This window comes from Stegastes partitus, unplaced genomic scaffold (assembly GCF_000690725.1).
Source record: "Stegastes partitus isolate 25-593 unplaced genomic scaffold, Stegastes_partitus-1.0.2 Scaffold631, whole genome shotgun sequence".
In the NCBI taxonomy this organism is placed as follows: Eukaryota; Metazoa; Chordata; class Actinopteri; family Pomacentridae; genus Stegastes; species Stegastes partitus.
In genome coordinates this window covers 239,671-311,759 of record NW_007578362.1, presented here as the reverse complement: position 1 = coordinate 311,759, position 72,089 = coordinate 239,671, and the positions used below count along the sequence as shown (strand labels likewise).

Below are 72,089 nucleotides of genomic sequence, written 5' to 3'. Positions count from 1 at the left end.
ACGTGATGACACACCAATAGGAGGGACGTAGTATTGATTAGTTTGAAAAAGATCCCAGATTTCAGCTCGTAATTAGGACCGGCATAATTGTTAAATGTAATAATTTACATGCTGCTGACACAATGGCTCCATCAATTTTCGACCATATTTTGCAGCATCTGAAAGAAAACTCTTCTTCTGACTTGCATATCACCAAATCTGTTCATCAACACACAGTGCTGTGGGTGTTTTCAGCTTTTACTGTAACTGTAGAAACATTATTCATGTTCTCACCACAGGAACCACCCCTTTAGAACCAGGACAGTACCTAGTGTGGGGTAAGTACCTCTGTGCTGGCCTGAGAAGCTGCAAGGTAGGACTCGACGCTGACTACTTCAACTTTAGGAAGACAAATGCTGATTGGTTAAAGTCAACAAGGTGCCTAAACACTTGAGAACTTAATTTGGAGTTCTTTACAGTCAAGCCATTTGTCCTGGAGGTTTGCTGCGTTAATGCAGACGGCAGCGCATTTGGAGCATCCCTTTACCTCACATGCAAGGTCAGCAGTGGCCTGTGACCACAGGTGACCTCCTCCTTCTGGACTTCAGATAATCCTTTTGACTATAACACCCTTGTCTGGACTTAAAGTAATTAGTGCTATTGGCTGCTGAGTTCACGTTTTATTTAGGTCTGCCTACAGGTATTATGCAACATTATCAGTCCCAGTATCAATTTTTCATTTCATTTCAGATCAACTTAAGTAATTGAGGCAATAACTTGGCATTATTATCATCACTATAAATGTTTTTGTGTTTAAAGCTAAAAAAAGAAACACTGCTTCACATGTGAGCAAAACTTGTTAATCGCTGTGGTGCTGATCTTATTAAGATTATTAAGATCTAGTCAGACAAAGAAAAGTCCTAATCTGTGTTTTTGGAAAAGCAGAAGTATTGAGTCGGAAATATTTTTTAAACTGTGTTTACATCAACAGAAGATTTGTAACTGCTGAACCACCAAACTTGCTTTTCCAACTCCAGATGTCAAAGAATGCAGGAAACAGTACATATTTTATTGGGTGTGTGTTTTTTTTTTTGCCACTGTCCATATAAGTAACCAGTATTACACTTTCTTTAAAGTGCTTTCTACCTTGACTTTGAAGCATGCTACACAATTCAATTTATTATTTTTATTTACAGTGAAAAGTGGACGCTCAGCATCAGGTCTAAATGTTACATTAAACATGCATTTCTTTTTCTGAAACAACCTGACCGGCAATGTTCTGTTCACAACAGCTAAACATAATGCTTCTTTCATAGCTCTGGTCTCCCGTGTGATATTCTCTCACACCCAAGTCTCACACAGTCTATAATGGATGGAGGGGGAGAGAGAGAGAGACAGAGACAGAGGGATGGGGGGTCTCTTTAGTCTCATGCTTCAGTAGTAATTTGTCAGCGGGCATGAATGGGCTCCTTCATCAGCGATGGAGACAGCAACAGGCAATCTAAGGGTAGTGTGTGTGTGTGTGTGTATGTGTGCGTGTGTGAGTGTGTGTGTGTGTGTGTGAGTGTGTGTGTGTGTGTGCGCGCATGCATACACTAGTGGGGGTCCAGTCTCAGATTGGAGTTTGCTCTAAGCCTCTTGTAGCCCAGATCTCTCCTTTGTATGAGCCCACCATAGGCAGTTCCCCAGAAGCCAATCAGACTCCACAAAAGCCATTACTTCACTCTGATGGCAGCCGTGCCAACTTGGACCAGCGTCCACCCAAATAAAATGCTAATTTCAAGAGAGCAGGAAAGCAGGATAAGAGAAGAAAATGGTTGTTCTGTAAATAATATTAAAAAATAGCTCTGAGCATATACAAATTTTAGTTGATTCTCATTTGCTGTTATAGCTTTGTGATTAAATCCACACGTTTTAATTTTGCTTGTGTTTTGCCCGTCATATTCATGTAAAAGGGGATAAGTATAATACATATGGAGTGTTGTGAGTCAAAAGAGGATGCAAATGCAGACACATAAAAGTTTGGGAGTTTATAAAAATAACTGAACCCCAAAAGGTAAGTCAAAAACACAGGGAGCAGGGGAAGGTTCACCAAAAATCCAGGGAGGCAACAAATACAGAGGAAGCACACTGAGGCAAGATACAAACTGAAACAAAACAAAAAACTACTGTAAACGCAAACCCGATCCCAAGCACTCAGGCAGGGAATAAATGGGAGGTGAGCTGGGAAGAGAACAGACAAAGTGGCCATCAAACAAGACACACAAAGGAAGGACTCTTTAAGATTGTTTTACGGTGTTGTGCCCGTATCGGGCCTAAAGACGTAATATATATAACTCTAGATGGGACATAATTTACAAAATGAAGATCATGTTTTTTTTGAAGGAGATTTGAAACTAGCAATCGAGACCATAAACCCATAAGCAAACATTTACTGAGGTTAGAAGAAGTAGAATCATTTTCTCATAGACTTCTATAAAGTCTGATCTCTTTTTGCAACCACAGGAGTCGCCTCCTACTGGCTGTTAGACAGAATGCAGGTTTAAAGCGCTTCAGCATTGGTCTGACTATTCAGACTTCGAGGCTACGCCCATCTTTTGTACAGACTTTGGTGACAGTTCAGTTTAGCCTGTCATACATATGTAGATTTGGGTGTTTGGCAACACAGCAATCTGGAAACTTAGAGCAACAGTGACTATAAAGACCTTAACAGCAAAATCTTCACGGCTACACTATTTATCTAGAGAGCTGATCTTGGAGGGAAAAACCTGGCTGCGTCTCTCTGTGTGTGTGTGTGTGTGTGTGTGTGTGTGTGTGTACTGTCAGTATGAGCGAGTTGGAAGGAGGCCAGCTATTGACATCCCGACTGCACGGTTGAGTCTCCACTTCCAATTAAAATTTCACCTAGTAACGCTAGTCGTACATTTCCCACTGGAGTAAAGCTATTGTATAAGAACACAAAGCGCTGATTATTGTGGCGCTGATGAATTTATGAATGGGCACAAAAGACGGTGGCCAATGAAAAAAAGCCTCTCATTATACGAGTGTTATGGAATTTGTCTGTGTGTGTGTGTGACAGGCTGTTATGAAACAGAGTCTGGAGAGGTGAATGATAAAAGTATGTCAAAAATGGAGCAGCAGGAAATAAGATTTTCATGCTTGATTCTTTATCTTTATTCTTCCTCAATATAAATGAAACCTTTTGACCAAAGAAAGACTAAAGCTAATGTATCGGTGATGTGACACTGCAGGTTCCTATGTTGTGTCTGCCACATAGTTACCATTGCTTTTATGTATATTATCATACATTTTTACAGTTTTAGTAACATGATAACTACATTTTATTTTTAAGAATACTATGGTTATCGACAATATGGCGACAGCACATGGTTGAACAGTGTGTTTCTTTGGACGTCTATCGAAGCACCGAGAGTTAAGAAGCATTCTAGTGATTTTAATGTTTGTGTCCATGATGTTTTTATAGAATTAAAGCATTATTGTTAAAGCATCCCTGAAACACTGTTGAATTCACAATTCATGGACAATCTATAAATCTGAAAAACATTGACTTTATGTTGTGTAATGGTTTATCCATCACTGTCTTCAATAGACCTTCTTAACGGTGTATATTTTGATAAGACATAGCAGGAGAAGCAGAGGTGTGTTTATGATGGATGCATTCCACTTAGCAGAGGTCCGTTCTGGTTCACTGAGCTTAATGGAACGGACCATCAGTAATGTTACTGTGCTTTATTCCTGCTGTTAAAGTCAAAATATCTGCTGTGAAAAAAGTCTACAAGCTATTGTGTCCAAGGGTTGTTCTGTCACTGCCTAACACATCTCTTGTTAGGTTTGTATTTTATTTATTTTTTTATTTTTTGCATGAATATAAGAGCTCACAAGATGTAATGCTTATACATGGTGGTTTTATCTGGAGGTGGCACACATATAGATGCATTGTCAGTGTATGTATTATGTCCTGAATGCGGATTGTGTGACCACACCATTACGGCTGATGGGTTCATGGGTCTTTCTCGTCCAGCTGCTGATTTTGAAGAGTCTGGATTCAAGACAGCAATCATGGTAATACTTTTTGACTGTATGTCTGCCTTAGATGCCTGCAACTTAAAAACATGACGCACACTGATATGATATGAGAATGTTCCTTTGTTCCTCGTGACTGTGTTCAGTGCAGAACAGGTTGGACTTGTTGCTGGAGGGGAGGATGGTATAGTTGTACATTTTAACATCAGCCACAGCAGCAGCTCACATAGTTCACCTTTAGATCTCCTCTGTGTGATGAAACTCATCAGAATCATGTCTTTATGCTAAGGCCTGTTGTTTTTCTTTATCCAGATGTAGACAGTCAGGGAAAGACAATGACTCTGTACTTATGAAACACGTGAAGCACAGGCAGGATGTTAGTAAAATAAGTTTATTGTACAATATGGGGACTGTCAGAAATCTTACAGACATTTTAAAGAAAAAAAAACAATGCTATGGCTTTTATAGTAGACAAGAAAAAGAAATGTCTCTATTGGTTTGTCATGACATCATTTGATGAGTATAAAATTACGAACACAAACTCAACAGAACACCCTTACAACTTAAAAATAAGTGCTCAAAAGACACTGATCACTGTCGATGGGCCTGTTGACGTCTGGCATTAACATGTGCCTTGTGGCAGCAGTAACAGTGCTGTTTAAAACACAACTGTGTTTTGGCCTGTCGCCCACACAAACACAGTTCTAGTTCACTGAAAACTGACCTTTTTGGAAAAATGCTTGCAGGGTGAAGTTACTCAAAAACTCCATTTGCATTTAACTAGGAAAAGCAGAGTTTCTAGCTTGTGACATCAAGTGTGTGCCGGTATCTCCGAGCAGAGGTGTAAGAATCAGTCCACACCTGTGACTCCCCTGCATATGTATATGCACCATTGTTGGCAGCCTTTTGGAACCGGTAACAGATTTTTTCTGGCTTTAGACTTATGCTGTCTGTTGATTTGTTTTTAATTTATTTTTTTTAAATAAAGGAGGAAAAACCCAGTTTTAAAAAATACCATGTACATATGGACTAGGTATTAGTGCATCAGGTCCCACTTAGAATGTGTCTCCACATGCTTCACACTTGACTTCTTGTGAGTGGATCTCATTTTTACACTATTTGCAAGTAAACACATACATCATTTCTGTTTGCAAAGACCAAATGCGTTGTTGTTTTTTCACCGGCAGGTTGACTCTTGTTGCACTTTATTACAATGTCATTGGCTCACCTGTTAGTTGAATTGAAAAGTCCTTCAGTGTGGCACAGGACACATTCACATCGTCTCTGCTAAAACAACACGGACATATGCAGCTCAAATCCCTGAATGTGGCGTAAGTGATTGAATCTCAGTTCATCCTTAACCCTCTGAACCCAGAGCAGGGCGTTCTCGCTCCTGTCACATTTTAACATGTTGTCGGCTCATTTTCATCGCAATGTAAAATTCTGCAGCTTTATGGAAACAGCACAGTCATGAGTAGAAGGAGAGAGAACTCAGAAATAAAAGAACAGTTAAAAGACCATAATTATAAAAACAGGAAAAACTGAAGTTTCTGATGGACAGTGTGTACAACATTCTTGTGTCCACAGCTGTTATCAATACTTATTGTTTTTTGGTAAATGTTTGAATGAGACATGCAGAACAAAGCGATTTAAATGAAATATCACAATTTCAAGCTTAGTTTTGGTGAATTTTCCTGATGTAACTGCAATCTGATGATTCTTCTTGGTTTTACAGTTTGTGGCTCTGATAAATGGTGCCTTTTAAACCCACCAACAAGTTTAAGGGTTCAGGAGATTAATGTGTCTGGGGTGCTTCACACTTGTGATCAGATCACCCAAGACGCATGTTAATGCCAAGTGTGAACAAGCTGCTGACTAGATGAGCGAGACCCGTTCTGTTTTACGTGATGTACCCGTCCACTAGGCCTCCAGAGGCATGTGATTGTCTTTCTTCAGATTAGGCTGAGAGTCACAGGGACTAAACATAAATGACATCTAGCTTTGAAAAAAATAAATATACAGGTTACAATCGTGAAATGATTAACATGAAAAAATGACAAACCTGAAGTTTAAAACATATTAGAAGCAGGTGTAACTGGGTTAAACATCTCTGCTGTTGCTCTCCAGGTGTTTTTTTTGTTTGCTTTTATCAGAGGGTTTATCATACTTTATCCTCCTGTAGGAAATCCCTTTGCACAAATGCTTTAATCTACCAAACCTATTTATATCCAAATTTACCCCAGTCTTAACCTACATATCCTCTCACCTGCACCTGCACACTAATAGAGCCATGCTTCCTAGTGAAGTAAAAAGCTGACTATCCAACACTACTCGCATAGGTCATGAAAGAACTGTACAGTCGTCCTCAAATGTATTCATACCCTCCCATTAAAGAAGGAATAAAACAACTGTCACTGAAATAAGCTGAAATTGACAAAAGTAATAATAAATAAAAAATGTTATGAAAATCATGACATTGCTTTGGAATTGTGGTTCAACAGAAATATTAAAAAAATAAAATAAAACAAGCAAACAATCATGATGGGACCAGTAAACTAATATTTAGTTGAACAACCCTTTGAGCCAATCACTGCAATCAAGTGTTTTTTTCAATCAGACTTCTGCACCTGTTGACAGGTGTTTTGATTTTGGCCCACTGCTCATCAGCAAAGTGCTCTAATTTGTCCAGGACAGTTTTGTTTTTTTTTTTTAAAAGTATTCTTTTCAACCACAATTCAAAAGCAATGTCTTATTTCACTGAAGTATAATTTAGCAAATTTTTATTTATTTATTTATTCTTGCTTTCTCCAGTTTCTAGCTATTTGAGTGACGATTGTGAATTTTGCCTTTTCTTTAATGAAAGGGTATGAATACATTTGAGGATAACTTTAAATCCTACAAAAAACTAACCTTTAGGGCAAACAGCTTCCTTAAATTTGTGCGATGACTGAAACTGCAAGAGACATTTACACAGGTGCGGATGCTGCAGTTATCATTTGAGATTTCACCTTAATGAATATGTTTGGATGTGGTGTTTTCTTTTTACCTGTTTATTGTCATGATTTTAATTGGGCAGCGAAGATGGAGCAGTGATTAACACCGTTGCCTCACAGCAGGAAGGTCGCCGGTTCGCGTCCCAGTTGGGACACCCGGGATCTTTCTGCATGGAGTTTGCATGTTCTCCCCATGCAGCGTGGGTTCTCTCCGGGTTCTCCGGCTTCCTCCCACAAGGTCCAAAAACACGTTGAGGCTAATTGGTGATTCTAAATTGTCCGTAGGTGTGAATGTGAGTGTGCTTGGTTGTCTGTCTCTAAGTGTAGCCCTGTGATAGACTGGTGACCTGTCCAGGGTGTCCCCTGCCTTCACCCTGAGTCAGCTGGGGTAGACTCCAGCCCCCCACGACCCTAGTGAGGATTAAGTGGTGAAAAGATAATGGATGGATGGATGATTTTAAATTTGGTCTCATTGAAAACAAGAGATGTATAAAATAAGTTGTCATATATTCACAATATCCTCATTATCAAACAAACCTGAACAGAAGCATCTCTTTGACCAAACAGTCTGAAGTACAACAAATGATTTCATCCATTTCCGTTCACTCGTTGTCTTCCTTGAACAGACCTGCCATATTGCAAAGGCATGCAACGGGCAGTAATTCTCTGAAGGAACGAGGTTAAGCTGGCTGTTAATGCTTAATCCCTCTGTTCCTTCCCTCAGTCCATCCCATCCATCCATCCCATTCTTCCCTCTTTTCCAGGACTCGCCCGGGATCTTCCAGCCCCCCCTCCATCGCTGTCTGCTCTGTTTGCAGGGTCAGTGGGTTTGCCCTCAGAGAGGCTTGCACAGGAGCAGAGGGGTAGAGGGGTGTGGCATGTAGACCAGTGTCTTTGATCGCTATGGGGGTCACAATCCATTTTATTCCACCTGATCAGCACTGTACTGACCTTGTGGTCTGACCCCCAGTGGAGAGGCAACTGGATCTGGGGTTCAGTGGAGGTGCACAGAGAAACCAGGTTAGCAGAGATCCTCCCGTTTCCCACCTTTGTTCCTTTTACATAATCAGTTGCTTCATGGTTGGAATTCCACGTTAAAGCACAACATGTTTCACAATGTTCAAAACTTTCATTTAGAAACCGAATATCATCCTAAAATCTGTCATAAAAATGTGACGTAAGCCTTGAGTAGAATGACAGAGCCCTCTATTTAGATCGTATGTTGTCATTTAAAGATTGACAACAACATTTACACAAAATCTGAATGAAACAAACATTATAATGTGACAGAGAAAAGCTTGAAAATAATAAAAATGTAAGTCAAAAGTCCCAATAATAACTTCATTTTCTTGATTTTACATTTTCAGCGTGGTTAACAATCTGTGTGGCCTCTGTATGTGTTTGCACGTTGTCTCAAACATTGTGCGACAGAACTTTTATAACGTATCCCTGTTATTTTGTCCACCTCTTTGCCTGAACATAATGCAGAACTAACCTACATGCTGTGTGTGAATAGCAGGCAACAGCTCTAGATAAACTAAAATACATTATCGCAGTGTGATGAAAGCAAATTAGCCCAGTTTGTAAGATGTTAGAATCAACAGCTGCAGCCACAGATGTTATCAAACTTAATTCAATTAAAGTTGAGGTCACAGGCTAAGCTTTAGGATCAGGTTTAATAACTGTTTCAATGATGCCATCTGCTGTTGGTCCAGTAGAAGGTTGAGTTTAGGAGGCTTTCAGTCTCCTACTGTATGGTGCTGATGTGGCTCTGATGGCTGACTGCTTACTGTCAAAAAGCTGGGTATAATTCTGTGTAGTGAACAGTCAGTTTGTAAAGTCAGTACAGAAGTTCTAAGAGCAATAGAGGAATACTTTTATAGAAGGCTACAACCACCTGATACATAGATACAAATGACAGCCATGATGATAAATGTGATGTCTTTATTAAATAGGGAATGGAAGGTAAAGTGGGAAAAAAAAGTGTTAAAATCAACAATAAAAACAACACTAGGGTTAACAGTAAAGTAGACAACACCGGAAAAATAACCTCTTTACATAAGAGTAAACCCTGAGAAGAGACTTTTAAGATGATATGGACATCTACCACTGGATCACCATCAATAGCATTTACTATATAGGAAGGAACGTCAGATTTTCAGTAGCTTCACTGGAGTCAATTTGTGGATCCAAGACCATCCTCAGTGCAGCACTGAGTTTACTCTCCATTGTCAGACTGTAAACTTACTCAGCTACCATAAACCTCAAGATTGCAGGATTGTTCTGGTTTCATTCTGTTTTAGAAATTATTCTCTGATCTGCCACAACATTGAAACACTGACAGGTGGAGTGAATAACACTGATTATCCTGGTAAAGTGGCACCTGTCGAGAGCTGGGATACATTAGGCAGCAAGTGAACAGTCAGTTCTTGATGGTTGCTTTACTGAAAGTAGAAGAAATTAGCAGTTTGAAGGTGCAAGGACCAAACTGTGATGGTTAGACGACCAGAGGGCCAAAGCATCTCCAGAACAGCAGGTTTAATGGGGTGTTGAGGTATGAAGTAGTTAGTACCAACAAAAAATAGTGCAAGGATGGACAGTTAGACTCATGGGTGAAATTGCTGAGAACCTTAATGCTGCAATGATAGAACGATGCATTACACACTTGCTACATATGAGGCTGTGTAGCTGCAGAACCCTCAGAATACCAACTCTGAAAGCAGGAGGCGAGGGTCAGAACTGGACCATGGAGCAGTGGAAGAAGGTGTCCTGGTTGGATGAATCATGTTATTTTTTTTACCATCATGTGGACATGTGGGTGTGTGTGCATTGTTTACCTGAGAAAGCAGGCTGCACTATGTGAAGAAGGACAGCTGGTGGAAGCAGTGTGATGCTCTGAGCAAAGTTCTGCTGGGAAGCCATGTGTCCTGCATTCACTTTGATATTTCTATGGCACGTACCACCTACCTAAGCTTCACTTTCAGTATATAAGCTGCATCTTTCACTCAACCTCAGATCAAAGGTTGCAGTGTATATAATGTGAACTCTTGACAGTGTCACCTTCCAGCAGGATAATACCATAGATATGTATAATAAAGGCTAGATGTCTTAAGGCGGTGTTTTGAATGGGATCACCCTTCGGCCATCTTGAAACGGGGCAGCTCTCTGGCGGAACCTGTGGTACATGAAGGAAGGTGACTGATCTGCACAAACGTAAATACTCTTATCTCGCTGAAATGTTGACGGATTTACAAACGCTTTGGTTTCTTACAAACGTTATGAACGTGGCTACAATTCAAATTACAAAAATACAAATAAAATACAAAGTGTTGTGGGCCATGAGAGTGTAACATAATTATCCATAAGTGCAGTGTTATAACTACACTCTGACGTTTATAACAAACCAAACTGTTTGAAAATTGGTAGAAAATTGAGCAAGTTATGGTTGTTTAAAAAGTTCATGTCACTACAACACAATGTTATGGATGAGCGAGCGCACTGTACCAAGATGGCCGCCAGTGTGGCCGTGCGATTTCATTGGCCGGCAGCGCAGACGAGACATCTAACCTTTATTATACATATCTATGGATAATACTATCAGCCACGATGTAAATATTGTTCAGGAACAGTTTGAAGAACATGACAAAGATCTAATTGACTTGGCCTCCAAACCCCTCACATCTCAGTCCAATTCAGCATCTGTGGGGTGTTCTGGATAAACAAGTTCATAACCATAGGGGCCCCACGTTGCACCTGTCAGGTCTTAAATGATTTGATGCCACTGAACACCTTCAGAGGTCTGTGGAGTCCAGGGATCTATCAATCACTAATACTGGATCATCAGTGATGCTGTAGATTACAGTTCACCGATAATTATTTTGTCGCTTACAAAATCACAAAACTTCTTTCTCCTCATGTCAGTAGACTTCTATAATATTGGAATTATGCTACATTGACCAGCAGAGGGCGTCAGGGTACCTCTGTGTTTGGTTCTGTGTCCCTGCAAACAAACAGTGACAAGTTAGGTTGGGTTTTGTTCTTCAGCGTCTCCATATTCTGTGTATGCACGTGTTTTCATGTTCTGTGTTCTGTTTGTTTTATCCACAGTCAGGTGAACAGGACTTAAAACTTCATCAGTGTCTTTCACCGACCAGCATCTTCTGAGTTTAATCGAAATACAGACCAAAATGTGCGACGAGTTGGGTGTTTTTTGTTCTCCAGAAATGATGTCAGATTTGAAAAGTGACTTTTCGTACCTCCCCTTTTGTAAGAAGTATTTCTCAGAGCCCTCTGATGTATTCACAGATGTCATTCACCTGCCTTAATGACCCAGCTAAATAAGATGAATTACATCCAAAAACCTACTGAGCAATGACAATAAATCATCTTTTAAGGATTTACTATCAGTATTGGGGACTAAACATGATGTGATTTGTCTTATTTTTTAAAGAGACCCTTGTGACCAGGGTGAATGACCGACTGGATCTTTGTGACACATTTGAAGCTTTATAAACACATCTTTTTACCTGCAGATTCAACAGAGCCTCAGTGACCCTGAATTAACCGGACATCCTCGCCTGAACTTTTTAAATCCCGCTGTCATTTCCTAATCAGCCATTCGGCCCTCAGAGACTAAAAGACGAATCAAGTGAGTGCTTCAGAAAATGACAGCTGCGCCTTTGAAAACCAGAGGTAATTTTTAATGCATGTCCACAATTCGTTTAATTCACTCCTACAGCAGCCCATCAGAGCTGAGGGCAATTATTCAGACCCCTCCCGGTTCCCCTGGGAGCCTGTTACTGTCTCTCCACCCCCCCACCCCCTCCATTAAGGACTCACCCCTTCACCCACCCCCACTGGCAGGGTGTTTTCCAAGCATTAGTCTGTACCCACTGACCAGCGCTTCAGACAGGAGATCTATAGACAGCAATGCAATATATGTCATGTGGTAAGAAATACAGCAGCATCCAATTTAGTCCTGCAGCAACAAAATGTAGATTTATTCTATGGGAAAGAATACCACTTAACATTTTAAATGCATGGAAAAATACAACAATTGAAAACTCTGCCGCTGCACTGGAGCATCCTAACACTGGATCTGTTCTGCTGTGAGTGGGAGGTCATTTCATTTGTGTTTCATTCAGTAGGAAATGTGCTTTCTAGGAAAAAAAAAAAAAAGAATTTCTCATTTAACTGCTGAAATCCCTAAATGAAAAGAGTTTGTTGAAATGCCTTTCCTCCCGTAGTGGCAGCTTTGTGAGCCCAACTGAACTGAGATGAAAGGAGGAGGACGAGAAAACAAACACACAACTTTAACAATCCAAGGTCAAATAATTCACTCTGTGTGCATTTAACTACAAAATTATGTTTTATTTCTTATTAAAAAACTAAGTTCTATACATTACCAGAATGTGGATCTTTTGGTTTTGGTCGTTTTAAATGTTCTGCTTGTTCTCAACCAGTAAAATGACGTCACAGCAGAAGGACAGAACTCAGGAGACACATTCGTATGAGGACTCTTGGGTTCTTTATTCTGTATTGATTTACTGATGCTTGGAGGATCCTCTGGCCAGATTGTCTTAACTGTTGCCATAAACACACAGGCGCAATGCTTTTGCAGCTGTTGTTCATCAGTGAAAAAAGAGATGTTTAGCCCTATTCAGGACTGTCATGTTGCCAGACGTAGAAGGTCTTTCAGGGTCTATTGGACCCCAAGAAAGAATATGAACAAAATATTTCTTGGTATTCATTATAGACTTTTATACTATGTTAAATACATTTTCTGATAAGTTGACGTAGTTTTGGTTCCAAATGCATGTACCTCTTTATATATTTAAAAAAATAATAATTCAAATATAAAAACCAATACCTGTCACCTAAACCAAATGGCCTGGGGTCCACAGGAGCCCAAAAGTCCTGAATAGGGTTAATATATTTGAAACACTTTTATAACAAACATGTTTAGTTTGTTTTGTCTTCCCGGTTACTTCTGCCTTTCTACTTTTTAAAACTCATAAACAACCTTGAAAAAAATAACGCCACAAATTTCTGACCACAGCTGACATCCATGGCTGTCAGCTTCTACTAAATAAATAGTCATTTTAAAAAATTTAAGCAACAATGGAGGAAAACAGACAAACACTTTTGTGTCGGGGATATTTAGTTCTTCTTCGATACAGCCCTAAACCCTGAACAGTCTGTTCACACTCAGCATTCCCTCCACGTCTTCTGTTTGTTACAACTTTGTCATGACTCTGCTGATTTGGCCGGCAGCGGCGGAGGCAGCTGAGCCGAACACTCAGCCGTACGCGGCGACACAGTAAAGCAGCAGAGAGATAAGTGGGCCGATACAATGGAAATTAATTCAGCATGTTAAAGTGCAGCTGTCTGGCCACCGCTGAGCAGGTGTCACCTCCTCCCCCCCTCCTTCTTCCCCTCTTTTAAATTCATCCATTCATTCATAAACCCTCCTTCTCTTCTTGCTTTCTATTGTAGCTGCTCATCAGCATCTGACTTATGAAGCCACATACTAGGAATTCTAATCTAAATGAGCTTATTTAGGATGATGGTGGATAGAAAATGCCATTTTCTGATTGTCCATCTTCCCATCTAACCAACACTCAGCCCTCCTTGTGTTCTTTTGTGGCTTTATTTCTTCATTTCTATCCAAAAGTTGGCTTTACTAGCACACAAAAGCACCACCAGGACCCCCAAAACCAGATGCTGAAAGTTAACTAAAACAAGCCTAATGTGCTCCTGCAGCAGATCGTTTAAATGAGGTTAACGAGGCAGTTGATGGAGGACAAAACCAACAAAAAAAAATCACCTCATTTTTTGTGTGAGGCAGAAAATAGAAGAAACAGATCAGAAATGAAAAACAAACTTGTACAGTTGCATCTTTTTTTTATTTTGTATCTGTTGTCGAGCAGCCAGCTGTTCATGTTGATATTTTATGCAATGATTCTCACACTGATAACTCACTTCTTCCCTGTCATGGTGACTGAATGGTTTGACACTTGATTCATTATCATTCTTTTCTCATGTTGCTGATTGGACGGAGCGCAGAAACACACAACTTTTAACAACAGGCAGGTTCAGTCGATATTTCATTGTCAGTAAAACAACCACCATGTTGGGAATGATTCATTGATTTTTAGATCAATACTTTAATATGTGTCTTGAAACATCTGGGTCTTTGTACCTATGTGTTATTTTTTACAGCATTTAAACTCTAAAAAGACTGAGGTGAAGGTTAAGGTATTGTTTACAATATAACTGTGTAAGAGAGAGAAAAAAGATCTCTGAACACAAATCAGAACCTTGGATGAGAGTGGTGATGAATTAAAAAATAAATAAAAAATAAGAAGTATGTATTATTAAAATGCATTTCAGTGTTGGGTCAGACCTAATTATGAGAACATGGGGGTAATGTCTTTTGTAATTTTCTGAGAATTGGGGGTATTTTAATAATATATGCACAGATATAAATATTTAATCTGACTTAGTAGACAAAATATCTTTAAAGTTTCCCATTTTACCATGGAGCATATAAAATAAAATAGAAATTTGATGAAGAGATTCAGTATTTTTGCAGCAAAACTTATAATGAGTAATTGAATAAATGAGCAGAAAATATTTCAATATTTTATGTAGAATCTTTGTGTGGTAGATTTGTGATGGGACAAATCAACCTTAAAGTCTTTTAACCCAGTAATACTGCAGCGTCTTAATACTGGATCTAGTCATGTTTTGTATGATTTTGCAGGGTTTTAACTATAACATTTAAATTACTCAGGTACATCATAAATAACACCTCAGTTTTATACTTCTTGGGCAAATTTGTGATGCCAATAGAAACCACTTTGGCTCAACAGCTGGTCCCACATATAAAGCAGGTGTTGCTAAAAGAAGTCTGCAGATCTCTAAAGCAATGCTTACTGGAGAAGTAAAGGTTTGAATCTATAGCATGTATTGAAAGAATAAAAGATAAATTATTATGAGGTCACATTTCCATATTACAAGAACAACATTTTTTAAGCTGTATCATATTTTTTGCAACTTAATAGCTCAACAATAATGTAACTGAAAGTGTTCCAAGAAAATGTTGATGAAATTAACAGAATGTAGGAGCTAAAATCCTGCAGTTGTGGCAAAACAGTGAAAGAGAAGTACGACATAGGGGCCCCTAATTTGGCTTCAGGCCTCAAAAACAAGGAGTCCATCCTCATTTTCAGGTTTCAGGTAAACCCTCCACCCTCCACTCCTCTCTCCATCCGTCCACTTTCACAGCTCTCCTCCACCTCTCCATCTTTTTGCCACTTTGCCCTCTCCTCCTCCTCTCCCTGTATCTCCCCCTCTTCTCTTTCTTTTTTTGTGTGTGCATGTGTCTCCTTCTCATCTTTTTTACTCCACCCCCTCCTCCCACCACCTCCCTTCCCCCAGCCGGTGGAGTCCATACACCGACCGGAGCACAGACTCTCTTGTTGTCACTTTCCCAGCGAACAGACGGCAGCAGCAGCAGCAGCAGCAGCAGCAGCGGGAGGAGGAGGAGGAGGTAATCCCATCCCCACCATCCACCCCACCCCTCTCCAAAAAACCCAGAAACCAGTGGCAGGAAGAGGGGGGGAAACAAAACCTCGCGGGACACCTGTGCTTCTGGATACCCTCCTTTTGGCGCTTTGTGGAACACACTATTCCAGGTCTGAATTCACACCCAGTTTGTGGCTGATGAGGAGCGATTAAAACTGGGATGTAGACGCGGAAACAAGCGGCCAAATCTGCCTCGATTGACGGTGACGGAGCCGTCGGCGGCACCAGCACCAGCAGCAGCACCACCAGCAGCAGCAGCATCAGTCGCTCGGCGGATGGAGATGCGTTGTGAAGGCGGAGGGATGATGATGATGATGATGAGGATGATGATGATGATGATATAGCAGGTGCTGCAGGGTCGTGCCGCATTGCCTGGCCGCCGTGAGCGACGCCGGGGAGACGGTGATGCTGTCGTCGTCATTGTGCCACAGAAAGACAGAGAAAGAGAGGAGAGGCTTTGACATGGAGGGAAGCGGCTGTCTGTCGGCTCAGAGCTCAGGCCGCCCGGATCAGCAGGTTGGATGTGCCGCCTGAAGCCTGGAGGACCTCATTCTATATATACATGGTGGAAAAAAAATGTTCTAAAGTTGAATGCTCGCAGGTGGAATTGAAATGTTTCCGTGCGTAAAAGTGAACGACCCATATGTTGATAATGCATAACAGGAGCATCATAGCAGCAGCGTCTGTGCCAGTTCAGGGTGGATTACGTCTACAGAGCAGCAGGCCTCCATCTGAAGTCAGCTACTGATCAGGAGAGCAGTGAGAAAACAATCCAGTGCACTTCTATACCCTGTTGCTGCTGGAGGTTGCAATTTTTTTTTCTTTCCAGTTTTTTTTTTCTTCTTCTTCTTTTTCTTAGGAAGCTGCTGTGTGGTCCCCTGTGGAGGGACAGCTGTTGCAAAAGATGACTCACTTACAGGCTGGCCTCTCTCCAGAGACCCTGGAGAAGGCCAAGGTGGAGCTGAAGGAAAACCCGGAGACTTTACACCAGGACATCCAGGAAGTCCGGGACATGATCATCACCCGGCCGGACATCGGCTTCCTCAGGACAGACGACGCGTTTATCCTCAGATTTCTCCGGGCGAGGAAATTCAACCACTTCGAGGCGTTCCGGCTGCTGGCACAGTACTTTGAGTACAGACAGCAAAACCTGGACATGTTCAAGAACTTGAAAGCCACCGACCCGGGCATTAAGCAGGCCCTGAAGGACGGGTTCCCCGGGGTGCTCTCCAATCTGGACAGATACGGCAGGAAAATACTGGTTCTGTTCGCAGCCAACTGGGACCAGAGCAGGTAATGAAGAGACAGCAGGTTGGAGTTGATGGAGACAAAACTGGGTGGGCTGGTGTCAGTCACAATAAGACAAACAGGACACATGAACAGCAGAGATCAGTGTTTTAGAATCCAGAATTGGTTTATGGAGCTGTCCATTCAGCACCACACCGTCACTGTATCAGAAAACTACCAGAACTCCCAGTAGACCAACTCATCTTCAATCTTTAACAAGTTACTGAAGAGTTATAATAAATTCCAATATGAAAAGAAACACACTAGTCAAGTAGCCCAATCAGCAGCTCACCTGAATGTGACAGCTGAACTGATCTCGTGGCTGCAGAAGAGCATCGGTGAGGTGGAACAGTGATGTTGGGCTCACGGTCACAGTTCCAGTCCATCCCAGAGGTGCTGTCTGTTTGTGTCCAGTCACAGCTCACTGTCTGTGGTATGATGTAACACTTATCTTTCTCTTAATTGAGACTGACATGTGGTTTATAATCCAAACCACATAACTCATCCCCACACCAAACGGGTGACTGTGGGTTCACACACTTTGGGCCGTATGGTTTACGTTGAACATTAACAGGAAATGACTGTTAAGTTGTTCTTAGAGCTGAGGAATTCATAAGGGTTAGAGGAGTTGAAACCACTTTTCTTAACCTTCTTTTAGCAAAGCTGGTGGGTTGATTGACTCTGAGAATGGCAGCATCTGTTGCTTTGGTCAGTGAGTCCACCGCTTTGGTCCAGAAATATCTCTAAAACCAATGGATGGATTGGTGTGAAAATGTGCCCTGATACTAACGGTACCCAGAAGGTGAAACGTACAGACTCACAGATCAACTGATAGTCACCAATGTCACACACGTCTCCCTCAGGATGAACTGTCATCACATTGGAAATCCATGTAGAAATTTTAGCTTTCAAATATTAATAACAGGAATAAACTGTTTTTCTATACCAGCCTAAAAAGCCAGAGTATCAAAGTAAAACATTAAAAAAAAGACCATAAAAGATTTAAAAAGAGACCAACAAAACTTGTTTAAATTTCCAATATTTTTGTTTATGATCAAATACTTGCCTTATTTCATGCAAAGCACTTCAGTGCGTTTTCTCATCAGTACGAGCAGTTATTTACAGCTGCGTGACCTGTAATGTCCAGTTGTATCTAACAGGTGGAGCACAGACATTATAAACCAACACCATCAGTGTTTATGGTCATTTTCTAAACCAAAATGTCTGTAATGAGATTCCCATCAGTCCCAGCTATAATTTGTGTTTAGTAACAAAAGTTAGCATGCTGCATTCCATCTACTCCTAGGAGGCTGGAGTTGGGAATGACGTCACAACCAGATTGACAGTCAGTGCAGCAAGTTGGAAAACCAAGATGCAGGAAAACATCTGTCTTTAGGAATACCAGCTGATAGCAACACAACTGTAGCAACATGTCCACACGTAGAAGTTGGACAGTACTGTGTCTACAGCTGACTTAATGAAAAACAATGGAGGTGCTATTAAACAGTACTCTGCTATAACTTTCACTGTTGTTATGTGCTGAACAGGCATCCTGGATGTTGAAGTCAGGATTAGTGAGGTTCTTCTGATTGTCAAAGTCAGAAAGTTGACTCCAGGGGATGTTCCAGTTGAAAATTCCGACTGGGAACTTGAAAATTCCAACTGATAAGTAGCTGTCCAAGTGCCTAAGTATGGCCTAACAGAGCTGCAAGCTTGTCTACAGACCAGACTAAGGTCTTGTTAGCTTATGACTGGTTGAAATGAAGCGTTGGTTAGTGACACAAGTGTACACACAGGTTGCATACATGTTTCGTCTTCTTTCCTATTCTGTACATCATCTCGAGACCCGTCAGGTTCTGATCACCAGGTTGGGAACCACTGATTTACACGAGAACCTGTTGCTGATTGAGGGTAAAAATCCTCTTCTGCAGGTAATTACAGATGTCAGGCCATGAATGATAAACAGGTCTGGATCTAAAATAAAGTGGAATAAATGTGGGTAGCTCCTGCAACAATTAGTTAAGCCACATTGTTGCATGTTTACAATCATCTTAACATAAAATCAAGTTGAAATTCATTAATAGTTTATTAGGGATGTACCTGCAGACAGCCGTCTTACTTTTCTGTTTGACTGTAGACTCAAGATGAACCACTGGGTCACTGTTCATTCAAACTGTTCAATGCTTTGTTTTCCCATAAATGTCTGCCCAGACTGTGCAGGGCCTGCAGGGTTAGTATCCAGACTGAGGTTAAAGGTCTAAGTGGGGTCTGGACTTGATTGGTTTAATAAGTAATCAGGCCTGTTTAGAGTTTGGGTGACCCAGAGTTTATAGACGTGTTGACCTTCTGTTCCTTGTATTACTGGCTCTGATTATACATTGAATGAATTTGCTGTATATCGGATTTTTTTTTTTTAAAATGGGGACAGCAAAGGAGCTATTTAGGTCTGTCATGACTGCTGATGATGTCGTCCAACACACAGCAGACTCCACTTCGTACAACTAGATCATTATGCAATAGGGAACAGCGTGCTGCGAGGTGCACAGAGTCTCTAAGTTTTATTCCAATCGGCTGTACGATGATGTAAATTTAGAGATCGATCCGTCCTCTGTGATCTGTGAAATCTGTTTGGTTCTTTCATGTTCATGCCTGTTATTTCTCCATCCCGCATATTTTCAGAAATAGAGCTATTCTATCGTGTGTTCGACAAGCTGTGGTAGACTCTTGTGCAGAAGCATGTCTATTTAGCTGCCAGTTAAGCTAATTTAGAAAAAAAAAAAAAATGCTTATTATCTCTGGAGGGAGGCGAATAAAGAATCAGATAGCAGAGAAAGATGAAGAGGGAGACAAGATAATGAGGGCAGCAGCAAGCAGGAAAAAACCTGACTGTTGAATAGGACAGTGAAATATCTGAGGCATCAGCTGGATGAAAACCCACAAGGACGCACTGAGGCAACAAACCGCATGACCAGTAGCACCAGGAACCACACGGTCACCACTGAAAGCAATTAAAACACACCAAAATAACATACAGCAGATACAGTTTAGCTCATCTTGTCAAACAGTGGTGTCTGAAGAAATCAAGAAGAAATTAAAGTGAATGGGAAGGATGTAGATACATTCTAATGACAATGGCTCTTTTCATGAGATTGACCCTGATCTAGTGCTGCAACCAGTGATTATTTTCTTAACTGATTAAACGTCCGATAGTAATTCATTGTTTAGTTCACGAAATGTAAAAATGGCGTATCATACTTTCTCGTAGTCCAAACTGATGTCTTCAAAAATACTGCTCTGTCCAATCAAAGTTAAACCGACAGCAGCAAATCCTCTTTTTCGATCTTTTCTTGAAAAGTGACGGAGACAGTTAATTACATATCAAACACCTTGAAAATGCCCTTCATCCTCTTGGCCATTATTTCCTGAAATAAATCACACCAGGAGCTCACGTTGCCTCAGCTCACATTCATTTCTGTCAACTGACTAATCATTCCAACTTATCATTGTTCAAATCCTTCTGTAATCACCGTGCTTGAAGTTAACAGTTATATTTTTCTCAGGTACACGTTTGTGGACATACTGAGGGCGATCCTGCTGTCGTTGGAATCTATGATTGAAGATCCCGAGCTGCAGGTCAACGGCTTCATCCTCATCATCGACTGGAGTAACTTCACCTTCAAACAGGCGTCCAAACTGACCCCCAGCATGCTGCGGCTGGCCATCGAGGGGCTTCAGGTAGGAAGAAACCACGGTCAGAAGGTTTTGTTGAGCTGGTTAGTTAGCGGCTGCTAACTAAGATGTCGACATTGGTTTGTTTGTTTTTGTTTTTTTAAAATATAGTTGTGATTGGCCTTTTGGCTTTATTAGATAGGTAAGTGGAAATAAGAAAACAGGAAAGTAGGGAGAAGAATGGGGGAAGCAAATGATGGATTCAGACCCGATATAGCCCTTGTTTATAGGTCACCTGCTCAACCAGTTGAGCTACCAGGGCACCCAGTTTTCATCCATAACCAGGTTTTTCTTTAAGTCCTGTCCAAAGTTTTAGTTGGTTAGGCTTTAAAAGACTAGTTAGCAATCACACCAGTGACTGCTAAGGGAACTCCAGTCATCATCCCGTTGTATCAAAAGGCGGTGACGTTACACATGAGTTTGTGGACTCTCATTCTGATGCCATAAGTTTGGAATTTCTTCATCTAGTTCAGATGTAAAAAAGCGAAGAGGGGAAGTGACTAAGGACTGGAGGATGCTGTTCTCATACTGACCTGTCAGCCTCAAGGTAGACCCATTCTAAAACTTACCCCACTGTTTTAGAGTCTATTTTACTCTAAATGAACATCATGATATATTGCAAGAGATGTGAAGCTGGTAATTGAGACCACAGGCTCATTAGGAAAATGTTTACTGAGGTAGCAAATCAAGTGAGAAGTAGGCTAATTTTATCATAGACTTTTATACAATCAGACTTCTTTTTGAAATCAGAGGAGTTGCCCCCTGCTGGCTGGTAGAAACAATGCGAGTTAATACAGTCTATGTCAAACACTCCATCAGTAGGGGTGAATGGGCATCAGCCAAAACAGTGACATACACAAGACTGAATATGTTTGACTCGCATCACGTTGACAGATGTGGTAAGTAAAGTAAGTAAGTAAGTAAAGAGTATTTAACTGTCCAGCACTGGTATGGCGCTAAAATAAAACAGGAGATCAGTCCAGATATTTGAGACTCTAGTTTGATTAATGTTGTGTTTTTTACCTTGTGTTGCCCTTCCATCAATCAAATCTCCTGCCGATCTTGGCCCTAGCTGTCGGTCATACTCCAATTTGAACTGCAGACTTTACTGGACAAGACTTGTGTGTTTTTTGTGCACACCTGAGTTTGTGTTAGAGTCTGTGTTGTGCTGGAAACCTGTCGATTGTTTGGGTTAGTGGACTTCATTGCTTGGCTAACGTTAGCTAGTGTTGCACAAATGGTGGAAAAGGGATATTGAGTGGAGAAATTTAGCAGTGATCATAAACATCACATCCTTTTGATTTTCTCGGAAAATTCGCCTTGAGTCCTTTACAGACAAATCAGTTTATCGGTTGTTTCAGAGACAATCAGGGAAATGTTACACATTTTCTCAGTTTCTACAATCTGTTCACAAATTGGTGAGAAAAAAAAAGAAATGAATACACGTAAATGACTTTGCTCAGACCCTGCAACACTACTTGCTGCACAGTGCTGGAGTAACTCAGTCATACAAGCCGGAAACGGATTCTGAAGAGGAGTAATGATACAGACTGCAAGCTGACAAGATTGGTTCCTCACATTTGTTATGTATGGAAGCCTGGAAGTCTGGCTGGTGATTCTAAATTGTCCATAGGTGTGAATTTGAGTGTGCTTGGTTGTCTGTCTCTAAGTGTAGCCCTGTGATAGACTGGTGACCTGTCCAGGTGAACCTGCCTTCACCTTGAGTCAGCTGGGATAGACTCCAGCCCCAAATGACCCTAGTGAGGATTAAGCGGTGTATAGATAATGGATGGAATTATTGGTCAAGTGACAGTGACTGATGAGTTGATTTTTTAAAAAGTGAACCTAAATGAAGAATTCTAATAAAATAAAATATCTAATATCAAATATTTGCTGATTCGAGCCTCTAAAATAGGAGGATTTACTCCTTTTCTTCATTTTGTACCGTTTACAATGACTCTTCACAGTTTGTCAGACAAAAAAATGTCATGCTAGCTTTACTTATTTTATCACTGGTTTGTCAGTAGAACAAAATAATTGTTGGCTCTGTTAGTTTTATCCCTATGTTGCACATTTCCTCAGTTTTCTCCTACCATCGACAAATTTACAGTTTTGTCCATCAGCAAAACTATTTTAAGCCTCGGACACTTTTGGACGACGGACCAACACTAAGGACTCCCATCAATAAGAAGTAGGACAGTCATTACTTTTTCATCTCTACTGACCAGTGGCTCGATCCTTGTAGAGCACTTGATTTGATTTTGATTTTATTTCTTGACCCTGTGCAGCACTGGCCCCCCTTTTTTTTTTCTTCTTGAAAACTATTTTATGTTTCCTGTCAGAGCTGAGGGAAAAGCAAAGTCTTAAGCTCTACTCAGCTCTAAAGTACTGTTTTCCCTTCTGCGACAGCAGCGGAACAAACCTCCAGCTCCCTTTCCATCATCCCCTCTGCAGTCGAAATGTTCCACTTAAGAACAAGCCAAGCACCGTGTTAAAGCCGTGAGCTTGTTTAAAGAGCAATAGAAGGAAATAATGACATTTCCATTTCGATTACGCACTGCTGGCTGTTTTTTTTTTCTTTTTTCTCAAGGCTCGCTTGGCAGGTAGATGATGCAAAAAACAAAAAAAGGTGATTTTTACTGGTTGTCAGTTTGGTTTCCTTTCGTTCTGGCCTCCTCTAATAAGAGTTGGTATTGTCTCATGTAAACAGAGAAACACAACGGTGAGAAATGTGACAATGCTGAGTGCAGTTTGTATTAGCGTCTTCAGAATTGTTCATTTCACATTAGTCTGCTCAGTCATCAGGACACCTTTAACGTCATTATTGAAATGAGCTGCTGGAGAAGAGGCTCACGGGCAGAGTGTACAGCTGTCCCCTGGTAATCAGCCAAACCTGAGAGGAAATGTCTCGGTTGCTGCTGCTGCTGCTGTGTGTGTGTGTGTTTGTGTGTGTGTGTGTGGATGCAGGAGCTTGTTATTGCTTTCTCAACATCCCTGTGAATCATCTGCCAACTTGTGTTGGGCTCCATTAGTCAAAGTGAAATCTAAGCGGAAGTGTTTCTAGAGGGAAGTGTTGAGTAAGACTCAACGTGGTCTGAGAGATTATCTGATGAGGTTGTGATGGATGCCAAACTGTCAGAGCTGCGTTCTTTGAATTTTGCACGAAAATTACATCCTACATCTCGTGTCTTGAAAATCCTCCCCCAGATACAAAGTAGTGAATTTTACATTTTGGATTTCTTTAAGTAGCCCAAATCTGATAATAAATGATTGTGATGCGCACTGATGCTGTTAAAAAAAAATATTCCAATGATAAATTGGATCTTCATCAAACTTGTTTTTGAAGGTTTAGCAGTAAGGATTGGTATCAAATCATATTACTTAGTTGATACTGAACAAAATGCTTCCATTGCACCAAGTGTGGAAAACTATAGCGCTGATTATTTGCTCCATTGAGGACATTTCAGTGATGTTATCTTAATCTGACGGAACGCTGCACCCTGCTTAGATACGTAATTTTAAATTCAGGTGTATCTGTGTAAATTTTCAGCCATCCAGGTCATGGTAATCCTGGTTTGAACCAAAAAGAGAAGCACTTAGGATTCACTTGAGGTAGAGTTGGTGCTTCACAATTATTTCCTCTTATTCACAATTTTGGCCTCCGCAATTAAACAACCACGATCGACTGCAGGACTGAAAACGGGGCCTCCATTCTCAGAAAACCCTGCTGCATATCAAACCAAGCGCTTCATAAACTAACAGTCAGTCACCAGCCACTGATTGAAATGTTTTGGCTTCACTTTCGGGGAGCCGTCATGCTGCTGTGCACGCACCCCTGCAGCGGCAGCCTGTGTAGAAATCTCCCTCCTTTTTTTTTTTGTCCACAGTTCAGAGTAGGAGAGTAAAACACAACAGAAAGCAGACGGGCAAAATGGGAATCAGATGTCTGGAGCAGAAGGTGATCGTCATCCGTTGTTTTGAAGTATTTTGGATTCAGGGAAAGTGATGTTTAGCAAGAACAAATCATATGCGGCGCATGTCACTTTTGTCTTTGCCGCGAAGCAACACGACCAACTTGTTCAACCACATGAAAAAAAAAAAAAAACACCACAAACTGCAGCACAAGGAATGCATAAAGGCCAAGAAATGGAACATCGCTAATGATACCTCACTGAATCCTTGTCCTCGCCCGGCATTAATCCTGATCTCATTAACACTGATGCTATACAGAGTGCACTGTACTATATGAAAGAGAAAGCAGCTCTGTTGAGTTGATTTGGGTTTAAATTTTTTGTTTCTAGGAGAATGACTGTGAAAAAGGACCAGTTTTACTAGAGAAAACAAAGATTTGTACATTAGTAGGAACACTATATTTAAATGGGAAGGTGGAATTAAATATAAATATAGGTATAAGTATAAATTAAACAGTTGGAGATTTTGCTGCCGCTCAGACAGTAGAGCAGGTTGTCCACTAATTGCAAGTTTGCCGGTTTAATCCCCATGTGCCGAAGTGTTCCCCAGTCCCCTGAACCTCTAGTTACTCCCAGTGGGAGATACTGGCCCTGCATGGCAGCTCTGCTCACCATCGACGTGTGAATGTGTGATAAGTGCTTTGGAGGTATGTCTTTGCTCATATGAGGCCGTTGTGTGGTAAACTGAAGAGCAGGACAATATTTATAGCACAATTTGGTTTTTAATGCATTTGAAATGTTTTTCAGTTATGTAATTCCCAGGAGAAGCTCAAAACAGTTGTTTTTTTACTTGGTTATTTTAGGTTTCCCTGCATGGATACTGTATATAATATATAATGCAAAAAGATCGAAAAACTGCACATTCGATATACAAGATTCTATCTGCTTGATTTTTTTCTTCTCTCGAAATGTTTGAATTCTCAAATTCATTAATTAAAGCAATATTTCAGTTGGTGTAGACATTATTAATATTTGTCAGCCACTTATTTTTGCTAAATAATGACCATTTTCAGATGTAAAAAAAAAACTCGTTGTATAGGGGAGACTGTAATGAGCTCCTCTATTTATAACTGAGCTCAATAACAGATTTAAATCAATGTGAAATGTCAGCTTCCTTCAATTAATCTTCTACTTAAACCCCAACGAGATTTAAATAAATATTGTACTTTCACATTAGCAGAATACTTTGATACTTCTTCCTTCCTTCACTTTCTGTAAACATCAGTTTGGGGCTGTCAACACGAGGGAGAAGTCTCTCTCCTTTTTCAGACTCGGGGAATAACTGTAGACTCAAGCCAGTGCATCACTGTGACGAGCCCATATATAACACATTTCTGACGGCTCTCCAGACACAGATTAGAGCCTGAATTATTGATGGGAGCTATTAGCCGAGCCCTGAGTCATTCCCAACTGTGCAACTGCTCACCCGAATGGATGCTCGACATTTGGTGCGGGAAACAAAGGGAGTGAGAGTGATGGGGGTGATTTGATGGGATTTCATTCGATTTGACAAATAAAATGCACTAAACGTGTTACTGAAATCAGATGGGGCGATACATTCTGTCTTGCTTTTCTCAGGATGTAAAGGTGAGAAAACAAAATTAAGGGTGACAGTGATCTTTATTTTCTCTATTGCGAGCAAATCCCATGAAGACCAACCAGACATTTGTTCAGCTCTGAATTATTGTGTGTGTGTGTATCTAACATCTGATATATTTTATGTCTCCGTGCTATGGAGCTACACTCTTATCTGAGAATTATTAAAAGCACATCGATGAGCCTTCGACTCAGTCCCACATACACCATCCTTCTTCCTGTGGATTACCAGCAGAGCCAAAAATGTGTATTCATTCGCTGCTGAAAATAGTCCCTTACAAACGCACTGTTTTCTCTTGTTTGAGTCATATTTGCTAAAAACTGCAGCTGTTTTTCGGCATTATTTAGCATTTGATAAAACTTGGACTATATATTTTTTAACTTGCTTATTAAGGTCCATGTCTGGAGTAGAATCCAGTGGGTTGAGAGCCATTTGTTTGAGCCAGAATGTAACAGATGAGGCTGCAAATTGGGTTACATTCAAGGCATTGTGTCTCGATAAGTGACAATTTTTGTTTGCACTGTCCCTGTTAAATGAAATACGATCGAGAAATGAATCTCAAATGCATTCAGCGTTTGTTTTACAGCCTCTTTACAGTATGCGTGTGAGAATAGTAGAAGCGAGACTGAGTCACATCCAGAGAGAGACACATCTGGATGCTGCTAAACAGCCACAGTGAGTCACTTCAGTCTAAGCAGGTCTGGTTACGAATGTGCAAACCAGTAAGTGTTTAAAAGCAGCCGGGTCACGCTAATGTGCAGGGCAGCCACGCCGCCGAGTCTCTCTCTGCATGAGGGTTTGATGCAGTCTGATGGCTGATTTACACCGAACGCGTCGCGCAGTTAACTTCTGTGTGCATCAGCAACTTTATATCTCCTCGCTTCTCTTTGTCTCCGCTGATTTTTCACGTCTTTCTGCAGCATTATCTGATGTCATTACGAGACAAATAACAATAGCAATTACAAGCATGCAAAATTTTCAATTATCTGGGAAAACTTAATTATAATTTTAAAACCAAGAGGAGTTTGTGTTTGTAATGCTGCGGCAGCCTGTGTTTACTTCAGCTACATTTTTAATTTAAGTCAGTTTATCACAGTTGTTTTTGTCTCGCATGTGAATTAGCGGTGCCAACAGGTTTTTTTCTTATCAGCTAAAAAAGAGACTGATTGTGGAACTAACAAATCAAGACTAGTTAAATGAAGTTAAAAATCTACCTGGAATGGTGCTTGATGATATTATTTATCCTCTGAAAAGGGAAAATCAGTTTTAAACTTCCTAAAATAAGATAATGCGACATTGTTCAGTTCCATATGCCTAATTTAAAGTCTGTCCGACCCCGACAATGTTAGTTTTGAGCAAATACAAATAGTATGTAGGCCACATGCCCTGGGATCCAAATTTGTGGCACAGTGTGATGTACAGATCACAGCAGCAGCGAGTCTGGTTCCCTGCTGGTGGCCCCTTGAGGCTTCAGTGTTTGTTACATCCCCAAATATGCAACTGTGTTTTTGTTTGGCTTATTCTTTGGATTATTTTTGGGGCCATTTTTTTGCCTTTAACTGTGAAATCAAAAGGCAGACAGAAAATGTGGGGAGAAAGAGATGAGGACGGGGGCCGTTCGTCGCAGTTGGCGAGTCATGACCCATTATCTGCAGCTTTTAAAGAGAATAAATGACAAAGTGACAGCTCTGTTCTTGGAGCTGCAACAGTAATGTTGATAAAAAAAGATTATTGCATTTGTCCTGAAGCTCACGCCGTATAGCTTTTAAGGCTTTATTAGCATGGCAGCGTGATTTAAATCAGACAAGTTAATGGCAGTTTGCTCCTCTGGTGTGTCTTTAGTGAGTGTGGGCCCCGCAGTAAAGCTTCTGTTAATGGAAAGGGTTCGTCCTCTGGGGATTGGGAATGTCCTTGGCAGATTTCAATGCCTTGATCTTTGGAGAAACCTGGGAATGTTTTTGTTTGATTGCAGAAAAACAAACAAAAGCATAATGTCTTTAAACATGAGGAGGACTGTAAATATAAATGAATAGCAAGTATAAAAGATCTAGCATTAGTTTTCAGGATGCTTTCCCACAGATTGAAGCGTCGGTCTTCAAAGGACATATTGACTTGACAGGAACACAAGTGGAAAAGAGACCGTGCCATCAAAATAATTAGGAATCTTCCTCGGGGAGATGTTCCGACCAAATATCACAGTGCTGTGAGTGATAGTCACCTGATCAATGCCATGATGAGTGTCCAAACGGAAATCTGTATCCTCCTGGAAGCATGAAAACCTGCAAACATGATGAAAAATGTACCACAAGTCTTTGAGATATCCTTGACATTTTAACAGCCTCTGACCAGACGCCATGAAATCCCCCTCTGGTCATTGTTTAAACCCCATATTAGAAGTTTTTCTGCCTTTAAAAGTAGCTTTGCCTCCTCTAGAATGTAGATCTATGAAGTCCCTGCCTCTCTCTCTCTCTCACTCGCCCCTCCCCACTGGCTGCAGCATGAGCACACCAGCTCACCTATGATTCTCCTCAAACACTGTAATTCACCAATTTACATTCAAAAACAAGAATCAAGTCAAAAGAAGAGTAACAACAAAGACAGTCTCACCCTGCAACCTGACAGGTGTAGTAGCTTTGTTATGTGAGCAACCCGGGTTGCAAGGTATCTCAGTGGTTAGCACCGTCACCTCGCAGCTACAAGATCCCCTGTTCACATCCCAGTGAGGACACCTGGGATCTTTCTGTGTGGAGTTTACATGTTCTCCCCGTGCAGCGTGGGTTCTCTCTGGGTTCTCCCGCTTCCTCCCACACAGTCCAAAAACATGTTGAGGTTCATTGGTGATTCTAAATTGTCTGTAGGATGTGAGTGTGCTTGGTTGTCTGTCTCTAAGTGTAGCCCTGTGATAGACTGGTGACCTGTCCAGGGTGTCCCCTGCCTTCACCTTGAGTCAGCTGGGATAGACTCCAGCCCCCCTAGTGAGGATTAAACGGTGTATAGATGACGGATGGATGGATGTGTGCAACCCCAGAAATCCATGTAGTGGAGAAAGTTAAGGCTGCACTGCAGTTTCAAGGTGGACATTGGCTGCTTATTTTGCTCAGCATGCGTCTTCTAGCAAATAAAAAACACCATATGGACATTTTGATAAAAACGTTTTGGCTGGACATAAAATTAAGTCATTAACCTTTTCTTGAGCTTATTATTTATCACAGATATGAAAGTTCAAACATGAAGCTCCTCCATGTTTTTAATTGCACAGCTGCATCTGACACAAGACAAGCACCAAAACGTTATCAGATATCCTCTGGGGAACATGAATGGATACAGAATCCTGCTTTGGGATCTTTTTGCTCCACAGCTGGCAAAGGGGGAGGAAAAAATAAGCTTTTTTTGTTGTTGCTTTTTTTAACATTTCTCTCTGATTTATGTCTGAACAGTAACAACACAACAGGCAACGATGGATGAAGTCTGAATCGGCTGCTGACACAATAGAGCTTTGTGTCCTGAAGTTGAACCTCTCCACCGTGGAGCTCGTAACGTGCTGCCGGTCTGTTTGCGCTGCAGACACACTGTACTGTCTGTGATTTCTATTCATATTCCTCTTAGACACAGTACATACAGAACAGTTACATGCTTGATTTTTCCCAGCTGCGTGAGGAGCAGCCTTCCACATGCACTTCTTTATGCTCTCTTAAAGGAGATTACATTGAGGAGTCCAGGGAAACACAGGAGGTGAGACAGTGTGTAACATGGGATTCAAACCCATCCAGTCATAATCCTCCAGGATTACCATGTTACAGAGGGATTAAAGTTTCAAGTATGCACAACTTTCTTCTGTGTTGTTCTTCTCTAAACAAGTTTGCAAAATGTTTTTTTTTTTTTTCAATAGGATTAAAAAAATCACAATAATTCAGTTAGAATACCCTGTGTTATCTGGCAAAAATGTTGCAGAGTCATTTTTAATATTGCAGCTTTTGCATGAAATCCTCCAAATGTCAACGGTTCAGGAGTTCAGAAAATAACTTTACAGATTATCAAGAAAGATATGAAAAATAAACCACATCCAAACATTTAATAATAAAGAAATTCCCAATGAAATAAAAAGGAAGAATATTTGATCTTTTAAAGCAAAGAGCTTTTGTTATTCGTTTTATGAAGGAGATTTCTTCTTTTCTGAGGAGCACAAAGACCATATAAAAGACAGCGAGCGGTGAGGAAAGTTAGCACATTTCATGCACAAAGGACATTCAAAGTGCTTTACATAATGCACTGAAAACATTAAAAGAGAATAAAAACTGAATAAAAGGATTACAATTCACATTAGAAGAATGGAAAACCTTTCAGTGAGGAAAATATCCTGTCAAGTGAAATGGATGTGTGAGGTTTTCATCCACATATACAGGGAATTTTTCCATTTTCTTTATTTTCTCCTTTTCATTTTTCACACTTTGATGTTTCTTTTTGTTGCGTTTACTTCATCACCGCCGGCCGTTTGAAGACGCTGCGGATGAAGCGGCGTCTCGTGCTGCAGGGCTGTCGCGTCCCTCGGGTCAGAGACGTGAATCACCTCGTTACGGTGATCCATCGCAGCGTCTGACCTCAGATCAGCTACCTGCCACTCACAGTAATGAATGAGCTGTCCTCAATCTCTGACAGGTGACCAGCAGCTGACATCCAGTCGACTCAACGCGGCAGCTTCATGTGTGCAACCTGTTAAAAGCTTTTAATGTCCTAATAATGATGTGGTAAAATGCTTACATCTGTTTGTCTGTCTGTCAGCAGGATTTGTCTCAAATTTGTGGCAGATTGACCTGATTCAGGGATCAGTTGTTTAGATTTCCATGTTGATCTGGATTTTTATCCATTAAACAGTTTTTGTTGTGGCCAAAACCCTTTAATGTTGCATTCAAAGGCTGGTGTATTTCTTTCCCCTTTTTCTTCTTTTTTTTTTTTTGCTTTAAGCTATAAAGGATGAGGTTCAACCGTAATTAAATATTTAAAGCCAAACCAAGTAGCTGCTTTCTCTGCACTTTGGAGTCATGAACAACGCCGTCGCTGGAACGTTAAACAAAGCTTTATGTTCACGCTCTAGGTTTTTCACATTTTATTTAGGTTATGTGTCTTGTGCCTTTTGTCCAACCCTTTGTCACAACAATTAAGTTCCTTTACAATCAAACTGAATTCTCATTTTGAAAGAAATGTATTTATGTTTAGAAACAAATATATTTTCTCACCTGTGGCAGAGTAGGAAAGGCTTCCTGTTTGAAAGAGCCTCGAAGTCCACGCAAGTACGTGGGAGGAGAGGATGGAGGTATGAGTCAGTAACAGGATGCTCACCTGGGAGGACAGCGTTTGTGTCCTTTTTGCGACCATTATTCTTAGTCTTACGTTTGGGCGGCCCGCCCAGGGGATTGATGGACCTAATGTTGGCGTGTACACAAGTGAAACTGATGCAGAGTCTCTGTCCAGTGATACCTGGTCCTGGACAGTCAGTCTGAACCTCAACCTGTGCCTCCAGGTTACGTCGCTTAAGTAATGTATGTCATCATCATTATCCTTATATATTTGTATTTATGTGTGTGCATGTGTTTGTGTGTTTTTCATTGCTGTGTTAAACTTAAAATAAATGGATGAATTCATAACAAGCTATTTAAATTCATACAAACACATTTTTCCTCCTCATTAAAAATAAGCCATTTGAAGTTTTCAATAATAAAATAATACAACATTATTAATAGGATGTATTCCTACCACTTCATGAATGCATCTTTACAAGATTTTTAAAAAAACAAACAAACAAAAAACGCTGAGAATTCTTTTGCAAACATTATTTTGATGAGTTGTTTTCACACAATTATGCTGCTAGTTGCACTTAATTTAAAGTCAGATTTCTGCATTAGTTGATTCCAAATGAAATTCAAATCAAGGTAATTTAATGAAAGCGGCTTTATAACTTAGTGTCTCTTCACCTTGAGCTCCAGATTTCAAGCCCCCTCCCCTATCTGGACAGTTTTAGACGGTTCAGACTGCTCATTTAAATACCTGTGGTTCTAGAGGTAAAGCTAATTTTCTGAGCTCAATGTAATTTGTTGGCTGAACATAATTTCAAGAGGTTGTCATACCTCCAAAACAATGTCGCAAACTGTTGCATTAATTTGTCTTTTCTAAACCCAATCATGTGAGTGCGTCTCACTCAGTGTCATCAATCTGACAATCTAAGAAAACGGCATTTTAATCTGTGTTTGGAGTGAAATAGACACATCCTATAATTATGTAATGTCATTTCAAATGGCGTCTTTTCTTAAACCTACAATTTTACTTTATCATCCAAGTGTTAAATAAGACACCCGACTAAAAGACAACACAACTGTAATGAGATAAATCACCTGAAAGAGCATCTGTGGATCCGCGGTGGAGTAGCCTTCCTCTGTTCCAGCTCTTATCCCTCTGTCCCCTCTCGCCTCCCCACCTCTTTTTACTTTTGTTGTTTTCACCCTCCCCCCTCTCTAACAACATCATCATCCTCCCCTTCCCCCTTATCTGTCTCCCCTCCATCTCAATTCAGCCGCTCCATCATTGTTCACCGCGGACAATAGTGTCAGTTTATGTGACGTGACAGCAGCCACGCCGAGATAAATATTCACTTTTGTTTAAAGATGAACTCAGCAGACAGAATCGACACTTATTCATCCCCAGTAATCAGGTTCTTCTTTAGAAACATAATCAGGTTAAGACGATTCGTCACAGATCTCGTCCTCTAAAATGTCTTTTCTTGCTGTTTACTTTCTCTCTCTCTCTCTCTGAACCTTAAAGAAGCATCGTGTTCTTCATCGGCAGCCAGTTGCATGCTACGCTGTGCCTCGTCTTATCCCCCCACCACCTCCACCGCCTTTCTTCTTCCGCCCTCTCCGGCTCCCTCCTGCTTCATCCCACCCTCGCTACGTTGCCACGGCAACATGTCGGACTGCCGCGCTATCTGCTCTGCCCTCTCCTCCAGATGGGCTCCCTTTTGTTGTGCGTCTGAGTGTCGGTGTGGTGCCGAGACAGAGGCACACTTCTCTCCATCTCTTCCTCTCAGTCCCGCTTTCTTCTTCTTTTTTTTCCTTCCAACACGCTCGCAGGCAGCTGGTCGAGTGTCAGCGAGTGCGCCGCAAAATACTGTAAATGTATTACGTGTTGTGTGAATGTGTGATGTATTATTAATAGTGTAACGTTGCACACAATCCTAAAAATTCACTCCATGCAGACGGTCGCAGGAAACAAGAAGCAGCAAAGACATTCTTCCTTTTGCATTTTAACTTTTTCTTTTTGTTTTATGCTAATCTTGTGGGTGTTTGCTGCTTGTGGTTTGTCCAGAATCCGTGCTGAGGCTCAGACTTTTGTTTTTTTAATGAAAAGCTTTGACAGCTATTGACTGGGCCGAGTAGCATGTGTCTGCAGCAGAGGAGGCTGCTGTTTGAGGACTGCGCTTCCAAGATTCTTTTTTTTCTGAAAACAGCAGCTCTCACTGAATTGGATATAAGTAAGGAAGCGCGCTAACCCCAACCCACCGAACCCCGTCAACCTCGTAATCGTCTTAGAATTTGCGGTTTGAAGCTGCAGCCCTCTCTGCTGCAGACACATAATGTTGGGTGGATTGCTAAATTTGCACAGTCATAACCTGGTTCAGACATTAAACACAAATGATCCCAATAATGTAGGCGACCTCTTGGAGTGAATAAGTGCATGTGAATAGTTGTCATCTTGTACAAAATGGAACGTTCTAACAAGTGGAAAACGTAGCAACAGGGGATTATAATCCAAACCATGGTCGGTTTCTAAAGCTAACCAAGTAGTTTTAGTCGGCTACACTTAACCACTCATCGACTGAAACCACAAGTAAACAGTGAGAGAACAGCAAGGAGCAAAACTGAAAGTCAAAATAAGTGAAGAAATAAAACTATAATTGAAGTCAAAGGCTGGAGTCAAACTCTAGTCTTATGAATGGCTGACAAAAGGCCAATTCCTGCTTTCTGTATCCGCAAGGGTGCACATTATTCATCCACCCGAGTCCACGAGGCTCCGTGTGGATCCCTCTGCAGAAGTCTGTGTGCAGCCCAAACTGTGACCACATGGACACTGCAAGTGCACTGAGCACATATGAGCCAGGAAAACAAATAGTGCTTAAAACAAATGCTTGCTCTGAGGAAACACTGTGTGAGGAGATGGTCCGTCATCCACTTCTTTTATATTCATCATTGGAATTGAAGTAGTTGCTGCAGGATGTTCGAAGTGCTTTGATTTACACCTGATTTTCACTGACGATGCACAAAGTCAACAGGAAGTTCTCCAGAAATCCCGTGTTCTGTACGTCCACTGTGCAAAGTCCCAGCCTGCCTTCCGTAAACATCCACCGGAGCTCTGTGTGTGTTTCTGTGTTGGCTATGAGGAGCTACGTGACCGACGTGTACCTATTGTTGTATGAAAAGAACAATGCATGCTTCAAAAGCGGCGTAGGTCATGTAGAAACCATGAACCACTTTGCCTGCTCCAACCCCTCCAGCCTCTAAATACTCGCTCCACCTTGTACATGCAAAATGTCAGCTCTTTAAACGAGGTGACGAGGGAGCTCCTTTTAAAAACGGGGATAATAATGAGCTCTCTGAGCCTAGCAGAAGGTGGAGGAGTTCCCTACTGGACCACATGTATGGGAATGATCTCAGATGGGCGGAAAACCCAAACTATGAACATCTCACATGTCAATCTGATCGATGAGCGCAATACTTGATCCAGATATTCATGGTTGACAAATGATGAGTTGCTAAGCCACTGACTTTTCATTCAGCGCCATCATCGGGTCATAGCTGTCTAGTAATATAACACAAATACCCTATAAATAATAATATTCTCATCTACCAACTCCCGTGGCTGCTACACATCGTTGTTGGGAGCCATAGACAGCTGCTAGTGTTGCATTTTAGTCTTGTTCTGTATTTGACCTCTTTTTCTGTCGCTTTACTTTTACATATCTATTTATAGCTGTTTATATGTCAGCGCTCTATTTGGAAGTTGTTCGGCCGCCCAACTCGTGGCGAAAAGATTGTCAATACAAATAGTATAAGTTTGGATCAATCGTTAATCTACAGCGAACTTATTCCAGCTTCTCTAACATGTGTGTTTTCCTGATTAGTGTCATTTTACATATAATATCTTAGTTTTCTGATATTTTGCACATTAAATTCATTCATAATTTAGTTTACTGTTAACATTATGTATATATATGGGTTTGTCCGTGTCGGTTTTTGGCAAACTGACCATTTCCAGTTGACTTCTACATTTATTATTAATGTGCCTTCACTCGGCGTGCGTTCGGCCCACTATAGAGCCTGGATATCTGCAGATATTTAGACCACATTAGCATATACAGTAGAGTACAGCTCCTGTTAGCAAACTCTCTGTGGATTTACTCTGCATTAGCATTATTATGTAACATACAGATCCCTGCAGAAAAAAAAAAAAAACAAAACTGGGACTCCCGAGAAAACTGTGCCAATAACGGCTGCAGAAAATACACGAGATGAATATTGACCCACTGGATCTTTTTAGGAAGCAGCTCAGGATGTATTGTTTACTCTTTAGGGGTAATTGCTTGTAAAATATCGCCTCGCTAATAAAAGGAAGGAGTGTGATGTCGCGAAACATTAATTCCACAGAATTATAATCCTTTTCATCATCATCATGTATAATAAATGATAAAAGGTTTCCAAGCACCCTGTAATTTAGTTTTAAAAAATATCTGTAGCAGTATAATTAATACATATAAATGGATTTGCCAGTGATATGCTGGAAACTTTGGTTAACTGGAAATGGTTTTAAGTGATTTTATTTTATGACAACAGACAGACAGACAGCGTACACGTGACAGATTACCAGCTGATGAGATCAGTCGCTTTTCCCAAGCGCACTCGTAAATGTCAGGAATCTACTGTAGCAGTCTATAAACGGGGGAATTGAGCTGGTTTGTTGTGAACAGAGAAGCTGTTGACCAGGTTTGTCTTCACAGAGAGCAGCGTATTGATTCCAACTGTCCTTTCTGCCTGTTATCTCTTAACTGCAGATGGAAGAAGACAGCAGCTATCTGACCAAACACTCTCCCACTTCCATAAAATCAGCTACACACACAGTTTGGCTGATATGAGACTTTGTAGATGGTTTGAGGAGAAGCTGCCAATAGCTGATATTGTCTGCCAATATTCAAGATCATATTCCAATCTTTGAAATTGAGTGTGCAATAGAAAACAACAGCACCGGCCCTTTGTTCTTACACTTAAAGTGGAGGGTGTGTTCAAGCGTCTTGTGGTTAGAAGGACTTTGTGTGAACAGTGAATATTTAAGACTTTCAACCATGAACATTAGTTACAGGAATAGTTTTGTAAACTTCATCTGGCCAAGAATAGATGTTGTGTTATTAAGATTTTTGTTTCTGGTTGTATTAAACAAGCATATGATCTGTCAATAAAACATTTAGAGACGTTGGTGGCCACATGTATTTTTAGTGGACCCTTCCTACGCTATATTTAATCTACTCTCTCTCCCAACAGTTGAGTTTCTATGCAACTAAACCACTCATTTACATTTTGATAGAAAGAACATAATTTATTTTCTCACCTCTGATGTAGTAGGAACGACTTCTAGAGTCCACATCAGTAGGTGGGAGGGGAGGAAGGAGACATAAGCCAACAACAGAACTTTAAAATGAAAGATATCTTGAACTGGAAATATGACCAGTCAGAATTAAACTGTTAGTATCTGAAGCTGGAATTACAGCTAGTCATAAGTCAGCAGACCTCTAAATATCTGAAATGAGAACGCCCCTTGATATGAATGATAAATTATTTGTCCCGAAAGACTGATGATCTAAAATGTTGGTTTTGAGCAAAAGTGAACTATGGATATCTGTGATAGTCTAAGGCTGCACGGTGGCATGGTGGTTCGCACCGTTGCCTCGCAGCAAGAAGGTCACCGGTTTGCGTCCCTGTGAGGACACCCGGGATCTTTCTGTGTGGAGTCTCCATGTTCTCCCCGTGCAGCGTGGGTTCTCTCCAGGTTCTCCGGGTTCCTCCCACAAGGTCCAAAAACATGTTGAGGTTCATTGGTGATTCTAAATTGTCTGTAGGTGTGAATGTGAGTGTGCTTGGTTGTCTGTCTCTAAGTGTAGCCCTGTGATAGACTGGTGACCTGTCCAGGGTGTCCCCTGCCTTCACCCTGAGTCAGCTGGGATAGACTCCAGCCCCCCATGACCCTAGTGAGGATTAAGCGGTGTATAGATAATGGATGGATTAATGTGATAGTCTAGATATGTACCTAGAAGCTTTGTGGACCACCATGAAAGGCAACAACGAGCATCTTTTACTATTTAGACTTTTCCGTTTGTTTCTCAGACACATTTTGACCACGCAACATGATGCTAAGGCTAATCCTTACAATTCTGAGCCTTTAGTTCTTCAGGTTGGCTGAGCCTGATCTCGCTCTCAACTTGTCTCACTTGTTCACTTTGACCTGCTGCTAATAAGAACTAGTCGAGTGGTGACATTGGAGGTTTAGGGAGTCTTATTTGCTAGGTCAGCATAGGTCCAATTTTAATTTACAGTATGTTGTAGCTGATAAAAATAAGTGCTTCAGATATGTAGAAATCATTAATTGTAGCTCTCATGTTAAGTTAGGAACCTGTGTGGCTGTATGTTGTCTTTCAGGTCCTGTCCAGGTAAACTAGATAAGCTAATAGAGAGCAATAAGGCTTAATGATTATGGGGAAATTTGATTTTCAATCTGATTTTTCAAGGCTTTCAGCAGCAGTTCATTATTCACTGCCATTGCTTCAAAACGTGATGCAGCATCACCACATGAGATAATATCAAAAGTGTGACTGTCGAGGACGACGACATGAATTTGTAGAGCCACTGACAGCAGCTTAAACCCCGAGTCAGGCACGCTGCGTAACGTACATCCTAAACTGCAGCTTTTGTTATTTCAAATTGTGATTTTTAATTTGAAACTGCTCATTTGTTCAGCTCTAAATAAGAGAAAAGTACTCTATTGTAGTCATGGAGGGGATTTGACTTGAACCTGTCAACACATACTTTCCAAAAAAGCTTTTTTCTTTTTTCATTCTATTTCAGTGAATTAACGAACAGACTTTAAATGCGATCTTATAAATGTAGATATTTTGACAGCAGCTAAACTATTAAAATTAAATGGCAGCAAACAGTAGAATTACAGACTGCAGCAGTGTCTACGGTTCAGCTTCTGGTAAAAAATTTGAATACATGAATAATTTGTTTTGTATAACAAACAGATGCAGATAGAGATAGCTTTGGGTTACATCTTTAATATCCGGGGACAGAATCAGGAGTGTGGATTTTTGCTGCTCAGACGCTCCAGGAGTCTTGACGCAGTGACGAAGTGGGCACGACGGGCCGAGTCAGTCCTCTGTCACTGCGTCTCTCGGCCTCCCTCTGGCTGTTTGGCACCGAGACAAGATCTGTTGAGCTTCAGCCCACAATCTGGACACTCAGGTCAACTGCATTGAAAACACACACACAAGCATTATGAACACACACAGAGAGGTGAGGGGCGATAACCTGGCAACGCTTACAAACCCTGTTCTGCAGCTTTTAAAAGCCTATGAGGTAGTTTTACAGACATCCGACGCTGAATGGTGAATATATTTATGTCTGATCAGTTGGGGAAAAACCTAATTTCTCTCCTTCCTTTCCCTCTCAGAGTTCCTGAGCTGGGTTTTCAGTTCTTTCGTATCCTGCAGAGAGTGCAGTTTAATTGGTGTGACCTTCACTCTCAGTGTGAATTTCCAGCAGGAAAGAAACTGTAGGGTTACTTTTGATACCTGAGACCCTGAATAAGTGTTTTCTGTCTCTTTATATGTGTCAAACCTGCTGTCTCCTGAGGTTAGCAGGGAGGGAGCTACAGTTAGGTGGGACCTGCAACGTAACACTAATGCACTGATAAAACTGCTGTTCTCTGTTGCTTCCAATCCGCTCTGTGTGCTTTGATTTGCTTCCTCGTAATTAAGCATAAATCGAGGTTAGACTGAGCCTTCACCCTGAGGAAGGCATCAAATGAAACATTTCTGCTCGCTGCACCTCTACAGTTCAAAAGAAAAAGGGGAGCGAGCCACTGGAAACTTCAAAAGGTTATTTCTTTCTCCAGGTGCAAACCAGTTCAGCCGCAGTTGGAAATTTTGCAATAAATCTCATCACACTCGCCCGAGTGTTTTGCATTCATGATGCTGTGAGTGAATTTCAATGATGACATCAAGGCAAGCTCAGAAGAATCTCCTCTGGATGGAACAAGAGGGATGCAACCACAGATTATTCTCACTGTCAGTTATTCATTTTATTATTATGACTATGAATTATTTCTCAATTAATCAATTAGTTGTTTGGTTAAGAAAATGCCAAAAAATAAATAAAAATGGTGAAAAATACGAATCAGTGTTTCCCAAATTAATAGATGATTTCATCAAATCTCTATTTTTGTATACAAAGATATTCAGTTTACTGTTGTAGAGAATAGAAAAAAAGAGCATCTTTCAAACTAATTAATTATCAAAATAGTTGATGATTAATTTAATAGTTGACAGCTAATTATTTAATATTGTTTCATGTTAATGTTTGCACCTTTTACCTTCAGAGGGATTGTGGATTAAAGGATTTTTATGACTCCTCTCTGCAATTTCTGAAACTGAAGTCTGGACCTGCTGCTCTTGTTTTTATGCACCTGCATGTGTCGTTTATCACTCAGAGGTTTGACTGAGTTTCACAAGACACATAACGACACAGCGAAATGCAATTACTGCACAGAAATCACTTAATGTTGAACAGACAAAGCATCAACAATGTTAATTCCACCTGTGCTTTTCTATCACGAAATAAGTTCTGTTTATTCACGGCTTTGTTTCATTTGAAGCTAAACCAGACCAGTCAGTTCACATGTGCAACATCCGGACCCTGGAGCCGAAACATCAACCTGGAATGAATCCATCAATAACTGCGTGTCAGACTGTCTGTTATCACACGGTGTTAGCCGTCCCAAAACTAGTGTTAAAACATTCAACATTTCACCTGTGGCAGCCCAAATGTGCTAAAAATAAAAGTCGCTCTTGCTTGTGACACATTTTTATAACTCAGAGGAATTCAGTAAGAAGCAGAAAAGAGCATGTTTTTCCTGACAAATACAATTATACCGGATTACTGGACTAAATCCAGCCTGTGTTGTTTTGATTAGTATTCGCTCTCTCTCTCTTTCAGGCTGTGTTCACGTCTTCTCAAATGTATGTTTGTTTTGCCTCTACGCCGGTGATAGTCGAGGCCGGAGGCGTTATGTTGTCAGCTTGTCTGTCCCGTTCTCAGGAACGTGATATGTCAGGAGCACCTCCAGGGAATCTCTTTGGCACAAACGTCCAGCTAGACTCAGGGATGAACTGAACAGATTTTGGTGGTCAAAGGTCACTGAGAAACAAATCTTGCTTTTGTCCATAACTTATGAATGACGGCCTTCATGCTGCTTGTCTCTGATTATGAGAACAGTTTACACAAATGCATAAGAGCATAAAACAAAAAAGTCATGACATTTTATATCTTAAAGGTCAAAGGTCAGACATGGATAAAACCTGCAGCCTGGCTGGTTGTTGGATTCATGCAGCTGCATTAGCCATGCCAACTAACGTTCTTAGTTAGGATAAATACCAGAACGTGATGTTATCAGCCCATTAAATGGCTTTTGCATACACTTCCTAAACATATACACGGTAAAAAAATGAACATTTTTTACTGCTTTTTTACAGATTTTCTCTGTTTTGTCAGATCACGGATAATAACTAGTAAAAACATCTTGTGAAATCACAAACAAAAGCCATAGTAATTTGCATATCGACTATAAAAACACTGGCCAAAACTGTAAATAATCAAAAATCAGAATTTTTACTTTCACAATGTGTGGCCATAAAATGACACAAACTGTATTTAAATCTGCTGAACATATAATAATTTTGTAGGTATTTGTGTCCTTTCTTGTAAAGTTACAGCATTTTCTTTTATTTGCATATTTTTTCTAGCACCCTTGCTGCTAGATTTTTACAGTTGTTTAATTTGTTATTTTCTTTAACAGTCATTTTTCACAGTGTGGGCCTGACGTCCTCCACCTTCTAATCGGCTCAGTAGGCGTGTCTGAATCAGGTGGAATCATAAAAGGCACAGTATAAACAGTGCGTTACCCCAGAGAGGAACAAATGGGATAAATGATTTAAGCATCACTACAGAGTGCGAGTGAGTAGGTCTGATTGGTTAAAAGGTCTGGGAGCAAAGACAAGAGATGAAAGTGTATTGACTGGATCTGGAAGGAACAGCAGCAGGAATACCACTGTCGAGTAAACAGATTGAATAAATTGCTCCAAAGAAATAGGAAGAAGTGGAGCCCAAGGTTGAATCATGCTGCATTTGTCCTTCAGAAAAATTGAGCAAAAGGATTATTTTATTAGAGAGGCTGGTTTGTTTTAGCAGGTTGAAAATTTTAGACTTGACAGAAGAAGCACAGCTGCACAAATCTGCCTCGGCGCTGACAGAAACCTCCCATACAGCAGCCTTCACCCTTGATTTACCCTCTTTTTTTAAAGCATCAACTCCGCTCTGGCGTCTTCCCATAAAGGTAGCTTTTGTAAAGAACAGGCCAACAGCAAAACAGTGTCATCCCTCCAGGCTACACTTTAAACCCTGAGAAGAAAAAAAAAATGCACTCGAATGGATGTCATCTTTTTTTTTTTTTTTTTTTCCACCAACTCACTTTTCCTCCTTTTTACTGGAGGACACGTTTACTCATCTCTGTGCGGATGGGAAGTGACAGAGGCAGAGCAGAATAGAGAGAGCTCATCAACCTGATGTGCTGCAGAAAGACTGAAAAAGCATGACGGAGGGAGAAGATGTATGACCGCGGCTCAGACACATATAGAGCGGTAGACGACACATGTCAGATTTTGTAACGTCAGCTGCTCGCTGGCGGAGTGCTGATAGACTCGCAGTGTTGGACAAAAACGTTGGATGTTTCAGCATTTTTTTTTTTCTCAGATGTTGGAATTCCTGTTTGCAGCACTTAAAGTTTTTTTTTATTTTTTTTGCAACAATCACAGATTAGGAAAGAAAATGTTCCACAACAGGGACACCAGAAATGTTTCGGTAAGCTTAGGCTCACTAAGTAATATGCTCTTTTGTTTATTTTTAGCTGTTTAAAACACATTATGTATAATCTGCTGCCACAAGGGACAGTTATTCTCATTATTCTATCCCCTTCCTGCAGCAGATGTTTTGAGAGTGCAATATTTCTGCCTGCTTTCACAAGCCTCTGTTTAATAGTTAATAACTTCTCCTGTAAACATCACACGAGGCTTAATCTGAAGACGGCGCTCGTGCCATTAAATGTATAAATCAATTCATCGCTTCGCTGAAAATGCAAAACCTTGAATGCATGACGATTTAGGAGGGAAAGAGGAGCTGAAAACCTTTTACTGGCTTATATTTAGTGTGAAAACAGGTTGTTTGGTGGTGAAAGGACACGTTCTTTGGATGCCTGTAAATGGCCTTAAATGATGCATTCAGTTGTAATAAAAAATAGAAGTTGGATACTTTTCTAAATTACTAAACAAGTGCAGAAAAACTTTCAGCATTCACACATCAGGTGGGGCAGCCGACGGTGGTCAATCTATTGATCATTATTCAATAATCAGTTGATTTTTTGTCTCTGATGCATAGAAAAAAAACCTTTACACTTTTACCAGGCTTAAAAAATCCTCCTACTCATCCATAAAGCACTCCATAACCAGGCCCCCTCTTACCTCAGAGACATGCTCCACCCCTTCATGTACCCTCCCCAGGACCAAGCACTAAACCTGGGGGAATAGGGCCTTCTCTGTCGCCGCCCCCACCCTCTGGAACTCTCTCCCACAACATATTCGTGACACCACAATATTCAAATCTAAATTAAAAACTCACCTGTTCCGCTCTGCTTTTCCCACCTAGACCCTTATCTTCATATTTAATGTTGTTTTTATCTGCTTGCTGTATTTCTATGTTGTCTACTTTTGTGATAGTTGCTTATTGTTTATGGCTTTTATTCTGTGAAGCATCTTTGAGTTCTTGAAAAGCGCTATATAAATAAAATGAAATATTATTAAAATACATTTATTTTAATCAACATTAAAAAGCCAGACAGTACCTCTAGTGAAGCTTTCAGACACAACACGACGACGCTGAGCTCTGAAACGTACTTCCACTTGCTTGCGCAGTGAAGCTGCGTCAGACTGCCCGGAGAGCTCGCGCACACACACAGCTATCAAAATTCAAATGAGTTGAACTCTGACCTCGGCGCGCTGTAATGAATACCCGGGCGGCCAATAAAAACAAAGCATCCAGCCGGGCAGGGAAGGTGAAATGGAGGAAAAGCTGATTTTGCATACGTGTGGATCCTCTGCAATGCAAGTCTGCGTTCGTATCGAGCCCTCAGGAAGGAGAAAGCTGTCTTTGAAACATCCTAGTAGACGTGTCAGGTGTGTTTTCACAGTCAGGTAACTTAGGTTTGTTATATGCTGCTTCTCAAAGGCTCTAGAGACCTATTAAGGTTTCTTAATTGAGGTAAAGAAGAGTAGCTTTTCAGATTTTTAGTGATGTAGTCCTGTGAGACTCTTTTGCTTTGTCCTCTACAGCTCCTCCGATCAGTGCGCTGAATATAGACGAGTATGTCTTGTTGTGTCTCACAGCTCTATAGCACTTGGTAGGCAGCTGAATGCAAGAATGAAGTTCTGTGGAAGTGTTCGAAACACGCTTAAAGCAAAATATATATTTAAGAAACGGTATTTCAGAGTATTAGGTCCCTTTCTGGTTGTTGATTAAATGTCTAAAAACTCATGTCTGTATATTAAAGTTACATAATTATACGTTTTTGTTTTTTTTCTGTCAAAATGATGTGTGTGCAGATCTACCCTCCTTATTCACATTGGCTCAAGCACACCAGCTCACTTACGATTCTGCTCAAACACTGAAACTACTCTACGATGCACAATGCCATACAGAACAGATGCTGAAGTGGAATAATGATCCACCTTACGAGGTGACAGGATTGCTGTAGATTCAGAAAAGCTCAGCTCTGACTTTAACTTGACTTGATGTATCTTCTAGCATATACATTTTTTTTGCTAACAAGTCAGCCATTACAACTTTATAAGTCTTTCTGACCCCAAGTGACTTCTGCTTCAACAAGTTTTGTTCTTGCAACAAAGAAAATGAGAACCCAGTCAGCTTCAGCTCGACATGACAGTATAAAATTATTCCGTATACATTCTAATTTCATCTCCTGTATGCACGAGGCGGGCTTCGTGTTCTGACAAGCGGAATGATTAATGGAAACTAAAATGACATTAGTGCAACCAGGTGAACTTTTGGAGTCACATTGTCCAGGAGCGGCTGACATCGGCCCGGTTCATGTGCTGTCTTCACCAGCGATGGAGTCAGACTCACAGACTCTCCTCTGGTTCCTCCAGCACCTTACGTTTCTGACTGAGTGGGCGATGAAAGCAAACTCAGGGCTGTTCTGGCTCCCGTCCTCTGCTTCCATCTCGTCTCATGCTGCTGTCACAGCTCCCATTTGATAAACTAAATAATAAATGAGCCGCCTGTGACTTGCAGGTTGTAGCTCTGTTCGACCTGATGTTACAGCTTCGGCAGGTTCCGCCATAAAATACGTGTTTTACACACCACAGAGCAGCTTTGATCCTTCTTTCTATTCCTCCCGTTGTCGTGTGAAAGCTGCCTCGTTTTCCTGCCGTCGTCCTGACAAAGGTCTGCTGGTTTTTTTCCCCCTTACTCTCCTGCTGCTGTAGTTTTAGAGATGCTCTCAGCGTCTGATCGATTTGTTCTTTATGTTCCAAGAAAATATGTTTACAGCCTAATTGGGTTTATTGGATTATGTGAATAATAACAGTGGTTGTTCTGGTTTCTCTGCCAGCGCCAGGTTATGTGTATAAATCAGCGGTGTTTATTTTAATGCTGTTTTTGGCGTCGGCTGCTGAATCACCTCCATCTAATGAGCTACAGTGAGCTCTGCTTTATTCATGCTTTGTATCTGATCAATGCTGGATTTTGAAGCTCTGTTTAGACACTGATATTTCTGAGTCACAAAAGCTCAAATGATACATGTGCAAATATCATTTTTGGATAAAATCATAGGATAAAAAGCTCATTAAAAAAATAATAAAGGATCCTTATATTTAGTTTTCAGAATCTGTGACAAAGATATATTCACCATATGTCTGACATTTCTTGCAACTTTCTGCTGACATATGAGCCGATATCTGTACGTCCATGATAAGATGCTGTGAGCCGATAGCAGCCACATTTATCAGTCCTGCTCTGATGCTTTATGACGGAGCACTTTGTGGGTGCTGATGTTGCAGCCAGCGTTGGGAGAAGTACTCAGATCCTTTACTTAAATCAAAGTGCCAATACCACACTGTAAAAAATCCCACGTAAGTAAAAGTACACAAGTATCAGCAAAACATTAAGTATTAAACGCCCTGGTTTGGTCCCTCTGACTGCTGTATTGGTACATCGTCAATGGATTGTTAATACTGAGGCATCAGTGTGTCAGCAGCAGCAGGTTCCTGTTGGAGCTGCTGCAGGTTTAAAATACTTTATATCCTGTATTTTTTTTTAATATACAGGAACAGCAGATACATTATAGCTCCTCACATGATTAATAAAAATAAACCAAAGTTCTGACACACAAATCTGAAGTTTTTGGGACTAATCTTTGATTTTTGCTGCGCTATCAGAGCATTTGGACATTTATTACAGTTATACCATGTGAAATTCCTATTTGGTGGAGCTGTTACCAACTCCTGAGACAGTGACCCAACTAAATGCTGATATTTGTGAAAAGCCAAAAAGCTTGTAAAGCACTGGTTTAATATTTAACAATGTTGTATTTATAAAGCTCCGTTGTGTAAAATCTGCACATAAAATTAAATAAAGCTGTGAGAGAATTGTAAAATAATGGAAGTATAAAGTAGCATAAGATTTTTAATTTCCAACAAGTCTTCTGTGATGAAAGCGGCGATAACAGATATTTTTTTTTTTTGTGATACCGGAGGGCTGCTGTGAACACTGACAGATCGTCTCCTTTTGGGTTGATGGGGTGAACTTTTTTATCAAACTGTTTGTTATTTACATGTCCAGCTGATACAAAGCAGCAACGTTAGCGTTCATTTTGAGATGCCGGCTGCATCCGGCTGCTGAGCAGATACTGTGAACCAAACGGCCTTTAAATTAAAACAAAGAGCTCAAAGATACCAAATCCATCGTGGGCGTTTTGGGTTATGTGGGAAACGTAGCTTCATCTACCTTTGCTCTTGAATCCTGAGTCTCGACTGCTATAGCTGCTTCAGATTTTTCTCACTTGAAAAATGTACATTTTCCATCTCCAGAAGGTGAAATGTCGATTGTACACCATTTAGTGTTTTTGCCATTTGAGAGTTTGTCAACCTGCTGGGCCACAATTCCAACATAATTACATCCAATCAGAGCTGCCTGTCGACGGTGGAGCTCTCAACAATTACGCTGCTTTGTGACAGTGAAGCAGTGGTAAATATTTCAAAAGACTCTCTTCAGAGCTCATATACAGCAGTGACTTTCAGCAGGACTGTGTTAAGGCCAATTTGCTCGTTTACAGCTATAGAAAGGGAAGGAAACACTAACTCATTAAATGTTCAGGAAACAGAAAACGGCAAGACAAATAAACGGCATAAAGATGTTTGTCATGCCGTCTTCAGATGACCTGATATGTAAATGTGAGCGCTGTACCTGCTGCTTGTCACACTCCGGTTCTTCCTCCCAACCTGACTGTTTTTGAAAGCTACAGCTGTTAAATATTCACCTAACCTGACAGTTACATAATACCTTTACAGGAGAAATCCTTTCAGTCATACTGGAGCTCTCTGAAGTGTTTCTCTGTAAACGCTGCAGGGTCTGAACTGCAGGTAACACTTTGCTTTTGCTTAGAGAAAAAGACCTGAAGTCAGGCACCAAATAACTGTGTTTTAAACCGATTTAATGCAGCAAGCCACGAAAATATGTCCATCCATCCATCCATCATCTATACCCCGCTTAATCCTCACTAAGGTCATGGGGGGCTGGAGTCTATCCCAGCTGACTCAGGGTGAAGGCAGGGGACACCCTGGACAGGTCACCAGTCTATCACAGGGCTACACTTAGAGACAGACAACCAAGCACACTCACATTCACACCTACGGACAATTTAGAATCACCAATTAACCTCAACATGTTTTTGGACTGTGTGGGAGGAAGCCGGAGAACCTGGAGAGAACCCACGCTGCACGGGGAGAACATGCAAACTCCATAGAAAGATCCCGGGTGTCCTAACTAGGACGCAAACCTTCTAGCTGCGAGTTTTCGGTGCTAACCACAGAGCCAAGATAATATGTGAAACCTCTGAATGCTTCCTGTGCACCTTCTGTAACTCTTATCATTTAGTCTTTGATTCAGGATCACATGTCAGCTACAGTAATTAGAGTCTTCTTCAGCTGTGAAACCCTTTTCTCCTGCAGCTTTTGTTTGCTTCGGTAAATTCAGCATCCTTAAGGAAGACTCACTGTTTGAGTCACAGAGCAGCTTGCAGTCCCGCCGGACAGATGTTTCAGTGAAGAGGCAGATGTGGCTGCTGACAATTGGCTGACTTCATCTGTTCTTTGCTTGAGCCATCACGGGCGAGTCGACGCGTCACATGAACGCCTGTGTGCCTTTAAACACACACAGTGTTTAGCCCACAGTGTCGGTGGCAGTCTGTCCATTTGTGTTTTATAACAGCAGCAGCAGAAATGACACTGATGCTGCATTCAAGTCACGCGGGACAGAAGGGAGTGATGGATGGAAGGACTGTTGAGGTTACGACTTGAAAGCTTTCACACCATCAAGCCTCAGTGGCATCTGTCGGTGCTCCCATGGACAGGCTATTATTCATAATGACTTTAAAGGAGGGCATTGTGCATTAGATAGGGGTTGACACACGTGTGTTTTCAGGGCAATACTGATGTTGATTATTAGTTATCAAGCAGACCGATAACTGATATACATATGTTGGAAAAATCTAAATCATAGTGTCAATTAAAATTTTTAAATGTTTAATCAAAAGAGACATTTTTTTACTATTTATTCTTCAATGTTGATTGGCTGTTAGTCGTGACATGTAACTAATCAGATGGTGCTGTAGATGGGACATGGCTTTGGACCACACAGTGGTGACTACAGCTAAAAAGAGCATCAGTAGAGCTTTATTCAATTATTCAATATTTCTGAACCCCAAAAATCCGAAAGGCATGTTGTTCTTTTTTCAAAAATGCAGAAATTTGCCATTTATCATAGCCAGAAACTGTAAAGACAGAAAAAAATCTTTGGATTTTCAACTTTCCGACAGTCCTTGAAGTAGTCGTGTGTGACATGCAGCTCTGTAAGAAGAATTAACCAGATCTAATTTTGAAAAAGTTTTAGAATTAAAACTTTATATATATTTAATAAATAGTATTCTATCAGTTTGTCTCATTTAAATAATTAGCAATTGCACAAAACGGAGCGAGTTCTTCACTCCTTTATGCAACTGAAAAGTCACCTGACGAAAATTCGGGGAGGCTGTGCTTTCTCAGAGCAGAGAGGAGACCAGGATGGAAACCAAAAATGAATGCTCAAAGAAAGTAAAATTTCTTTTTGTCTTCTTTTTTTTTTTATGACTCATGGCATTGTAGTTTTCTGCACAAAATGATTGATTTCTGAGTTCTCTCTCCTTCTATCAGCGGTTGTGCTGTTTCCACAGAGGTGCAGGACTTTATATTGCAGAGAAAAATGAGCTCACAGTGAGGAAAATTGCCATCGGTAGGAGAAAAATGTGCCTCCACAAGTCATCGTGTTTCATCTGTGTTTCTGCAACAAAGAAAGAAACAACGACACACCACTGTAGTTTACAGGAAATAAATGTTTTAATCTGACGACAGGCTCCAAATTGCTTGTAGCAGTGAAAAGGAAATATAAAAATGAGGAGGACACGCATCAGATCTGCTGATTGCACACCACATTTCATTTAGATAGTTTTAAAAAGATACATACATGGTTAAACTCCGGTCTTTGTGTTGCAAATTATATTCTTGAAGACAGATTCAAACCAATTGTTGACTTTATAATTCCATTTAATATGTGGATTTTGTTCTTGTCTGCTTTCCAATCATCTAAATAGTCCACTAATGTAAATCCGTGTAATAACGTACTGTTTGTTTGACTCTCAGTGTTATTTAGCACCAAATCAGAGCTTTCACACACACAAAAAATGAATAAATACAAAATCTCAGAGTCCCAGTTAGATGTACCTCTTGGTCATTAATGTGAAAGGTATCAGACACTGAATCTGCATAAACACTAAAACCTGATTTTGATTGGCTGAGACTCCTACCAAACCTGCATACGTACTTTTAGTCTTCACTTTTTATTATCAAATGACTATGAAACATATTAGGAGTGAAACTAATTAACTAAAATGTAAAGTAGGTGGAGAGAAAAAATAAAGAAATTTCAAGACAAAAAATGAACGGTCTCCTTTTTGGAAAACAATGAGAAGATTAGTTGTGAGTCATTACTATAATTACTGGAGAACAAAAAAGACCATCACCAATAAGATTGGCAGCTTCTGCGCCGCATTCTGCAGGTTGTGGCCTCAGGTTAGATTTAGAGGGAAATCTGCAGGGTTGCTTAATGTCACAAAGGAGGAGGTGGGTGCTGCTTTCTACAGCAAACCCAGCTTTAAAGAGAAAATCATTTCTAATGGGTTTATCCTTTTTTGCAGTGAAGCCACAAGCTCCCGGGAGGAAGAGCAGAGAGATGAAGCAACATCTAAATGTACAATTGTGTAAATAAATCTGATTGTTTTCTCCTCAGTTCCACATTTCGTCCAGTCGGTGTTAACGGATTTATCTCCATCTTCTGTCACCTTTAATTCTCTTCAACCTTTAGCTGTAAACTGAACACACTCAGCAGTGACCCGGAGCAGGAAGCCAAAAATAAATCCTCATTTGTTTAGAATCGACATTTGCTTCCCAGTGGCCGAACATCAAAGAAAATGCCAAAGTGGTTTTGACTGACTGGTTTCTGGAATTGGCAGTTTATGGAATATTTAAGCTGCTTACTTGCCAACGAGCTCCGTTAAAATTTTAGTATTTTTCAACTCTGTCAGAAGTGGATGAGATCGAGCATCAAAACCATCTTCTGGCAAGAAACATGGCTGAAGCCACAAGGTTTAATGCCATTCATTTGTCAGATTGTCTCTGTATTTGTGATGATTTACTGTATTGATTCTAAAAAAAACTGTTTCCTTCCTGTGTTATGTAAAGTTTTGGAGTGATGCTCCTGCAGTTTCGGTCTCTGAGCCGATGCAGGCAGCAATAACAGTGAGTTACAGGCAAATAAATAGAAAAGCAATAACACAATTCTGATTTAAATTTTTCTGAACAGTAATAAAGGTCTTGGGAGCTCTTGTAGTCCATGAAGTGTTTCCCTCCTTTCACACCAGCAGCTGTTAAAGTTAAGATGATGAGAATCTGACGCTGCAGAAAACACAGACATTCTGGAGACATTTTCTACACGTCTGAAAGATGTTGAACGACCAGAACATGCTGCACAGACGCTCATGTTCTCAGAGGATGACTCCTGCAGACTTTTATTTTGATCCTGAAGTCTCAGCTCTGCTCTGATTGGTCCACTCAGTAAAGATTGATGCTCAATTATACAGATCACAAGCACCTGAGAGATGAATGTGTTTGTATCTATATGCTCCTTGTTCTCCTTTCTGATGTTTCATGTAGATTGAAACTAAATGTTCTCAGAGCTGTCCACGTGTCACTGCACAGATTGACTTTTGCTTTGCGGGACTTTGACAGTTTTTGGCTTGAAATTCTTAAGATTTTTCAAACCCTTCGTCTTTCCATAAATAATGTTTCTGATACTCGTTCAGAGGTTTGCACTGTGAAGCAGGATTTAAGTTTAACAACATAATGTCAGTTTTAGTTGTTGGTTATCAGGGTTGTAACTGTGATTCACCAAGGTAGTGTATGCTGCACACCCAACCAGCATGTTACGTTCAGATTAACAGATCAGCATGCATCACTCTACATCCTGGAGCTCCATGTGCAGCTTTAAAGAGGATCTCCTGCTGATTGTCCAAACCCTTTTCTTTCCCTGATGAGTATAAGATATATAGTTTCTCAGCTTTATTTTATTTTTCTGGTGACTGCAACATAATTCAAAGCACTCTCCTCATTCTTCAGGCCTTTCTAAAGAGTTTTCAAACAGAGGCTGATGAAGCACTAAGGCCTCGTTGTAAGACTGGCAGGAAGCCTATTCACCAGTTTAAATGAATTTGTTCTTCACTTACACCCAAGTGTTCAGCATGGTCACATTTACACCTAAAAGAATGAAGCTAAATATGTTTCACATGCTGTTGGAATACATCTAAGCAACACATTCCATAGAATAGATAGTAGTCGCCTAATTACCGTCAAATCTACTTTATCAGAGGTGCCTTCAGGGGGGGGGCAGGAAGGTCCACGACCAGCCCTGAAATTATTTATTATTTGCTTAAAATGATAAATTATCTCCAACACTGAGACATCATTTGTGTCACAGCAGGACATTTGCAACAGTGTCATTATTGTGCAAATGGATGCAGAACGTGATCCCTTTAATTTATAAAGTTGCTTCCAAAATATGGCAACAGGAAGTCATGTAACAATGAAAACACGTTCTAATGTGTTATCAGTTGCTGTAGTTTGATAAATGTGGGCAAGATTTCTAGTTTTGGGATCATAAATAAACTCTGGATGTGTATTTTATGGAATAACATTTCTCACAGTGTCTTTCTTGACCTGTATGTGCCTGTGATTGGTCATTTTATGTGAACACACTCAGAGCTACATTTAGAAACCCTCGGTTGACTTACTGAGCTGATAATCAGCAGTGGTTGTTTGGTTAAGTGAAGCCAGATAACAAAAAGACAGCTTGAGTGTGTTGAACTTGTTCAGGATTCATGCTTTCCATGAGGTGTCGTCATCCTTTAACCACCACATGTGACCAGTGACAGGCTCCAGTCACTGGTTAATAATTGAGATAAACAAACAACTGATCGCTATCCGCTGCATGTTTTTGCAAAGATTTGGTTTAACTTTAACAAATGAAAAAGGCTTCGCTTTGTTCTCCTGCCAGACGATTTATCTGCTCGGCTGATTGGAGGAGGATGTTAAAAGCCACTTCGGCGTCTAAATTGGAGAGAGGAAGACATTAAAAATACTGACCTCCAAATTTGTTTGTTTTCTTTGTTCGTTGCACAAGAATCAAGCCTTTTGAGTTCTTTGCAGGCGGAAAACAATTTTGCATCTCAGACTGTTAATCATCCTTTTTCAGTAGTTTAGAAAAAGACAACAAAAGTGAAATGCAGGGAAATCATTTTCAAGCACATCCTTCTCTTTTCTCTCTCCTCCCTGCTCCTGATCTCCTTACATCATTCATTACCTCTTGGATCTGCTCTACCTTCTGTTATTCTCACTACTGTGCCCTCCACCTGTATTTGAACACCTCGTACCTGTTTCTTATCCTTCAGACATCACTTGGGTGAAGGCAGATCAATCCTTTAGCTGCCGTTCCTCCTCCTCCTGCTCCTCCAGTGCAGCAGAGGCCCTGCAGCTCATATTCCATTTTCAGTGTTTCATGTATAATGCAGCAGGTCCCTTCATCAAAGTGAAAATGTCTCTCAGAGCAGAGGGCAGGCCAGAGGTTCAGAGTCAGAGGAGCCCAGAGGGATCAGACAGCTGAGAGGAGGAAGGGCTGTCCGACCACCGCTTGGCCAAAACAGATTTCTTCATTACTGCCGCTGAATTTTTTGGGAAGCCTGATGGTGGTCAGGATTTCGCAACAAACACACATCTGCAATGTGATCCTGAGCCTCATATGCTATTTTAGTTTTATCATGGTGGGAACAGCATGTCTACATGCGTAGAGCGTACACAGAAACAAAACCTAAAACCATTTTAAAGGCATTTGGAAATATCTTTCATTGAAAATGTAAAAAAATTGTGAATCTCATCTGACTAATTGTAGCAACAGAGGAAAGATCAAGGAACCAGCACCAGATTTTAGGAATTCTATTTGTAACAAAGGAATGGATTAACAATTTCCTTTTTTATTTAGTCTGGTGTCTAATCTGCAGCTCAGGTGTGTTTTCCTTCAGATTTTCTCTGGGCTGGGACTGGGCCCTGTTTTGTTTCACTCCAGATATATTTTGTGAAAATTAAACTCGACCAGGAACTTCTTTAATCCTCTGTACCCCCAGCAGTCTTTGGGCTTTTTTTTTCTTTTCTCCTGTCACATTTTTATTCACTGTTGGCTCATTTTTCACTGCAATATAAAGTCCCACAACTGTTTTTTATGCAGTATGACAAAGTTATAGTGCAAAATGAATCATTAAGGAAGTAGATGTGTAGATAATACAGGTACAAAAATAATGGTTCTGCATTCAAAGATATTATACTAATTGTATTTGTTTACAATCTCACACTACTCAAACTGTTTTTCACACTCCTACTCTAGAAAGATGTTTCACCATGCCAAAGGTATCTTCCGACAACTTGTCAACAACTTGTTCCTCGATAAGCCGCTTTTAAGCCATGCTGCATTTATTTTTCTGATTGAGCAAGTTTTATGATGTTCAGAATGTTTAATCGTAAACCTAAAATTAGCTTAAACAGTTTTAAAGTTTCAAAGTTTGGGCACTGCATTCTTTTTTGAAACCTGGTAGAAATGAAAATCACAAGACTTTTTGTTTAGATGTTATTTACTACCAGTGTAAAAAATCTGGGGATAAACGGTGACACTGGAGGAAAGTCTTGTCTCGTCTCGACAGTGTGATATTTCTTCTGGAAATTTTGGCTTGATAGTCCCACTGGAGCAAAGATCAGGATGGATTTGTTCTCTGCACACTGTTATTGCTTTAAAAGACACTCTGTCACATACTGTTGGTCAAAGGTACCTGACAGGCTAATTGTTGTGTTAGATGAAAGGTCAGCACAATAAACAGGAATCCTCCTCCCGAGGCTGTGTATTAACGCACCAGTTTTCATGTAAATACGAACGCAGACGTCCAGAGACTGGATGTTGCTGCGGACGAAAGGAGACAGAAGCTTTGTACAGCCTGGTAGCCAACGTTGCTGCTATCGGAGCAAAGCCACCGGCGGCGACTTCGGCCTTGATGATTCATATCGGTCAAATCCTAATTTACAAACCTGGCCTGACCTCAGAGACTGCCACTGTCTCCGTCTCTCCCGCATACTGCCAACGATTTTTTATATAAATGTCAGCCCCGAGCCATTTTCATCAGCCAGCTCTGTTATGTCAGAATATAATCTCACCATACTGCTGGACCAAAGCCAAATTATGACTCACACACACGCGCAGTGGACTGTAATTATAATAATTGTGTCCAGCGTTCTAGGAAACACTGTGTTGGGCCTCGACTCCACACACACCAACCTGTATGAACAAGGACTCATTTCCCTGAGGCGTTCTGGTGCGGCGACTTCAAAATAGACCGGACCATTTCCTATTGACTATGAGATTAGAGCCCATTTACAGAACTAATCTAATGAAAAGGGACAGGAAACTCACAGAGGTAATTTTTCATTTGCTAGAACTCAAACACCATTGAAAAAAAAAAAAAAGTCCTTTTGGTTGAGACTGGCTATTTGTTATTTGTAAAACACAAAGAGTTTATTATCTTTTTCAAAAGACATTGATTAATATATAAGGGAATAATTAATTTGCAGCTGTTTTTTTAAAAGGTTGAACTTCATATCACCTCCTGAACATCTGCTCATGTGGTCTGTTACGTACACTGTGTGTTGCATTATGCAGTGGTTTCTATCTTTTTTTTGTCACTATATGCAGTTTTTCAGGTTGAAGTTCTGGCAAATAAACATTTTTAGAAAATGTCTGTGGGATAATTATCTGGTAGTTTAGACTTGATACGCTCATTTTGCCCAATGTTCTGCTTCAAAAAGCTGCTTCAAAAAGGAAATAGCATCAGATTAACAACATTTAAAACAGCAAAACACAACAGGCATGACAAACTCATTGCTTGTTTTCATTTTGCAGCTTTTGTTATCATTATTATTTATATAGAACGATACCTTGGGATTTTTTTATTTTGACATTCTTGTCTTGATATGACATTCTCTGAGACTGACCATGTGTAGTTCTACAGAAATAAAGAAAGACATTTTGTACAGGCTTCATTAAGACAGTATTTTGAAGTTGGTTTATATAGTTTGCTGATGATATACTGTTTTCTGTTACAGCAAAAGTGAAAGTAAAATAATAACCTGCAGTGCAACCATCATAATGCAAACAAACATTATAGAAGGTAAAAGGTCAGTGAGTACCAGCAGGTACTTCTAAGTCAGTTTCTACTTGAAATATGTGTAATATTTGATCTATTTGGAAAAAATGTTGACATTGTACTTCTGCTGCTTGTCTGCCCATTGATCTGCCTGCTGTTTCAAATGAGGAAAAAAAAAAAGAATTAGCAAACAAAATAAACAAAATCAGAGTATTTTTCATTTGGGAACAAAATAAACAATAGACCATGTGATTTATTTATTTGTTTATTTTGTATTATTGCTAAAAACTCAGAAACCTGTGTAACATCTGTTTTTAGTTTCCAAATGAAAAAAGATGAAAGGAATTGCAAAATGGGCCATGTTTAATTATTATTTTTATTTATTTATTCATTTTTTAATCTTGATACCTGAAACATTTTTTTTTCCATTTTTGGTTTTGAAACAAAGAGCAGAAGAAGAATGCTAATTACATAGCTCATCCATATGATACCCAGACTCCCTTTTCACCAGCTAAAGGGCTCTCAAGACATCATCGTGTCACAAAACACACATTTCTTTTGTAGGTTGAAGAGTGACGATAATAATGAGTGTAAAAGTATTTCTCTAAAGTCATATTGCACTGGTAGGCATAATGTAGCCTATACAGAAACATAGCTTCAACACATTTAATGTTTCATGTAAAATGTGGAACTATGCAGGCCCTGTGCAGCAGACAAGAAGCTTCCAGGACATCGAAATGGAAGCATTTGTATACATTAATATGAAATAAGGAAAGTAAGAGGGTACAGCTTCGACTTCTCAAAGGTAGAACGTGCTCACTGCCCTTCCAGTATAAATAGTATAAGGCTGTGTTGTGTGCTGCTTCTTCAAACAGGCATTTATGGCTGATCTTCACTGAAGCTGCTTTTTAAACTGTTTTTGGTTTTTTTTTTGTTCCCCTTGCTAGATCTTTTTGTTTTTGTTGTAGGTATTCTCCAAAATAACAAGAGATTGTTCTTCACTCATTAGAGGATGAAAAGTATTGTAAATGTAGTCTAAATGTGAACATTAAGTCAACATCATCAAATAGTCTATAAAAAAGCTTTCACTTCTGAAGCTGTTCTGAACGTCTTTTCACTGGAAAAACATTCACTGTTGACCAAATTAAAAAAACACTGATCAAGGGATTTTCCCGGGTTGTCTATTGTGTGTTCACCTGTTGCATTCTTTTGTTTCTGTTTCCAACAGGACAGTTTTCCTGCCAGATTTGGAGGGATCCACTTTGTGAACCAGCCCTGGTACATCCATGCTCTCTACACCGTCATTCGACCCTTCCTCAAAGACAAAACCAGGAAGAGGGTGAGCCAAGACATTTATCATTAGTCAGCTTTCAATTGTTACGAAACGAGGAAAAGACATTTCTATACTGTGTTCAATAGCTGTGGAGGTGAATTGAACTCCACTGGATATTAACACATTCTTGCATCTTTTAGAATAGATTTTCTATAATTATATAGTTTGTAAAAGTAATTGTGGTTAGGTTTCTTGCACAAAATGTCACAAACCATGTGGTGGCATGTGAGGTGTGTCAGAAAAGTTCAAGGACTGGTGTCAGAAAAGATATATTCCGGGATCCTCCACAGCCATCTTGATGTCGTCAACGTCTTCAAAACGGGTCCCCTTGATGACTCCCTTGAGCTGGGGGAAGAGGAAAAAATCCCACAGAGCCAGGTGGGGTGAGTAGGGAGGTTGCTCCAGCACGGCGATGATCTTCTCAGCCAGGAACTGTGGGATGCTCAGGGCATTGTGAGCAGGCGTGTTGTCATGGTGAAGCAGCCACGACTTGTCCTGCCACAACTCTCACCTCCTCTAGCTCGCTGAATGAAGCAAACACCACAGGATCTCTTTGTAGACGTGCTGATTGATCGTCTGAAGGGGAAAACTGGTAGTTTGTAGTTTGGGTTTGAAATCTATCTTTTGTGACACCAGTCCTGGAACTTTTCTGACACACCTCGTATAGACATATATAGCAACACATCAGCAGAGCTACATGTAGCTAAAACTCTGGCTAATAATTAGCTTCAAATTTCTATTATACAAAATGTTGCTCAAGTTATGAATAAGGACATTAAAGAAGAAGGCTTTGCTCACCAAAGATACCATCTGTGTCTGCATAAAAGCTGCTTAAATATACAGTGGATCAGCACAACTGTTAGGCTTTGTGATGTTTATTGTTCATGGTTGCAACATGCAGCCAGTATAAACTGTCTTACTCTTTGTTTTCTTTCCCTTTGCAGATCTTCATGCATGGTAACAACCTGAACAGCCTCCACCAGCTCATTCACCCTGAGATCTTGCCGTCAGAGCTCGGTGGGATGATGCCGCCGTACGATATGGGGACGTGGGCCCGAACGCTGCTGGACCACGCCTACGACGAGGAGACCGACTACTGTCCGGAGTCCTACACTCTGTCAGTACAAGACCTGGAGAGAGACCTGGAGAAGAACCTGTCCCCAAAAACCATGAAGAGGTCAGTTTTAACACCTCCGAACGTGTTAGTTGCCACCTTCACAGCAGATGTCTGTGGAAAGAGAGGTGTTACTTATTTCTTTCTCCGCCCAGAATATTTACAGCTGCTGCACAGATTCTGATGACTTGTTTTCTCTTTCCCACCTAATGGAGCCAGACAGATTTAAAAAATTAAATAGTGCATTTAAAGCTAATCTAGGGTGTGTTTCGCAGCAAATTACAGTATGACTAAGGCTGCACAGGCCAAAACACTTACAGTAATCCACTTATGTTCAACAGTGTCAAACAGAGCAGCAATATATTGTGAAAGTGATGAGGTTATCTTTGCATAATTAGAGTAAACAAATGAGATGATGATAATAATAGATGTATAATGCGTAGATCTGATCTCACTGTGGTCTTCTTGTCATCTTGGGACACTCTAAATGTTTTTCATCTGACTGAATACGACTTCTTGGCTTCTATATTTTTACAGAAAACGACAGTAAGTAATGTCAGAAAACATGACCTGTGTGTGATTCATGCAGGTCTGATAGAAAAAAGAAGCATAATGATGTAATCAGATAAAGATGTAAAGGATGAAACATTATATAAAGTAAATTTTAAAGAAAAAAAAAGGGAAAATTATTAAATGATGCTCAAAATGGAAACAATAAACGAACATACGAATATGAATCAATTTGATTGGACTAATTCAACTATACAAATATATAATATGCAATCAGCTAAATATGTTTTTAAATGGTGTAAACATCAATGTATTTAATGACAAAACCGCTCTCTTAAAGAATACGATAGTCTATTTTATGTCTCTGTAAGGTCGCATTGGTTAAATTCTATTTACTTCTGTCTTTACCTTCATGGGGATGTTAAAGTTTCATTTGCTCTTTGCTTGTTTGTTCGTGTAAAGGTTCTTTGGTGTGGTGCAGCTGTGAGTGTGTTTGACATTTCATGCAGTGTCATTCTGCCCTATAGGGCACCAGTATGATTCTCTGTGACAGTTAATCCTCTCACCACCTAAGAACATCAACTGACTCATTCACTCAAAGACATTTATACCCTAAAAGACGAACAGCACCGAGTTAAGACAGCAGACTGTCGCTGCAGGGCATCACCACCCTGCCAATCATCAATGGGTGATTAGTCACTTATAAGCTATGTGACACTGTGTGTTTAAAAAGCAAACTCACTTGAGCTGTTAATTCCATGAAGCTGAAATCTTTGGAGACCTTAAAATAGTATAGAGAGAAACTTAAAACATGTAAATTATTCCATTTGAGCAGCTATTTAGTAACGGTGGGAAGAAAAAACAAGAAGAAACTTCTGATAGAACCAGGCTGGGGGAGGGCAGACATCTGCCTCGACCAGCTAGAGTGAGGGTGAAGTGAAAAGGATAGCAGACAGAAAGAAACAACACTTAAGTGAATAATTAACGCTTTGGATATTAGACCAACAACTCCATATCAGAAACTTGTATGAGAGAACACAAAGATAGTGACGTGCAATAGTGGCATATAAATGTGTTCCAGCTCAGTGGCCGCAGGACGTGACTGTTGGACCCAAAACGAGAGGGAGACAGGTTAAAGGGAAAAACAGGTTTATTTGAGGGAATCCGGGGGAGTGAGGGACACCAGGAGGCAGGTGAGGAATCCGGGGCGATGCGTAGATTGGAGCCAATGGAGGAGGGTGTTTTCCCGTGTAGGTGCTCGTGGGAGGGAAAAGTCTGACTTGTGTTCCATGGAGTGATGGCTGGTGTGGCAGACCGAACGGCTGGACGCTTTGGGCTGGTGGAGGAGATGCTGAGGAGCAAGGAGAAAACAAACAGGTTACTTGTGAGCTCGAGAGTAAACCACATAAACTTAGCAAACGCGACTAAGCGGCCTGATGAACCACTCATGGAGTTGACAATCGTCCGGCACTGGAGCCCCAGTGAAGCTTTATCCAGTGCGCTGATGAGGGCAATGAGCTGCAGCTGTGCCAGCGTGGGAGCGTCCTCCTCCAGTCAGCCCCGCCTAGCCTTAAACCAACCAAGACAAATATGATTTAAACCAACCACTGCAGTTTCTTTAACCTCATTTAAATGTTCCAGGTTTAGTAACAGAAGTCTCACATCTGGATCTCAGTGAACGAGGAACCAAGAGGACCTACACAGTAATGCTGATCCTTCTGTGTTCTGTGTTCTCGCAGGTCTCAGTCGGTGGTGGAACCAGGGGTCCTGAAGCGACCAGACAAAGTCAAGAGCGAAGAAGACAACATGCAGCCGCTACTCTCGCTGGACTAAACCACACATTAACAGCTGACAAGCAAACGCAAATCAGTATTTACACACACAAATACACTGACTTACCTGTGCACATACTGGAAGCAACACGCGCCCCGAAAAACACCTTTCTCCAGAAAACGCTGCCGCAACTACTGCTGGATTCAAGTTTCTTTTGGACTCAAGAAAGAGCAGACGGCCAGAGACGAGAAGGACGTTTCCTCAGATCAAGGGCCATCCTAAGAGCTACTGGTGGTGTTCTATATATTTATTTATTTATTTAGTTATTTGTCAAGTGCCAATTCAAGAAACTGTAAATTAACGTCTTTAAACAATCCAGTACGGAGCAGGGAAGACACGGCTCGAGAGCGAGCAAAACTGAAAAGAGAGCAAATCGTGAAGGTGCCACATATGTGTGAAAACAGTGTTTCTTACCGTTGTATAGTATATAGATGATGAGCGATGTGAAAAACTGGAAGTCATACTTCAAAGAGGGCTTGGGGCCACTGCCGGAGCTCCCAAGCAGCAATTTTTTTTTTTTTTCTTTTTTGTACAGTAATTTGAGTAAAATATGGGCAGGAAGCACGGCTCAGGATTAGCAGCAGCGACAATATCGAGCTTGTTCAACCTCCTGGACCCAAACTGGCACACAGGCAGCGGGCTTACTGGGAGTTTACTGGGTGTTTACTAGGGGTTTTGGCGTCTTTCCTGTGAAAACAATGTCTGAACTATCGGTCTCGCTCCAGTTATCTCTTGGAAAAGCAAACCCCCCTTTACGGTAAGAGCTGGCTCTGTGAATCATCTGCTTTTTCCTTTCAGCCATTTTCTCTCCTTTTCTGACCCACATGTCACAGAACACAGTACTTCCCTCTGCCATTAGTTGAAAGCTGCAGGCTCTTTCTGAACGTCGACTCACATCATTATTTATTTGTTTGGCAGGAGATGACCAAAAGATATATTTTCAGAATCTAATGGGTTGCCAGACAAATGAAAAAGGCTAAATGTAATTTTGTAAAAGCAGAGAAAAGGCAAGTGCTCTCCTTTGACTTTGTGGCACGTTTGTTGTATTTTTGGCAATAATAGTCTTCTGACAAGTCAGACATCACCGCAGCAAACCATCCGTTTCCATGTCATCGGGATAAACATGTCAGTATTATAAGAGAATTAGGCGCTAAAGGACTGTACTGGTGTGTTTGCATGTTTTGTAGAAATAACACATATGTTACACAGTATTAAGGATTATTTTCTGCTGCATACCCCAAGATAGAATTCATTTATTCTGCCTAATCAAAGCTGCAATTCTATTTCTTTGCATTCACTTAAGCACATAATTAGCATTTGCAGTTTGACACTTGCTAGCTTTCTCTTGAGCTTTAAATCATATTCCACGCGAAAACAATAACTGACATATTGAAGATTTTAAGCATTCATGTGCTATCAAGTGACAAGCAAACTATCTTCAGAACCACCGTTAGGTTAATTATTTTTTGAGTGCAAGAAGTAAACTCACATTTTGGCTTCCTTGTGTTCAGTGTGCGGTTCAAGAGCTACACATCTTTTTCTCTTAGGGCCCTTTCACACCGAACCCATTTGATCTGAAGCTCAAATCCGGTTGTGAAACACCCCACAAAACAGACTTGATGCAGACTAAGGAGATCTTATTCTGGATCAGCTGAACCATGGTTTAGTTTGTTTCTAGTATGAGAACATTTTTTGATGATGACCTATGTAATATTGGTGTTTTCCAGTGTGGGAACTTATGGGTTGTTTTAGGGTGGCCTGAATTTTTGTGTGTGTTCTAACCACATGAACCACCCCTGTAGAACCTCTTTCAGGGCCATTTTTTGGGAATAAAATAATACCTACCCCAGTGTAGGTACTTCTGAGTGGCCCTGAAATACTGCTTTCCTGAAACTCGGAGAGGACAACAAATGCTATTTGTGATGTCCTTGTGGAGTAGCAGTCGTCCTCTTTATCATCGGCGCCAACAATGTAAAATTACCCATATGAGTTAACATAACAAACCCTCTATTACTCTATTTTCTACATAGAATCTGAGTTACATCCAGTTTAATCTGTTGTTGTTTTGATGTAGTCTGAGTTGACGTTACAGTCAAAGCTGTCAGCTCCGACTCAACTATGGAAACAGAAAGCCTGAAATGGTCACTTAAGAGGCCGTTCATGTGAAAGTTACCGCCTCATTGCGCCTGCCTTAAGTTCCTGCAGTGGAAAGCTGCCCAGTCTGGGTATTTTTCTGTCCATCAGTGTGAAGTACAGAGCAGGCAGCAGGTAATGATGACAGGATGACGGTATGCCATATGAAGGTCTGTAGTTCACTTGTTTAAAAGCAGTGTGAAACCAAAACTATGATAAATTCTGTACAATATAACAAAAACATGAACCTTGGGTGGGATTTTCAGGTGTGAAAAGGCTCTAAGAGGTGCCTTGTGGAGTTTATGACCACTGGTGGCAATATGGGGCAATGTTTGCATCAGATGTTGTGAGTTTCTCACTATCCCACAAACTGTTTTAGGTCGGAAACATGGACAGAAATTATGCAAAAATTTGAAACGATCAAAAAAATCTTACAAGAAATACCCACAAGCACCCTTTAAATTGTTTCCAGCACACCTGCATTCATTTCACATATGGTTAACGACAATAATTTAACTCAGATCGTTTAAGTTAATAATGACACCCAGCACTGACTTATTTGTCTTACATAGGATTCAAGTTGTAAACAGGACTGAGAGTAAATGTGGTCCAACTATGGTCCTTCATTTTATGCTGCAGTTGTTATTTTCTGTACAGATGCTTTAAAGACTTAAAATGTGTTAGATTTTATTTCAGATTATCCATATTTAAAGTACAGTATTTTATTATGATTAGTCAGATTACACTTTAAATTCAGCAGGTAGACAAGCTACTGCTGCAGTGTAGATAGAGTAGGATATTTAAAAGGACACAAACACTTATTTTTTTTTGTTTGCCGCACTAATGTTTTCCATAAATACTTAATAGCATGAAACTGGCACCAGCTGACGGTGTTTGACATATTGTAGTTTAGGTTCTTCCACATCGACCATTCCCCACAGGCGCATGCAGCGCAAAGGTATGACAACCGAATGTTAAGAAGGCAGAGAGGACAGCAGGCAGGAAAACTGTGACTCTGATGAGCGGAGCAGCAGAGTCGGGCTGGCAAACAGACAGCAGTGCAGATCACAGAAAAGCCGGCAGGCAAGAAGCGTGAGGTGGCCGGCCGCAACGAGAGCAGACAGCTGGAATGTTAAACTATCACACCAGCGCACATGACATGTCAACCCCACTTAGAAACGCTCAGAGGCTCAACCCTGTGCAAAGTCGAGTTAGACTCCGTTATCAGCGGTCCCCCCTTCGTCTCAGCGTGGTCCGTATGGTTCCACTGAAGTTTAAATCAGGGTCAGATGAAGATAATAATGTGCCAGCGTGATGATGATCACTGAGCTGTTAGTGGGATCAGTCAGTGCAGTGAGGAGAACCTGGAAGGATTCTTCTGTCTAAAGCTCAGTGTAATGTCTTATTGAATTTGCAATATTAAATCACCCTTTGCTTTGCTATATATACGTGTTGAGCTTTCGGTTTTGCACATCACATATGCGGCTTACAATGTTGGAAGAGTATGCAGGTTCCATATTGTTCTACTTTTTAGCAAGTTAATGAAACTTTCAAATGTCCCCAATGTGTCCTTCAATTTTTAGCCCATAATATTGCAAAAAATGGTTAATTCACAATAACTATATATACATTTATTGCCGTTCTGGACAAACTGTTACAGTAGCTGCAGTTTTAAATGCAGCTTTAATGAGTTGCTGCCCATTCAGGAAGAAGACTCTCTGTGTCTGTGATTGAAAATGCAGAGCAGTTTCCCTCTCATTGTTTTTAAAGGGAAATACAGCTGAATTCAATCAGTCAGTTGTGGTTATAAAATGAAACATTTTGTGGTGCAGAGAAGCAGTTTGTAAATGACTGCTGGTTAACTTGTAGTCTTTTATAATTTCATACCAGTATTGTTGTGACAGTGAAAACGTCTCTATTGTAAATGCATACAGTATATGTGAGCACAGAGAGCAGGAGAGAAGGAATCAGATGTAAACAGTGGCTGAGTTTAGGTTGAGGCACAAAAGGTGGTAAGAGACTTTAAATGTGACTCCTTTATTTCATTTGGGGAAAAGTTACAAGATGCTAAAGCTACATGTCTGCATCTTCTCCCAGTGTTGTCGGGCGTATATTCATTAGCGTATTTGTACAATAATTTGGCAAAGTGTACAATATACAGCCAATAATATCTTAAACTTTACTATAATTTCAACATGTCAGAGTCTCACTGCTTTTCCCTGAGAAGAAAATGCTGATTTGGAATCAGCCTGGCTCGTCACCATACATTAAACACATCAAGAATGTACTACAGAAAACCGACCTTGGATGTGCCATTAGCGATCCAGTCACATCTCTGCTGATGTCTCATGAGGGAGTCGCTTGTTAATCTACAGACCTGTTGTGAGCGCAGAAGTGCTCACTGTGATTTGTATCTGCTAAGACTCGCTCTGCGGCCTGCATTTTGAACAGTTTTCATTGTAGTCACACAAATGAACCGACTTATATTAGCAACTTTACATATTTGTGCAGCTTGTTGCCAAGTGAAGCCAAATACAAACAGTGTTTTTCTTCAAGACAATTGGTTGGACATTTGACACAGTGACAACTCTTCATCGACACGTCTATAGTTGTTTTCATCGAGGCTCGTGTAAAGTTTTTTTCTCACTCTGCACCCTGTAATTAAACGACATGACATGAATGCAGCATTAAAACAAAAGACACCACGCTCCATATGGTTTATTTCTCTTGCTACATTCCCATTTATACCACACGCTTGACAGGATGAGTTAAGTTTAATAAGCTATAACTGGACAATCACTGGTGAAGGAGTGGGTTTTAGTAAATCCCACTCTCTCCATCGACTTCGCTCACAGTCAGCTACAACTCAGTTCTGCTTCAACAGTCACAGCCTCCTGTTTTTGTGTCTTTTATGTGCTAAAGTACAAACATTTCCTCGAGTAAATACAAGTTCAGTGCAGGCGTCCATGATAATGGCACTTTCGCAGGTTGTTAAGAGAAAGGGGAAAACATTGAGCACAATCATCTCCTCGCAATCAGCTCTATTAGGATGGAACAGCTCTGATACGCTGATGACTGCATCATTAAAGTCATTTCAGGAAAAAAAAAAAAAAAGAAACACAATAGGTGTTTTTTGAACTCCATTTGTCAAGGCAGCTCTCTTTCTTTACTAGCAATTTCTTAAAGAGATTTCTCAGTGCAGCGAGACCCAGTGACCTCGCAACGCCTGTGACGGTGGCAAAAAGCTACTGGGGGATGAAAATTATGGAAAATTACACCGGCATTATTCTCTGAACCTGCACAAAGTCGCATTTTCTTCAGAAAAATCCAGGCATGTCATCAGCCTAAATGACAAAATGGAATTGAAGCAGCAAAGAGGCAGCGTTTTAGAAACCACCCCAGGCTCGGCTTTTATTATGAGATGGTATTTTGGTGAACCCTGTGGAGTTCAGCGTCATGAACTAAAGTAAACTCTTGGTTAGATGGATGCTGGTGACAACAAGCTCCGACAAACACTGATGTCTTTATGATGACTTGGACTGTAACCCTGCAGAAAACTACTTTAAGTTTTAGTTACTGTTTTATTAGAACTTCTAGAGTAGAGTTGCTGCAGCTGATTTAACTCATTTAAGATCATTTTTTGGGAGTTTACAGGACTGTCACAGTGTTTTGCTGTAATCTCCAACCTCCAAAGCTTTAAAGATTTAAATTCAGTGAGAAAATCGAGTCAGTCTAAAAAGCTGTTTGGCCATGCAGAGTCACAGGGGAGGGCTACCAGCCACCAGTGGAGCCGTCTCGCCTAATCTTCCAATTAATTCCTGTTTTAAGATGGTTAATGTTTACTTTAAACCACATAAGACACATCCACATGCTGTTTTATGCAAACAGTAATTCTGACATTGTAGGTCCTTACTGTGGAGCGTAGCTTTCTGTTGCATGTTTCAGAAAAGCTCAACACATGTTCACACAGTTATTACAAACAATGAAAACATATCAGATTACTTTTGATTCTAAATTCTCAAAGGCCTACAATCCCTGCTGTTTTCTGAAGCAAAGGCTCTAAAGTAAAGATGAGTGTTTGTAATTATCCTGCCCATCTCTTGAGGAATTACATTCATATATGGCAGTGACAACGTTTACATGTACACTGGTATTCCACTTTTTCCATATTTGATGATGTAAACAGCATATTCCATTTGGATACTCCTAATAAGGTCTCATTTTGAATGCTGCATTTTTCGATTCAGACATGTGGGATACGCCAGGGACCTTCTTTGGATGTGTAGGGACGACGAACATCTCTGTTTTTACCGTAGTTTGTGACACAAGACAAGAAAACTAACTATTATCAGAAGGAGAAAGACGGCAATTCTAAATATTGGAAAAGATTCGGATTCCAGCAGGTTTTTGGTTAAATATTCGCAACCTTTTCAGGAGGGTTGTAGCAGCCGGTGGAAACCTTTGAAGAACCACATTATGCACGGCTGCATGTAAGCGCTAATATTATTGGGATATTGATTTTCATGTAAACAGCTTGGTAGGATAAATGCCTCTATCGGAATAAGGATGAAAAATTGGAACATTTCGTGCGTGTAAACGTGGCCAGTTATTTATATCTGCTAGCTAATGTTCAGTGCCAGTACTGGAACCAGTCTGCTAGTAATGAGATAAAAAAAATAAATAAAATCTCCACAAAGTCATTGCAGTTGCCTCATCTTAACCAAAAAGAAGTATGAGAATAATCATTTTAATCACTAAGAATGTTACTAAGCATAATCTGGGTTGTCTCTAAATCATCTTATACCAGTTTTTTATGTTGATGGGGAAGAACTGGAAGATAACCCGCAGGTTGTTTTCCACTGCAGAAACATGTTTTATGGCAGCCTGAACCTTTGAGCTTGTTCTGAAGAACTGACCCCCTTTTTAGGGCCACTTTAGGGGGACAACCAGGTATGTACTTCACTGTAGACGCTGTGCTGAAGAAACTGGCATCGATGCTGATGAGTTAAACCCAGAGAAGGCAAAGACTGACTGGTTGAAGTCAATGAGGACAACAAAGTCTACTCTCTTGATGTCCTCATTGAGCACCAGTCTTCTCTCAAACATCACCGCCAACAGTATAATCTTCCCCATATTTGCTAGCATAACAGACCTCCATTGTTCTACATGCTCACACAACTGGCATTACATTCAATAACTACGCTTTGGTTCACTTGGAGTCAAAGCTGTTGAATCCGGCACCACAATGGAAACAGAAAGCCTGAAAAGGTCGATTACGAGGCCGTTCCCGTAAACGTTGCCGCCACCTCACGCCTGCCCCGAGTTCCTGCGATGGGATGCCTCCTACGAACAGCAAAAACGTACGACATCAACAGTCTTCAATCCAAAGTTTGATCAGCACCAGTACAGCTGCCAGTTCTCAAAAACACAAGTGTGTAATTTAAAGCCATTAATATTAGCATTAAAATGATTTTGTCTTCTTTGATAAACAACCAAATACTGGCATTCGTCAGCCTTTTTTCCTACGACTGCATCAGAGAAGTTAATGTACTAGTTTCAATCAGTTACACACTTGGGGGATAAAAAACCAGACTGTGTACACATCAGAGAGACTGTAACAAACTGTGGGTCAAAGGTGAATCAGAAAGACACATTCATCAAGTGTTTTAGATGCAGATTCATGTGCGCTAGTTGATGTCTTGGATCTATTTTTCACAGTCGCAGCAGAACGGTAAGAGCCGCTTCAATCTGAATATCAGACGTTGAGGAGGAAATGTAAAGATCAGCACCAGAAACAGGGACACACACACACACTCACACAGCCACTGTAGATGCTTCCAGTTGTTAGGATACAAAGTTTACATGAAATAAACATCTGTATACTGCTTGAAGCTGAGTTAAACTGAGTCTCACTCAGAGCATCCTGCAGGTTCGCTGATTATTTTCAAGTGTTTCGAAGTCGCTATCAGAGGTTTCTGTTGTATAACTATGTAGAGGAGTTTAAACACAGTGACTCACAGGTGAAGATTTTTAATTTTATTACAGATATACTTTATTGGGTGATGCTTTGTGCTTTACCACACATGCAAGATTTTTAAATGTTTCCTTTTTTTTGTCAGTATTTTATTAAAATTGCTATCTACCTTGTTTATTACACAGGTGTCAGATTGGTATATGTTGTATGAAGTGTAAAGTTTAGAATCAGTTTTTTTATTTAAGAAATTCAGCATTTCGAATGTTATCTCTGTGTTGTTGGTATGTCTTTCCTACTGATTCTTGGATCAAAAATATTGCTGGATGCATTTCAGAGACCAGATGTGACAGTACAGACGGCTTTCAGGTTTTAAAAACCGCTCAGGGAGCCACCGTGGAGGTCCTCAGTGATTTGCTTAAACCTTTGATTTGACCATTTCAACAAATCTAAACACAAATGTCTCATTTCTCCGCTTTTTTTTTTCTTCAGAAAGTGTGTTTCTTGGTACTTTAAATGGATTTAATGACATGATATTGACACAGCTGATGATGCTGTTTTATTGTAACCACATCAGTATTTTTACACCAGCCGGAAAAGGAACAGACCTGTTAAACCTTTTTTCTTCCGTGCAAAGTAAGATAAAACATAAATGAAGCATCTGTGAGACATTATTTCTTCTTCCATTATCTTTAGGTTGCTTCAATAATTCAAACAAATGTCATATTTGAGAACAATGAATGGGCAAGGAAGACCTGTGCAGGACTTGTAAATGTAGGATGATGTTACTACATGTACTTCAGTATAAGCAGAGTTCACAAACTGCTCGGTAAAACGTAATTGTCTTTTTGGCACCAGAAAATTAATATTTTCTGTGGAGAGCAGCCTCATGTCCTGAAGCATCTCCAAACACTGCCTGCTGTCAGTTTTAGTAGCTTCGTTATTAATTTTACCAGAAAAAAAAAAAAGTCACCAAAGTAAATATAAGAAGTGAAATTAACTTTTAAGACACACAACATTTTGTGGAAAAAATTGTCGGATTTTTTGTCTTTACTTCAGAGAGTCAGTGGAATCAGCATCCAAGAACCATTAGAGGATGTTAATAACCAAATCCAGCTTTAAGGTTCTGGTTGGTGTGAGTATCCACATTATACTACATACAAGACCGGCGCGAACATCTATTAATAATTTAGCTTCATGAGTTTCCCCTGAAATTGGTCCTTTTTCTTTTAATTTATTTTTTTAGTAAAAAAAAATGCTAATAATGATGTGTTTATACTACTAGGTGCCATATTCTCCTTATAAAAGAAGAAGACGCACCGATGTGACATAATCAAAATAGTCAGAAAATATGAAGGAAATGTGTCTTTTCTGTTTTTCTGTTTTCATTTTCATCTGATGTCTTCTGTCGTTCATCCTCAGCTTCACTGTTTATTTTTATTCACTAGATCTATTTGCATTGCACTGCTTTTTAATTGTCAAATTTGCAGCAACAATGCACCTTTTGACTGAAACCTGCCCCACTTTCACATCTTGTACTATAGCACAAAGCACTACATCCTGTTGTTTAGTGTAAATTACTTTGTACATGAGACAAAAAACAGCAAGCAGATGTTACATCTCATCTGGGACGTGGGGATTTGTTTTTGGGCGTGTAATTGCTCTTTAACATTCAATACTGAAACACACAAAACAAAATTTAAGAAGAATCAAACCGTAGTAATTCTCCAGTGGACCTCCGTGGTGGTTCCCAGTGTGGTTAGCAGCATATTTGTTGATGAAAATAGAAGCTTGGAGCAGCATTTCTCCAAGTTAGAAGAGTTTAATCCCATTTTGAAACATATACAGTAAAAGTGTAAATCATGTCTGTTTGGGAAATTGTGGAAGAGAGGACTTTGCATTTGCTCATAGAAATTGGATGTATAGTTTGCCTCCATCTGGTTCAAACATGGTTCTGAAAGAGGACATGTGGTTTCACTGATGTACAATAAATGTCTTCTGCTGTTAGACAGGCGAGCTAAACTACACTGATTAACACAACTTTGTTTTCCCAGCTAATAGATCAGTGAAACTGGCAGCAGCGACAGCACAGCCACTGTATAGATTAATACAATGTTCACACTCAGAGTTTTGTTCCAAAGTGAAGAGATTAAAAAAACATTATCTCTGCAAATAATGTCTGTCATGAAAATGTTAAATGAATCAATCATCTTTGTCTGATTTATTAATCAGTTTTCACGCGCTGTTCTTCACATTAATGCCTCATTTTGGAACGAAACTCTGCGTTCATAAGCTTTCAGTGTACCGCAGACTTTGTAATGATTTATTTTCTTGTTGGAAATTGGACCAGCAATGTTCATTTGTCACTGACTTTGACTAATGTTCGGTTTCTCTCAGCCAAAGCCGCTTCTTCCATTAAGAAATTAATGTATTGTTTCTTATCATTAAGTATTTGTGCTTTGAACAGTTGGACACTGAATGACATTTTTTTTTTAAATGACTGATAATTTTCTGAAAAATGAATGCATTGCTTTCAGTTGATTGATTTAATTTTCGTATCACTGATTGTATAGTTACAGTAGGAGCTGTAGGGAGACCAAACTAAAACTGAATTGTGAAGTTATTATGGAAAGCCAGTATATTATAGGAGCAAAAACTGTTCAGTTAGCAGGTGTTAAATGTATAAATGTCCTCAAAGGCAATTTGCTGAAATGCATTATGTAAAATGATCAAAATAAATATGGACACACGCAGATTTTCTCACTGGTCACAGTTGTCTTGTTTTTGTGTCTTGAGACTTTTCTAAATACAGAACCTTGGTGGAGCTTGACATGTAGAGTGGAGCGCAAAAGTCTGGTCCACATTTCTGTTTAGTGAGCTGAAAAATAACTGATCTCTAAAAGGCATAAAGATGAAACATTCTTTACAGCATTCATATATGATTAGTCATGGGTCATCCCACCTCAATTCACAGAATGTATTTATTTATTTTAACTTCATCCGTAACCATCTTTAATCTGACAGATTTTTTGTTAAGTGGTGAATGTTGATATTAAATATTGAGTTGAGTGTGTGTAAAATCTGGAGTCACAGGTAACAAATAAGTTAAAAATTCCTAAAGAAGGTGGGATCATGTGGATTTTTGCATTGCTTTTTTTTGCATCAATCTGTGGAACAATGTATAAGGTGGTTTAACTTGAGAAATAACATAGCTAGAGTCCTGAAACTTGACAAGAATATACATATGGTCTTTAATTGTAAAACCCTAGTTTGATAGAATACAAACCAGTTATATGATGGTGCAAACTTGGTCAAATGTCAGTGTTTCCATCTACTCCGATATTCCACCAACCATAAAACCATTATTTTTTTTAACCTAAGAGGTTCAATTCAATTCAATTCAATTTTATTTGTATAGCGCATATTTACAACAAGAAGTCATCTCATAGCGCTTAACAAAGGCGGAAA

At 40.2% G+C, this 72,089-nt stretch overlaps 1 protein-coding gene across 1 annotated transcript; it reads left to right on the top strand.

Moving 5' to 3' along the window:
- The first annotated feature begins 16,509 nt into the window (after positions 1–16,509).
- clvs2 (clavesin 2) lies at positions 16,510–60,517 on the top strand. The gene is made up of 5 exons (XM_008289679.1): positions 16,510–16,898; positions 20,453–20,627; positions 56,956–57,066; positions 58,005–58,237; positions 60,424–60,517. Exons 1-5 carry the CDS (start codon positions 16,510–16,512, stop codon positions 60,515–60,517), a joined length of 1,002 nt encoding a protein of 333 aa, XP_008287901.1.
- Positions 60,518–72,089: the final 11,572 nt, after the last annotated feature.

Excerpts from the sequence above, each read along its gene's own strand:
- clvs2 (XM_008289679.1), top strand. The coding sequence starts at position 16,510 with ATGACTCACTTACAGGCTGGCCTCTCTCCAGAGACCCTGGAGAAGGCC. Across the intron at positions 57,067-58,004 it reads AAGACAAAACCAGGAAGAGG|ATCTTCATGCATGGTAACAA; the intron begins GTGAGCCAAGAC and ends TTCCCTTTGCAG. Across the intron at positions 58,238-60,423 it reads TCCCCAAAAACCATGAAGAG|GTCTCAGTCGGTGGTGGAAC; the intron begins GTCAGTTTTAAC and ends GTGTTCTCGCAG.